We start from the raw sequence: 69,342 nt of genomic DNA, 5'->3' as shown, positions 1-69,342 counted from the left end.
TTAACTCCGCAGTGCTAATGCCATATAACTAAGGGCATCAAACCACGGAGCAGCGGGGTTAGTCCACCTCGGGAATTCTCAACCCTTCTTGCCCTACAAATGAAAACAACCCCTGACCGTACCTTTCCTGGGAGCACTCTTAGGTGGTGCTCTGTCCTCCGACAGCTGGGCTGGTGCTGTCTGGCTGCTGCTAGGAAAAAAGAATAAAACATGTGAACATCAGGGATGCTGCATCCTCCGACAGGTGCTTGGGATACTGCTGACTTTGAGAGCTATTTGCGTCTTGATGAACCTCGGCCTTGGGTCTAAGATTTCAGCAGCCACATGTGGGTCATACAAGAAGCAGCCAGAAGCCCCAAAACCAGACTCAAACCTGAGTCCACTGCCTGAAGCTAAGCTCTAGAAGGTGCATGCTGCAATTCAACATTGTTTCAGTGGAGAACAGAACAGCAGCTCATCTCCATGGGAGTTTTAATCTCCCTTCTGTAACCGGAGCTCCTTGCATGCATCTAGGGCTGACAGATCAGACCCCGGGAGCAGGCGCTCAGTACAAACTCACCTAGTGGGAGAGTGCTGCTCCGTGTCAGAGCTCAGGGAGCGGGCAGGGGGGTTGCTGCTGCGTTTAACCCAGGCGTTCTCCTTCGGCGGTGGTGCTGGCATCACTTTCAGAGGGAGCTTCTCTTCCTTGGGGGTCTTGGAGGTGGGAGACGGGGCATCGTCCTCTTTGCTGAAGGTTTCATTTTCCAAGGATTTCTCACTCTCCCTCCTTCGGGTGGCTGTAAGGACGGGAGATGGCAGTGAGCACAATGGCAGGCAAGACTTCCCCCCAAATGTATCTAGCCCAAGGGAGGTGGTCTGGACAGGTCCCCAGTTATTCCAACCTGGGCAGCCTGGGTCATCGAGACCTCAACAGCCCCTTAACTATCACCTTAGGATTCTTGCCTGTCTGAGACCAGAAGGTTTGACCTAACAATGCCCACGAGTAACCTGACAAGTGGCTCTTGTGTAGCCAGTGACCACTAAAACCTGATCGCTAGAGCAGCCAGGAAGCCAGGCCTCACATAGCACCTGCTCTGTTGCGGGACAGGATATGGGTACGATGATGGAGGCTGCACCAGAGAAGTCTGGTGAACAAGCGTTTGAGCGTCACAGTTGTTCTTGGTCCCGTGCAACCATCCACCGAGTTTTGCTAGGGAACCTTCCCCACACGCAGCCTACACACGTGACGGGGCTTTCAACAGAAGCGGGGCGAAGCAACCGACTTGGGAAACAAGAGCTGACAAAGGCAGGCTTGCTCCAGGCTGACTCACTTCTTCCTGTTGGGCCAGTTCCCACGGACGGGCCTGTGCTCCCAGTCTGTGAGGACTCACTCCCTGTCCGTGAGCGCTCCTGGTTCTCTTCACTACGCCAGCTGGGGTGCCTACAATAGAAAGGGGGAAGAAAGTCTGATCAAACTGTAATGTCCAGTAAGAACTGGGTGCGGGGCTGGAGGAGAGCGTGGGCAAAGGGCCCCTCTGCAGCCCAAAGCTGGGGAAGGCAGTACAATTGCTTGGCGCGTCCCATCTGCTGATCTCCAGAGAGACAGCAAAGGAGGGCTATCACCACTACCTGTCTTTGACAGATGGGCAACGTGAAGGACAGAGATGAACAGATTTGCCCAAGGTGAGACTAGAACTCGCGTCTCAACGCCCAGGCCCAGGCCCTACCCACTGGACAAGGCTGCCTCTCTTCAGAAGTCACCCAAGAGAGAATCAAGCCCATCATCTTCTGACAATATAAGTCAAGAAGGTACAGCTGCCTCGGTGAATAGGACATAGCAGGAGCCCACTGCTAGGGCCGACCGCTCCTTTTAGGTTTACGGAGCTGCCTGGAATTCTAACGAACGCACGGCCTTTGACAACATTATTCCAAAGGATGAAAACAAGCAGACGTTGCAATATTACAGAGGGGAACAGTCACATCTCCAGCACCCTTTATCAGAGGGCTACACAGCTTTGCAGGCATGTTGAGCCTCAGCAACCTAGCTTGAACAATTTAGAAGAAGGATGCGGCGAGTTGGGCAGTGTGCACACCACACAACCACCAGGTGAAGTCTGGCAGCTCACATAGAGAGCTGCTCCCAATGGTGTTCCAGCCCCAGCTTGCCACCTACCTCTCTCGGGGCCGCCTTTCTAGCCTTGGTTTATCATCCTCCAGTTGACGCTGCAGCTTCTCCTGCTCCTTCTGTAGCCGCTCTTCCACTTCCCGCTCCCTTGCAGCTGTGTCCACAGGCTTGGCACCCCCAAAGATAGAGGCTGCGCGGCTGGACTGAGTGGCAGGGGCCACCGAGGAGTCTTCCTCCTTGGGGGCGCTGCGCGGTTTCAGGTTCAGTTTTGGCCTCTGAGTGGAACCTACATTGGATGAAGTGGACAGCGACTGAGGGCAAACGCCATGGGATCTGCTCAGAACAGGACCCCACGAAGACCCAGCTGGGAGGAGGCAGAAGCACTGGCTACCAACCTTCCAAGCTCAGCTTCCTTCCAGCTGTTGAGCCCACCCCTGAGAACAAGCAGAGCGTTACCTCTATCATCACGACGAACGTCATCCCGGGCGTAGTCATCCCGGGAGCTCCATCTGTCCACCCTGTCGTCCCTCCTTTCATAGCGATCTTCATAACGGTCACCGCCCCCTCTGAAGTCATCGTCCCTACGGTACCCAGTGCCAAAGGCTCTCCGGCCGCTGCCCACCCTGGAATCGTAGCCTACAGGAGGAGGGGGAAAGCAGCGCTGGTTACTCCTGAGCAATGGAGCATTACACCAGAGGATGGCTGATGAAGTGCAGGAGAGGGAGGCCCTTCTAGGTTTACGCCACATTCCCCAAACAGGAAGGCAAGAAAGGGGCAATGGTGACCTGCACATACTGCAGCCAACCCAACCTCTCTGGATCTGCTCGGCCAGTGAGCACTATGAAATGCAAGAATCAGGGCAGGGCAGTGCACACCACCTAGCACCCAGAGGACTAAGTGGACTGCAGCTCAGAGGCATACGACTGCCTACTGTCCATCCCCCACTTCGAGAATGGGGAATAACCATAGACCTGGGAGCTGCACAACTGAGTGGTTTGTCAACGGTTAGCGCAAGCTCTGGACAGAAACAGACTCCAATTGATGTGCAGTTTGATACCCTGATCCCTCAGATCATAGGAAAGCCTCTGAAGCCACACTACCTCCTCTATCGTAGTCTCGACTACGGTCATCATAACGATCTCGGCCCCCAAAGCGATCCATATCCCTGCGAGGGCCATCGCGATACCGGTCCGAATCGTTGTAACGATCGCGGTCCCGATACCCTAAAGAGAGAAAGGAAGGTTACAGTACAAGACAGACAGTATTGGACCACTATGCACTACTCCCAAAAGACTGAGGCTTAGTCTACACTACAAAGTTAGGCTGATGTAAGGCAGTTTACATTGACCTAATGTTGCTCCTGCCGATGTAAGTCACCCACCACACCGATTTAATTCCACGTCCGCGAGAGGTGTAACGCTTAAGCCAATGTAGTTGGGTCAACACAGTGTCCATTAAGATAATGTGTTGCTTACATCACCTGTTGCCTCCTGGGGCTGACAGCCGGAGCCCAAGCCCAGGGCTGACAGCTGATGATGGATTGAGGGGGTTGGGGAGAAGAGAGCCTGATTTGTGGTCACCTCCTGGTAAGGGGATGTGGGAGGATGCAGCAGGGCTCCAGCTGTCAGCCTCAGGGGGGCAGGGCTCCAGTTGACAGCGCCCCACATCTGTTAAATTGGTGCAAGTGCGCTGGGTGAGAACGTGCACTGCCGACAGAAGGAGCAGTGTGGACATTAAAAATCGAATTAAACTACTGCAGTGGCTGTATGTCGACTTCATTTTGTAGTGCAGACATGCCCTAAATTGACACACGGTCCCAAGGAGCTCAGTTGGCAAAGACTATACATGATTCAATTCATTCCTCCCACCTTTGACCACTTGTTGAATCACATATTTCATCAGACTGTCTACAGCACTTGCCACTATGGTACTGAAATGTCACGTACATTACTCTCAACACCCTGGTATGGCAGGGAAGCATTACTCATTTTGCAGATGGGAAGCAGAGGAACCGAGACGAACTTGCCCAAGGTCATATAACAAAACTGTTGCAGAGCTGGGAGCAGGCCTCAGATCTCCTGGTCCCAGTCAAACAACTGAGCCTACCTACATAGAATCTGTCTGGCCTCCACCCAGTAACTGAATTGGTCACCATGTGCAGAGCTGAAAATAAGCACGCTAGGATACCACAGTGATGTAGCTGTGTTAGTCTGGTTCTGTAGAAGCAGCAAAGAATCCTGTGGCACCTTATAGACTAACAGACGTTTTGCAGCATGAGCTTTCGTGGGTGAATGCAAGTAGTGCATCCGAAGAAGTGGGTATTCACCCACGAAAGCTCATGCTGCAAAACGTCTGTTAGTCTATAAGGTGCCACAGGATTCTTTGCTGCTTCCACAGTGATGTAGTTTTCCAGCAGACACTATCCCAAAAGGAAGGATATCGCTGGAATCCGAGGGGGACACAGGATCAGACTCCTCAAATCTGGGGATCTGCAGATCCACTCTAGGAAGCCAATAAATTCCCACCCTCAGAAAATCCCAGAAGAAACCCAAGAAGAGGCATGGAACTAACATTTCACAGGTAGCATTTAATGACTATGCCCATCATAGTATCTAGAGTGAGGGTTCTTGGCCAACTCACGGTCTCCAAAGCTATCCTCGCTCCTGCGTGGAGGGTAATCATCGAAGCTATCAGTAGCAGGACGAGCCCTCCAGTCAGTCTCAAATCTCTCCGAGTCCCGGTTGCGATCACGATCTCTGCCGAAGGAGCGATCGTCCCTGTCTGCAGGAGGAAGGGAACCAGACAGTCGAGTTAGGCTTGCAAGGTCAAGTCTTCAAATGCCCAAGGGCTGAGCACCCAAGGGGAAATCCATGGATGTGAAATGCACTGAGACTAATACGGCATCTCTGCGTTGGGCATGTTGCCTTGCAGTTAATACATCAATGGCAACAAGAACCTCAGACTGATGCTTTAGAAGGATGACAGCCCCAGCCAGATTCAAGGACAGTGGGGCAGAGGGCTGCCCTAATGTTGCTGACAGGTAGCCAGCAGCCTCTGAACAGTCCAGATACTCCTTTAGCAAAGGCTGCAGATGTGCAGAAGCCTGGGCCCTGCAGTGAGTCTGAGAACAGCACGCATGAACAAGGAGGGCTTGTATGCTGCCTTTGAACTATTTAGGTCAGAGCTGGTAAGGCTGCCAGCCAGCTCTTCAGGAGCTCCAGTGCGAAGGCCGATTCAGTCATGAAGACAGTTGCCTCTGGTGTGGTGCCTAATTTGTCAGCAGTTTATCTGATCAGAGAAGAAAATTGCTACTTATTCCAGGCAGTTCTCACCTTTATCCTGAGCTTGATCAGCAACATCCACTCGTATCCTTCTGTTCCCTAGAGACTGAACACACAATACCAGAGTCATTAGCCTTTCAGTCTGAGGATGTGGGGGTGCCTAGGGAGATCTTTGAACACTTTGAGGCACAGTGTCCATGAACTGGGCCCCAGAACACCCCGTGAAGCCACCTGGGGTCTGGAAGCAAGAGTTTTGGGAATTGCTTTGATCCCATTTCTTTGAGGGTTTCAACTCACCTCTTCATTGAGGCTCAGAGCCCGGAGCAAGGAGTCAAGGTCTTCAAACTCGGCATAACCAAAACCTTTCAACCTCTCTGGGTTAGTAGGTTCCCGGGGCAAACGCACAGCACTTATCTGCAGTCAATTGGGAACAGAAAGGAAGATTCTCATTAGAAGGGTCAGGATCCCTTGATGAGCAATGCAGAGGAAGACTGAATAGGATTGGGTTTAACTACACGTTCATCTGGCAGTTCAAATCCATTGGAGAAAGCATGTGGTCTCCAAATACGAGATGCTGAGTTATCCAAAGTCATGTGACTCAAATAAGATTTATGAATTAAGCAAGCCAGACAGCATAGTTCGCTTGCAGGCAAATAAGAGGATTCGTATATCAGAAACACCTGGTTCCTGTTTAAAGTACTATTGTCTGAGAACCCAGACTGCAGTTTGGAATGAAGAATTTGGCACTGGAAAATGGTGCCTGACTTTCAGCCCTGGGGACTGAAGGTCTCTATCCACAGAACAGGGAAAAACGCAGGCATTGGCAGAGCAAGCTTCCTTGCCATTCCTGGTGAAAACAAGGTCTGCGAGTCTTTCAATCTTTAACCTCTGCTGAGAGCTACCAGCAGCAGAAAATTGCTGCCCCTTCCTCCTCATTGCACATAGGTTGAAGAAGAGCACTGATCAGAACTGACCTAGGCTGGGGTTAGAACTGGCAACACAGGTCAGAACGTTTCACACTTACACAATTTGCAAAAGGATGTTTGCACATCATTATATGTGCACTCTCCCCACCCAGCAATGAATGCGCCCTATGAACCCCACCCATTTCCACAGCTCACTTAGTATTACCGGATAAGGTCCTCATATAAGGCCAATTTCTGACCTGCTTCAATGGAAAGACCCTTCAAGCTAGATTATGGAAAACAGTAACAGCAGCTTTATAGCCAGCTGGACAATTAACTACAGATGACATCCCACTGGCAGGAAGGGCAGCGAACACCACGCTTACCATTAGGTTTGGGATGCAGAACTTAAACTAATATCACCGCTTACAGTACAATTTGCTTAAAGTAGTAAATGTCACTTCAAAGGCTAAACCAAATTCTATCACATTAATGATTTCCACTTGATTAACCACTTCATAAGCACAGTTGCTCCCAGTTGTGCTTCCTGCTTAGAGAAGCACAGCACAGCGGACAGCTCAAAGCCACAGCATATCATCACAGTGGTCTGTGGAGGTTACACTCAAACGAGGAGCTCAAATTGTGTTCAGAGAAGCCACATGTGACAAGCCATCGGTTTGATAAAGAATTACAGAAGCTGTTGGGTAGTGGTTAACAGTGAATGATATGGGCAAAGCTGCAGCTCAGCAAGTGAGGAAGGAAAAATTCTCACGATGGTCATTAAACTGACATCCCGTATTTATTACGCGCGCGCACACACCCCATTAATATTTCCCTATCGAATTTGCTCAGTTTGACTCAGTCAGAACAAGAGGTTTTTGCTGCTGGAAGAAAAAACATCAGCTTTCCAGCTAGGGCAGCTCAGTGGTGTCTTTTGGAAGCATGGACCACCGCCACCAAAGTACCTAGTCATTTGCTAATGCACCTAGGGTGTAAGTAGAGGATGGGGGCAAGTATTGGAGGATTATAAGCAACAGAATGCCACGGAGATTGGTAGGCAGGAAATTAACAAGGCAGTCCCTTACTCTGAAGTGTAAAGATACCAACGAGTTCACCAACTGGTTACGTAAGGCTATGTCACCTGTACCGCTACAGCTATGCTGCTGTGTAAGGTCTCCCATGTAGACAGTTTGCCGGCAGGAGAGAGCTCTCCTGCTGGCATAAACAAACCACCCCCAACAAGCAGCATTAGCTATGTTGACAGGAGAGCCTCTCCTGCTGATACAGAGCTGTTAGGATATAGATATTCAGGCCTGTCTGCAAAGGCCTATACTTTAAGAATTTAGGTGTATTCTTATCACTTAGCTAATTATAGAGATATAAAAGAAAGAATAAAAAATCACTGTCTGTCTGTGTAATGGCCTTCTCTTACTGTGACAGTTTGAGACCCTGTTTGGTCATATTGAAATAAGGCAATCTGGGGCTGTTAGGAAGGTGAGCCGATCTATCACCTCCAGAGAAAGGGAAGAACCTAGAAGACGTAAAAGGAAATTTAGTTTGATAGTTTTCTGTCTGGTAAGAACTCACTTATCAATAGACACAGTATGTCTGTATAGATGTAGCTGTGAAATCCTCACTTCTGTATGTTTATTTGCATGGTCTCTGCCTGGTTCTGTAATTGTTTCTGTCTGTTGTATAATTAATTTTGTTGGGTGTAAACGAATTAAGGTGGTGGGATATAATTGGTTAAATAACCATGTTACAATATGTTAGGATTGGTTAAATGTCAGTAAAATGATAGGTTAAGGTATAGTTAAGCACAACTCAACCGCAGTCAATCAGGAAGCAGGGGAGGAAATGGGAACAGGGACTGGGGATGGGGGAATTGGGATCATGTTTTGCTAAAGGGGGAAATGGGAACAGGGGATGGGAACAGAAACAGGGACACAGGCAAGGCTCTGTGGTGTCAGAGCTGGGAAGCGGGACACTGAGGAAGGAAACTGGAATCATGCTTGCTGGAAGTTCACCCCAATAAACATTGAATTGTTTGCGCCTTTGGACTTCGGGTATTGTTGCTCTCTGTTCACGCGAGAAGGACCAGGGAAGTGAGAGGGTGAAGGAATAAGCCCCCTAACACTGTCCACATCATCACTTTTGCCGATTAAATTTATGTCAACTGACACGTTTTCCTGACAAAAGTGGTAGTGTAGACAAAGCCCGATACCTCTCAGAGGTACACCCACCATTGCCAGCCACCTAAAGCTACCGCGGCCTCTATAGATGGTGACACTGAAGCACAAAGTCTTTCCCAAGACTGCCCAGCAAGACAGTGGCAAAACTGGGCCTGGGACTCCTGGGTTCTACTCCCAGCTGTGCCACAGATTAAGCCCCCCATCCACTCTTAGCCACTTACTAGACCTCATCTCTTCCTTATTCTTCCCACTTATTTTTCAGATACACCTCTACCCCGGTATAACGCTGTCCTCGGGAGCCAAAAAATCTTACTGCATTATAGGTGAAACCGCGTTACATCGAACTTGCTTTGATCTGCCGGAGTACGCAGCCCCGCCCCCCCTTTACCGTGTTATAGCCGAATTCGTGTTATATCGGGTCGTGTTATATCGGGGTAGAGGCGTATGTGGAACTTGGAGCATATGAGATGAGAAATGGCTTCTTCACTGCATGCTAAGTATTCTAGGTCTTCGGCACAGCCCCGGGCTGCTATATGCAGCAGGTGCTATGAAGTCTATTGCAATGGCCAGGACACTGATGGACTCCCTGTTGTACTGTCATAGGCAACTTGCTCATGCAATGCCCTATCCTGCTCCCTCTGGTGAAAAGGCTGGAGAGCAAGTTTGACTAGGGAGTGGAAGAGATCCCATCCCAGGGGCTGCATAACCCTCAGCTGTTATCCCTCGGGCTGCCATCCGACTCATAGCTTGCTGCAGGAGTTTCACCCATACTATTACTTCCAAGAAAGAGGGAATGCTGCATCAGTAGGCAGAACAAATGAGTTATAGATGCCAGCTGAAATGGACAAGAAACGCAAGCAATGTCATTTTGAACATAATCTGCTGTGAGCAGCGGAGCTCATCATCATGTAGGCAACATTCACTTCAACATCCAATGGGACATCAAGTAATATTTCATATTGACCTTCAGCACCACTGTAATGCTTGTGTTATTTCAGGAAGGGGAAAATTTCCTACCTGTAATTCTCTCCCTTCACCACCACTCCCCTCTATTCCAGGCCTTCCAAGAGAAGATGGTTTGAGCCTCCTGCTTGATTAGGACTGAATTAATAGTTCATAGCAATCTGAACTCCTCTTTAAAGCTGTTTCCTTCCTCAGTCAAGTTGTCACCCAGTCTAGCAAATACCACAGGTGAAACCCAGAAGAAACTCTCCTTCAGGCTGAACCTGTGGGACCCCATATGTATTCACGTAAGATGTCTGGTCTCTGGCTGTTCAGACTTTATGGACATCTGAAGACTGCATTCCCAGAGTCCCACAGACCTTACGTAGTCCTGCTGGCAGCTAAGGGTTCATAGAGGAAGACAATCCCAACTTTGCACCCTAATGCCAAGGAGAAGACACATCCAGATCATCTGCCAGTGGAAGATAGTATCAGATCCTCAGAAAGAGACTACCACAAACAGTTTCTGCCTTTGCTACCAGAACCAGGAGCTGCTTCCTTTATGTAGACAAGCTTGCTAAATCAACCACAGAAGCAGAATTACCATTGCTTGGTCTAAAGACAGGAGTGGGACAGATTATCCATGGTGCACAAGATAAAATGCTTTCAAGAGTGGCTCTTCTAATCAGTGGCCCTTGTTATGGAGAAGCCTGGGGCTCAGGTAAAAAACCTTCTAAAAGATACTTGTCTTGTTAGAAGTCAACTTGTTCTTCTAGCTTCTGCGAGCTGCCTCAGCTGCTCTTAGCAGCGACTGGCTTGCAATGAATGCTTTTATGCTCTTGGGTGGGCTCCAGAAGACAATACTATTATGGGTATGTCTGTGCTTTGAGCTGGGGTGCAATTCCCGGCTCAGGCAGACATACCCACACTAACTCTGATCAAGTTAGCGTGTTAAAAATAGCGGGCTAGCTGCAGCAGTGGGAGGGGCTAGCCACCCCAAGTTCGGCGTCTGATAGAAAGCACATACTTGGGGTGGCTAACATCTCCACTCTTTCTTAGCATGCTAGCTCATTCATGGGTGTATCTCCTTGAGCTGGAACTTGCATCCCAGCTTGAAGTGTAGACACAGCCTCAGAATGTAACAGGACTGAGCGCCAAGGGCACAAACAATGCAGAAGTGGGATCCATACAGGCAATTCTGCCAGGAAAATTCTAGGCTTTACTTCTAGCTCCATTCACTTGTTGGGTGATGTTGGGCAAGTCATTTCAGTCTGTAGAGCTGGTACAATAGCACGAGCCTCTATAGGGTGCTGAGAGCTCAATAGATGAGAGCATTCCACAAGTCATAAGTTACGTCCCACCTGCCTTCTGCTGCCACATGGCCCCTGTATGTGTCACACAAACTTAACATTATGCAGAACAGATACTCACGTTGAGTCCTCTGAAGAAGTCCTTGATGGACTCTTCTGACACATCATAGGGCAAGTTTCCCAGAAAGGCAGTGTACGGGGGCGACTTTGGGAGACGGCTTCTGTCTATATTGGGTTCCCGAGCAGCCCGAGGTGCGGTGGGCAGGATGGACCGGTCAATTGGTGCGGCTCGGTACATATCATCATCATTACTATGCCAAGTGGTGGAAACTAGAAGAGAAATTGTGCACATGGTCAAGACACACTGAGCAAGTCCCCAGCGTTTACAGATGTTGATGCCTCTCGGATCCCATCTCCATTGCAATTAATGTTTGAATTTACTTGCAACCCCCCTCAGCTGTAAAATAAAGGCATTAAAGATGGTCAAGAAAAGTGCTCAGCAATATTATAAACAATCCCACAATTACTTCATGTACTTTAGGGCACCTTTCCCCCGCAACATAACAAAAACATGAGATCCAGCTAATGAACAAAACTGGACGAAGGAAAAAAAATCAAGAGACCAAGCTGGTGATAAAATGAGAACAAAATGGTCAAATACAGCAGACAGAAAAGTTTTCAGTGAGCTCTGAGTACAGCCTCTAAGGGACAGAGTCAAGGAATGAGCTACCTAGACGGAATCCCTGAATCAGGACACCTCTGCTGTGAGCCCCAGACCAAGCCTCAGATAAAGCAGAGAACTCAAGCTGGTCTTCTCAAAGGAATTAGGTGTTACAAATAGTGCCAAATACTAAGTGTCACTGAAAATTTTAATTCTTTCCCCGTTGATGTATAAGACTCTCACAAATGCAGCGAAACGATATACAGAACGTGACAGTGAAACTGACCAAAGTGCAGTCAAGTGCATCAGGAACAAGCTAAAAAAAAAATTAAGGCACTTTTCCTGTAATCTTTTAGCTTCAAGATGTATTAACATTAGTAGGTTTCATTGACACACGCTATTCGGGGACAGTACCTAGAGACAGAATGCTAACAGTATGGAAACTTGGGAACGAACGTACCATCTCCTTCCAAGTCATCTGTCTCATCGGCCCAGCTGACTGGTTTTGGAATAAAGGTGGGTCCACCGCCACCACCGCTGCCACCATCCTCTGCCAGAAAGTCCGTCAGAGTAAGGGTTTTCCCCTTCTTGTTCTTCTTCTTAGCTGTTAAAGGGGAGAAGGGGACAGATCTGAGTAACATCTGGGCACAATTAATTCCATTCAACAAGACTGGGAATGGAGGAGTTACTGCCCATCACGATGCCTACGGAGGCAAGTATCCTACATGCTCAGGAGAAGGAACCTATCACCTCCAGGCCAAACCTCACCAGCACAAAACCACACCCCACCATTCCTACAGACTAGGAAAACAAAAGCCATCCATTTGTTATATAGCATTAGACTGCCAGACTAGTCTATGGAGTTGAAAGACTTTTTATTCATGGGTCTCCACCATAACTTTTGTTGGGCATTTGACTCCTGCTATTTTAATTGGCATCTCTATGAACCGACACCAGAGGAATTCTCACTAGCACTTAGAATCGCTGGCTGTGGCTTGTGGCCTAAGGATTCAGGGGAATGAGACAGAGAAAAGACCCATTTTGCTATCCTCTTCAGGACCCTTCTGATAGATTGGATTTAAATTAAAAATCTCACTTTGAACCTTCCCCACTTTTTCCCTAGCCCTTGTTAGTTGAACCTTCCCCACTTTTTCCCTAGCCCTTGATAGTTCAGATGGGCCTCTCTACTTTCGTTCCTTTGGCCCAGAACATCCCTTAGCTACATGAATTACAGCGACACCCACAACCTTACACTTACAACGGACAATTATTCAAAGGCCTCTGTGACCCTCCTGTGAAAAGTCTACAGCCTCATGCATTCTACTTGTTCTGGGAATTCTGGCTTCTGAGTGAGTAATATACTATTGCCAACAAGGTGGCTGAAATGCTACTGCGAGAAGCATGCAGGTCACCTGAACTATGAGCGCGACTGGACGCTCTGGTAGGACTGTATCCCATTTGAACCCTTTCATGGTCTATTTTACGGAGGAAGGATGTTCCAGTGGTCAGTGCTAACCAATTCCCTGATCTGCTACAGGCTTCACATGACAAGTTACTGAGGTCTGGTCTACACATAAAAATTAGATCGACTTAGCTACATCACTCAGGGCTGTGAAAAACGTCAGTGTAAACATGTCTAGGTCAAACCACTTTTCCAAGAGAAAACCCCCCTCCCTTGATGTAGGAAGTGTCTGTGCTACAGTGGCATAGCTTGCAGTGCCGACATGGGACCTGAAGCACAGAGATTCAGGCCACCTGTAAATCAGGATAGCGGCCATGCTCTGCCTCACACAGAGGTTGTGAGGAGAAATGCTTTTAAGACTGAGATGCTCAGATACTATGGTGACGGTGGCAAGAAAAGTTCCTTAGATAGGTTTAAGTGCACTCAAATATGCAATAAGTCTGGTATTCTATATATGCGACAAGGGAAATTCGCTATTCTGAAAGCCTGACAGCTACATTTCTTGTGTTTTAAAACTAACTTTATTTGTACATCTGGGCAACTTCTATTTTGTTTACATTAACAAAATGAGACTAACACACTAATCAGGTACTTGCACACGGACAGACAGAACTATGGAACTGTACAATGAAATAACAGCACAAAACCACCCCATGGTTAACACTGAGATCACGTTTGTGTTATTCGGTAACCAGCACAGCATTGCACATTTAGTGGAAATTTGTGCTGTGCATGTGCAAAGCAAGAGCATAATTCCTTACTGATCCCCTATACACACTCACAAAATAACCCACCTTGAAAGATTCAGCTTTTCAACTGCAGCATGTGAATTATGTATGTACAAGACAACTCAATATGGGTTTCTGTGGTGGCAAAAGACCAAAACAAAAAACCAGAGAGAGATTTTCACCTGCATGTAACCCAAAACTAGTAAGCAATTTCCTTAAACTTTCAAAATGCCACCTTAAGACCAAAAACAAGCACGGAAGAGAGTTAATAGAAACTGGACATTTTAAAACAGGGAAGTCGATGGAATTCTAATAAACCTGGCTTGAGTTTTCAGAAACAACCAGTGATTTTGGGTTCTCAACTTGAGACATTTTACAGGTGCTCAATTTTCAGGGGACAGATGCTCAACACTTCTGAGAGACAGGCCCTTCCAAAGTATCTCAAGTTGAGCATCCAAAACCACTGATAAATGTATGCCCTTATCTTTAGTAGTTGCTACAATAAACTTTAGTAGAAGCGTTGCTGCATTTCAAACAGATCTCTTACCCACCTTCTGCCAGGGGAATGAAGAACTGATCTCTGTATTGAGACAATTAGTACCTTTCAATAAATGCATTTTATGAAAAACAGATCCTACTAGCTTTCAAATATGCTCTGCAACTGTCAATAAACCAGCCCTCGTCTACCATTCTCTTTGGTACAAGCAGGGAACTGCTCACTGACAGCACAAAAAATGTTTCTTCTTCTGGTGGATGAGGATCAGTATTATGACTGCAAATTGGCTACAAGCATGTAGCTGTACAGCGCCAGGCACTAAGAGTAACATCGAGTTCTGGCTGCACACTGAATATCCGATAATACCTTCCCTGTTACCCAACCCTATTCCCCACCTTTCAGCTCCCTGGATTTACTTTGTATCCTCACATTCCCCTTTGGTCTCAATCCAGATTGTAGCATAGCAAGAAGCCTCACCCCTGCTGTTTTAGCCCTCTGCTGCAACTCCTGGGACACTGTGCCCTACAGAAAACCTAAACTCTCTGGGCATCCCAGAATATCTACAGAAAAGTCACTGCCCAGAACTGCCACAGAAATTTTAAGCCATGCTCTCCACAGGGTCTTCATCCTAAGTGTCTTCCACCAACACCCACGGAGGGGCACAGAACAGGCCAACTCTTTTTGCTCAGCAGTTATGTTGTTTGCTCTGAATCTAATTTGACATTCCTGGAAACCTTCCCTTTATTTTAAGCTTCGGCAAACAACCTAGACTTTCTGCTATGGGCTGTATGCTATGTAACCACATGCGTCCAAAGAAGACCTATCAGCTGCTTCTCTTTAACCACCTGAGGAAAACAAAACAAAAAAGACAAGCTTGGAAAGCCTGTCAGTCTGCAGTGAAATGCTGCCATCGTAAGTGGAAAGATATCAATATTTTCTCTCCTAGAGGCCCATAACCTGGCAGCAACCAATTTTACAGCCTCCCATCCACCGTGTTGCCAGTTGTGCACAAGCATGTAGACTCTGAACATGGGCAGGTTCCACAGATTACTATCATATGATAACAGGGCACTTCACCATGGACCATCAGGCTTCTCTCATCCACCCAGGCAATAAGTCACCCAGTGAAATAATGTTTGATACGATTAGCCAGGTCCTAGGAGGCTCTTTATAATTCCCCTTAGGCTGGTCAGAGCAGGTATTACTTGTAGCACTTCCTACACCAATGCAAAGCTTTCCAAATCACTCATGGCTTTCCTGGGGGTGGAAAAGAAGTCATATGAGCAAGATTACCCATCACCAGTGTTCATTCAGTGTCTTAAAGAATGTGTCTTTAAAATGGAGTTTCCATATCACGGGCTGGTTTAAACCTACACACTAGGCAGAGGATGTGTTCAGCATTAATAAGCTTAGCAATGTGGAGTGACACAGAACACGTATTGGGACTTTAGGACGCAGGTCTGCTCTCTTTGGCTTCTACTAGCTCCTTGAGGATGTTCTGGCTTTGATCTTCAGCCTTTAGTGCCCTCTGCATGCCGTATGGAGCCTGGGCCTCGAGGATTTCACTGTGCCCATCTTCACAGGCAGGCTCACATCCGAGTATTTTCATTAGCTGGGCCAGATTATTCCTCCACCCAAATGATAGGAAGGAATGCCATTGAAGCCAGAATGGTATAAAATTGGTGAGAGGGGAATCAGACCGCTAAGCTAGGGCCATCTGGTCCCAGGGACATCAATGGGACTTCTGCAGCAGATCAAGGGTAGGCCACTGCATTCGGCATCCCACAAAGGACACACCTTTAGGGGTACCTGCTGTGTTTCTATTCGTTCCCCTTCTTTGTGCTCCCACCTCCCCCTGCCTCTGTTCCGCCCAGGCTTGGAGACGGCTTGATATTTTCTATTGGGAGGGGGTCTTTGCATGACTATTTCTCCTCCAGCAGCTCCCAAGAAATCGATTTCTCTGCAACCTGCCCAGCTTTCCCTACCAGCATACCAAGGGAGTCAGCACCACCTGACTTTTCTTCCCTTCCTCAACACTCCTGACTGCCCACAACATTAAACAACTACACTTCTTACAGCAGCATATAATCTTCCCAAGTAAGTTTGACTACAGGGCACTTCCCATGCCCTACCGGGCAGCTCAGTATATGAAATGAATTGGTTCAGATGCAGCAGCTTCAAGTAAGTTTACTTACTTTCCTCTGCTGTCTGCATGGTAACTGGGCAGATCCTGAACAAAGATACATGGCATTTGCTTGAACTGCTCGTCCTCCTCACTGTCCTCCCCCCCCCACAGCCCACTCTAGAGTCTAAATCCTGCAGCAAAGCCACATGGTCCTTTTTTTTAATTAAACCACCTCATTTTGTTGCCACGGAAGCAACTGTGAGATCACAGATTCAGCATTATGACTTCATGGCTAGGTTAAGAGGAGGAGGGGGAAAAAACTCTTAGGCACAGGCAGTTTTGACCTCAAGCAAGATGGGAATGGACTTGGAGCCTTAAAACTCCTCCAGCCTTGCAGGAGGAGTTCCAAGGAGTAACAGTGAGATCCAGTTAATAAGACCCTCAGTTCCTATGGCCAGGAGGAATTTTGAGGTGCCAGGACGATAAACATATAGGGTAGATTCTCCTATCCCATTTGCTAGTCCCTATTTTAATCCATCACCTATGAAGCCCACCCTGCAGTTACTATCCTCCTAGCAGAGATCTTACCCAGTGCTTTCTTATCAGTAGATCTCAAAGAACTTTACAAAGGAAGTCAGTATCACTATCCAAATTTTACAGGTCAGGAAACTGAGGCAGAGAGCGAGGAAGCTACTTACCCAAGGCCACAGCCAGCAAAGAAACTCAGGCCCAAAATCCCAGTCCAATACGCTATCCACTAAGCCATACCGCCTTTTCCAGAGCTCCTCAACAGCACTCAGGACTGGCCTACACGCCAAAGTTCAGTTGGTTTAACTACATCGCCCAGGGCTGCCAAGTTTCATTCCTCGTGCAATGTAATTAAGCCAGCCTCAGTCGCAGCGTAGATAGCACTAGGTTGACGGAGGAATTCTTCCTCTGGGAGAGGTGGCTTTACTACTGCAATGGACAGGGTTTTTCCATCGCTGTAGTTAAGTGTCTGCTTTCCAGCATTGCAGCCTCACTGCTGTAGCATTTCATCCAGAGGAGTCAGAGGCATCTACACAGCATTTACACATGCTGACTATGGAAGGAAGAGAAAAGACTTGCAGCTAGGCTTCTTACATAGCAGCAATGATTAATATTTGATCACAGGGCCAGCCCACTCTGCACTCTACCTAGAGCAGCCGTTTCAGGAATAATGCCCTATACCCAAAATCTGTCAGAAGGAAGTGATTAATGGAGGGTCTGTATAATTTACTGGAACTATTTGAGTACAGAGGCACAGGTTTATTGCTTCCTCCGTCCCCCATCACTCAAATGATATTGCCGGCATCCTCCTACTTCACTGCAAACATCTCTTCTTTCAGGTTGCCTTCTGCTCTACCATCTCAATTCCTGTCACACACCTAATTCAGCAACCAGACTTCCAGACACTGCGCAGAACATGGCCTCACCAGTGACTAAAACAGCACAATAGATAATTAGATCTAAATGAGAAATGTCTACCCTGGGGTGAGCTTTAGAAGTTCATAGCCACTGTATTAGCCGCTCGGTTTACAAAATTTAGTTATTTTAAAGGTGGTCACACAAATTCCACATGCTGCTACCTGTGCAGCTTTGCAGTCTACCAGAAAACCTCAGGGGTAAAGGTTGCATGATGTTTAAGGTGACCCTCTTGATGCAGCAGAAGAAACTGAAAAGACTTCAAAGTGAAAAGACTTCCTGCAAAATTCTCTGGTCTGATGTTTTTATCGTATATGCTGGGAATGCTGTTGCTGAGCATGGCAGGCAGGGGTTGCAAGAATTCTTGCAAATGAGGATGACAGAGGAATCTAGCTAACCTTTAAGAACTATCAATTGTTAAAGCACTGGAGTCTACATGGACTGAGAATTAAAATTGGGTTAGTCCTCTAGGATGGTTAAAGTTCAGTTGTCAGGGGTCAACTCATGGAATTACGACATCGGCCAAGGATAAAAGAACTGGCAGCTCAGCAGCAGCGACATACTGCAGTGACTGTCTTGGAAAATGAGGCTTAAGTGCCCTCCTGCTGTAGGCGAGCGTTGCTCAGAAAGAAAAGTGGCTGAAGTTGTGTTTCATGCATGTTCCCACCCCCCAAGGAAGTCTACTTGGTGTCAATGACTGGTTGCTAAATGACAGCAAATGCACCGCTAACCAGAGCAGACGCTGCATTCATAAAACCTGCAGGCTGGCTGTTTGCTCAATTTGCATCAAATGGCTGACACGTCACAGGCAGGAGCAGCGAAGAACAGTATGAAGCAACTTAGCTGCTTATGCATCACTGAGCCTGTCAAAACCTCATATGGCTCAGGAAGAACAATGCAGGGAAAGCCACCTGGACAAAAGAAGCCCTTTCTGGCCAGTTGTGGATTTCCAATAAGGCCAGAATGAGCAGATTCTGCTCATATCAAGGAGGCAAACTCCAGACTAGGCACCAGTTATACCTGGGAGCACCAAGCCCTCCAAGCGTGTTTTCTTAACATCTACTGTTGGAAATAGAATCGGAATTTACCCAGCTGCTATATATAAACAAAAATCATATGCTACTGGCTCTAATCAAACTTCGCTTATTGAAACATTACCATTATTAAGAGATGTACAGGCACTTGTAAGAGATCTAGGTTTTATTAATGCTGCTTTGTAAAACTGTTGGGAAATTTGATTAGCCTAGGCACAAAGCCTATTTGCTTACCCTTTGATGCAATATTGAAAATGCTAGATTTTTAATTTTTTTTAAACTTACCCCATTAAAAAAAGTTACCCCAGCAAATGTGAAAATAAAAATTCAAGGCAGAACTAGTATATTGTAAGTATATTTAATGTAACTCTAAATGAGTGACTTGGAGATTGTGTGTGTTTCATCACTTTCCCTTATCCTTAAGCTCAAAGCAATATTTTGCTTTTTGGGCTGCACCAATGCACAAGCACATCATGGGCTCTAGTCAGCTACAGGCATGTTTGTGCAAACACCTAGGGGAAAGGCAGGTATTTCTGCCTCAAACTGCTTGCTATGAAATATGGGACCTTACAGTTCTGCTGGGGGAACTCCAAATTGCATCTGCAAATTCTGAGTGTTTCAGTTTTGCTTAACTATCCTTATCCACGCCCCCCTGACATTTCAGTCATACAGAGAGAGCAATGCTACTGCAGTTCATATGGGATGTAGTTGGCTGTGTACTTAACTCAGAAAGATTAAATATTACTCATTTTAGAGAAAAAGTGAGTGAAGAAAATTGCCTGAACAGTTATACTCATGCCTCGACCTTTCCTATGTGTCAAACACTGCACATACCATCCTGTGAAAAATAAATGCAACAACACACACAAATTCTGCTGCCTTTTCTATAGGGAACTGAATGGGACACAGCCGACCGAATTAGTACCAACGGACTCTCATACAGCTAGGGCTTTTGTGGTTACTGTCATCAGAAGTGTAACCAGTGAGGTAAGAGACAGAAGACAGTTTATTTTAAAAACTCTCGGCCTAGTTAAACTGCAGAACCTCAGTATAGCACTAAAACAAAGGCATCCTGACTCAATAGCTACAGACCCTTCAGTTCTTAATGGAGCAATACTGGCTGAGTGCCAGGAAGAGTCCAACAGAGTAAAGCCAATCTTTCACATAAATTAATGGGAGACCCATTGCTCCAGACAGGGTAAGACTATATTTAAATAATGGAGCTTTCCCTACCCCAGACAGGCCTTTAGCTCCAGAGAAGTTTTCTAAACAAACAGCATTTGTTGAAGGAATGTTCCAAAGGGATAACTTGCAATATGGGGCATGTGATTAAACTCTTCAGCATGGGGTCTTGGGTTCAGAGGGTTAGAAAGAAGAGCCCTGCTAGGAGATTTGAGGGTACATACCTTCCGGCTTATTTTGGATAATACCTGCAGATAATGGTGCAGTCTGGTGCATTTCAAAGGCATATAAAAGTCACTCTTCAGACTAAGACAGTAATAGAAATTCAAGTTCAACATCATCCAGGGAGATAAATGAATCTCAACAGCAGAGAAAGCCCTTTCAGTTAGAACAGCCAAATCTTTCACCTTTTATTCTGAAGGGAAGGTAAATGCTGCAATGCTTTTTCCCACCCCGCCCCCGGATTCCGTCCTGACCCTATGCACCATATTAGAAATACAGGGCAGACAGCAAGCCCTGGAAGGGGCAGGGAGCCATGTACATCAAAGAGAAAGGGGCAGAGGAGCTGTACAGATCAGGGCACAAACCCCATTTCCTGCAGTAGAAGGGGCGCTGAACCCCTGCCACCCAGGACACAGGGCGGAGGGCCAGGACAGCAGCAGATCCTGCTTCGGGGAGGGAGAACTCTACAGCGCAAGAGGAAGGGTGTTGCAACAGGACCAGGCAAAATGGCATGGGGCAACGATGTGTTCAAGGGGGGAGGTGTGCAACCGCCCAGGAGAGGGTCTACCCAGCTCCCTGGGGGCAGAGATAAGAGATGGAAACTAGCCCGTGGCGAGTGCGCTGGCTGGGCTGTGCTTTCCTCCCCTGAGAAAGGGACCATGTGGGCAAACTGCACCCTCTGGTCCCTGGGGTGTGCGTGGAGCTTCACCCCCCGCCCCCCAGGGCAGGGGTGGGAGGCAGGAGAGACACCCAGCACGGGGGGGCAGGCCGCAAACCCCCCCCCACGGGGTTCTATGCACAGCAGTCAGGCCACACCCCTTAGTTTTGGGGTGCGGGAGGAATCAGGGGCCCCCCTGCACCGTCCTGGGGGGGCTGCACGTGGCGGTGGGGGGACTGGGTGCGCACACTGACAGGGCCCGGGACCCCGCCCTCTCCCAGGAGAGATGGGCCCGCGCCCGCGCACGCACCCGGGCTGGGCACCGCCCGCCGCCAGTGGCTGTTCCACCCCCCCAATCGCCAGCGCACCCACGTGGGTGCCGCCCAGTCTCCTTCTTCCTCTCTCCGTGGCCGCTCCCGCCCCCCCAGCCAGCCAATCCCTGCGCTTGCGCAGTCACGCGACCGAAGGTTCCATCTGGCTCCCCCGTCAATCACCGGCGGCGCGAGCCGCCCCTCCCCCAGCTGCCCCCCCCCCTCACCCCGTACGGGAGGATGGCGCGCGCCGCGGCGCCGAACGTTTCGGGATGGAACGTTCCGAGCCGCGGCGCGCGCGCCCCGGCTGCCTGGGGCGGGGGGGCGGTGCGCGCGCGCGCGCCGGCGAGGCCTGAGGGGAGGGGAGGGGTGGTGCGCGCGCGGGCGATCCCTGCGTGGCGGAGACGGACAGGATTCGCCCCGCTCGGGCCGGGGAGGGCGAGGGTCGGGCCGGGGCGAGGAAGCGGGTGGAGTCCTCGGGCCGGAGAAGGGACCCGGGCCCGGCTCAGGTCTCAAGGGCCCGGAGGCCGCCGAGCACCACTCACCTGAAGCCGCCATGTTGGGCAGAGGGAGAGAAGGCAAAGGACCCGGATGGCGCCGTCACGTGACTATAGCGAGGCACAAGCCCTCCTCCCGAAGGGGCGGGGCTCCAGGGGGGGAAGGGGGAGGGAGGGAGCGCGGTTGATTCTGCGATTCTGGGCGATGCAGCTCAAATCCCAGGCGGGCGAAGGCACGAAAATAACGTGGGAGGGATTCTTTGTTTAGCATCGCCGCACGCTCTCGGTTTTCTGACGCCAAGGTGAGGCGCTGGAATGGGCACGGTTGTGGGGCTGTCAGCAGTGCTCGCCCCCCACCCAGGGCCAGCCACAGCCCCCCAGGGCAGCTCCCGCGGGGGCCCCACCCTCCCTTTGAGGCTGGCTCTGGTTGACTGTGGGGGGCAGTGAGGGGGCTGGGAATGTTTTGGGGGACAAGTTGGGGGGCAGTTAGTGGGGTTGGGGATATTTGAGGGGCAGTTAGTGGGCTGGGGTAGTTCAGGGGCAGTGAGGGGGCTGGGAATGTTTTGGGGGACAAGTTGGGGGGCAGTTAGTGGGGCTGGAGTAGTTTGGGGGCAGTTAGTGGGGTTAGGGTAGTTCAGGGGCAGTTAGTGGGGCTGGGGTAGTTCAGGGGGGTAGTTAGTGGGGCTGGGGTAATTCGGGGGACAGTTAGTGGGGCTGGGGTAGTTTGGGGGGCAGTTAGTGGGGTTAGGGTAGTTCAGGGGGCAGTTAATGGGGCCGGGGAAGTTCAGGGGGGCAGTTAGTGGGGTTGGGAATGTCTCAGGGGGCAGTTAGTAGTTGTGGGTGACTTGGGGCAGTTAGTGGGGTTTTGGGTGACTCAGAGGGGCAGTTAGTGGGGCTGGGGTAGTTAAGGGGGGCAGTTAGTGGGGCTGGGGTAGTTAAGGGGGGCAGTTAGTAGGGTTGTGGGTGACTTGGGGCAGTTAGTGGGGTTTTGGGTGACTCAGAGGGGCAGTTAGTGGGGTTGGTGGGATGTGGGGGGCAGCTGGCGGAGACAAGAGCATGTCTGTGAGGGGAACTTTGTTCAGGGTGTTGGGCCTCCTCAAAAGACCACAGTGAGATGATAATCAACACATCTCCCTGACACTGCAAGGCAGCCACCTCTGGGGTCATGGCAGTTCACAGCAGTGTGGTCAGGACTGACCATGAGCAGCAAGGAACAGGTTTATTTCCAGCTGTACACCAGTGCTGTGTAACCAACCCACAGCCCCATGGGCTTTTGTCTACACAGGAAAGTTTTACCTGTTATACCGGTATAATAATACTACTCTGACACCATCTCCTCCTATGTGGACATGGCCTTTTCGGTTTAACTTATGTCACTTGGGATAGGATTTAAGCTAACCCAAAGAAAGCCACACTTACATCAGGATAAGAGATGTCTACGCTATGGAGTCGGTGCCGGCATAGCCCCACAGTGTCGCCACAGCCTGTCCAACAAAAGGGTTTTTTCTGTCGCTGTAGGAACACCGCAAAGTTACATCCGTGGAAGCCCACTTCCGACAATATAGCTGCGTCTCCACTGGGCATCATGACGGCATAGCTACATGGCTCAGGTGTCTGGGTTTTCATGCTGATATACATTTTGAGGCTATATCTACACTCGAAATGCTACAGTCGCCCAGCTACAGTGCAGATGCCTACCCCAGTGATGAAAGGGGTTCACCACAGCTATTGGCACCCTGCCATAGGGTTTGAATAGCTCATGGGGTTTATAGCTCATCTGAAATACGGCTACTGCTGCAGCACAATTCCTTCCTCCCTTCACCATGCTGGAGTCTGTATTGACTTGAGGGGAGAGCCACACCGCTCCCTGCAGTGCCACACTCCCAAGGGCAATACTGGGGTATCCCTGCAGACTTGGAAGAAAGAGCACCCCTTGGTGCGTCCTTAGCACCACTTACTGCAGCACCCTAGTACTGACCAGTACTTAACCTATGATCTGTGGTAGGCTCATCATCTCGGCTAACAGAGAGAGTGAAGGCCCTTTCGCTCCCAGAGATTATTGGTCCCAACTCCTTAGACAGGCCTAGGGTCCCCAGACTGCCAATGGAACCACCTTTCTTTCACCCCACAAAATCCTCCAATTTACTGTTTGAAAAAAGGAAACAAAAATAATCTCTAAATTCCCATTTCTCTCTCTCAGGCCAACTCTCTGCATTATTAATGCTGCTGGAAACATGAGCTGATGATTCCTCCACACACTCCTGTGGCATAGGTGAGTATTGTAGATAGCCTAATTTTGGCAATTAATTTGGCAATTGATCTTTGATTATCAGCAGGTAAGTATGCCCAGTGGTCTGTGATGGGATGGGATCTGAGTTATTGCAGAGAATTATTTCCTGGGTGCTGGCTGGTGAGTCTTGCCCACATGCTCAGGGTTTAGCTGATCGCCATATTTGGGGTCGGGAAGGAATTTTCCTCCAGGGCAGATTGGCAGAGGCCCTGGAGGTTTTTCGCCTTCCTCTGCAGCATGGGGCACAGGTCACTTGCTGGAGGATTCTCTGCAGCTTGAGGTCTTCAAACCACAATTTGAGGACTTCAGTAACTCAGACATAGGTTAGGGGTTTGTTACAGGAGTAGGTGGGTGAGATTCTGTGGCCTGCATTGTGCAGGAGGTCAGACCAGATGATCATAATGGTCCCTTCTGACCTTAAAGTCTATGAGTCTAGGAGATGGGGAAACTGAGGCACGGTGCAGCATAGTGACTTGCTTGAGTCCGCACAGCAAGGTAGTTGCCAGGGCTGGGGTTAGAAGCCAAGAGTCCTAAAGTGAAGCAACCATCCGAAATCATGCCCCTTGTTCCAATTAGCCTATACCTAAATCCCCATACCTTTGTGGAGCTGATGGGAAAACCACAGGATCGCTGGTTCTCTGGTCCCCAGTTTCTGGTTCGGTCCCCGATTTCTGGAAGCCTTTTGGGTCTTGCTAAGCGAAAGCCCCATTTTGCAGCTTGTTCCTCCACTTCTGTGCCCAACCGACTCAGAACTTGGTATGCTCAAAGTTCTCTCTGTCTCTCTTAAAGGGGCCGTCACTTTAAAAGGCTGTAATCCATTCCTGGACTGTAGTTTTATCCAGGAGAGATTGTGATACAATAGTGACAATGTGGCATATTGGTCAAAGTAGGGGACTGGGACGTAGGGCTCCTTGGTTCTCTTCCTAATCCTATTACTAACCCCCTGTGTGACCTTGGTCAACTCACTGCACAGCCCTGTAAAATGATGGGGTTAATAATGTTGGCCTACCTGAGAGGGAAGTTAATCATCATCATCATAACTAATAATTATAAGAAATACACTGGTTTAATTCACACATGTAAGGTGCTTTGAAATCCTCAGATGAAAGGAGTTCGGTACGTGTAAACTATTAATAAAGGAATGTCACTTTGTATCCCAACTCTCATAGTCAGTAGTAGAAGTAAGAATATTATTTACTACGTAGATGATCGCCCATTGTGGCTACATTAACCAGGGTACTTCACTATATTTCATTTCAGGCAGGGTCAACAACTCGGGGGTGAGGAAGGGGAGAAATTGCCCAGAAAAGGCATTTACAAAACAAGACCCACCCCAGTGAGATCTGACAGAAAATCTTAATTAAATAACAATTTGTAGCTCTGATCTAGTGCTGGTCATCAGTAGGTCTCAAAATGCTTTAGAAAGGAAGTCAGTATCATTACCCCCATTTTATATCTATAGGGAAACTGAGGCACAGAGCAGGGAAGAAACTTGCCCAAGGTCACCCAGCAGGCCAGGTGGCAGGGTTCAGGTCTCTTAAATCCCAGTCCAGTCCATTATCCACTAGGTCACACTGCCTAAGGATTACAGCAGCCAAGTTGCAGTGTTATCAAGACAGTGGTTAGGGCACTGAACTGGGTGTCAGGAGACCTGGGTTCTATTCCTGACTCTGCTGCATGGCCTTGAATAAGTCACTTCCCTGCTTTGTGCCTCAGTTTCCCCTCCCAAATCATTGTTTGTATTTGTTTAGCAGGCAAACTCTTCAGGGCAGGAGCTCTCTCACTGTGTTTGTACAGCACCTGGCATCATGATACCCTGCTGTTAGGAGATGAATAATAACAATAAGCTCTGGTCACGCTGCCTGACTCGGTTTGTCTCAGTGCATTCTGGGAGAATCTGGAACACTCTCCCTTTCTGCACGTGAGATGAGGCAAGGGCGTAGAAGGGAGAACCACAGGGCAGATCCAAACCCTTTAGTGCAGAACCAAGAGAATCCATGGACCTGCAGGATGGGCTAATGGCTCTTTCCTTTACTCTGCTGCGATCACGTGAAGCTGCTGTGGACTCACCAGCTCCATCGCTTACCCGGAGACTTAGCTGATGCTTTTAGGGTGGCCTAGCAAGTCCCTGCCTTCATTAGCTGGGGGGCTGGCTTATGCATTAGCCCTTTGCTAATGAGCTGGTTCTTGCTAGAAGGGTGTTAACACAGTTTCCCTGGCTGGTGTGAAATGATCCTTAACATTATTCATGTGGCTGCTACTCTACCAAAGGGGTCTGGGACTTCTGTGAGACGGCACCGGCAGGGGTTCCAACATGTGAGCTGCAGGGTGGTGCACACCAGCTTGTTCCTGTAGGGTCACTTGAGCGAGGGGTCATGCACACTGGTTTGTTATTGTAGGGTCGTTCCTGAGTGGGGGGCTATGCATACTGATTGGTTATTGTAGAGTCGCATCTCAGTGCTGGGCTCCGCAGACTGGTTTATTATCGTAGGGGCACTCCTGAGTGGGGGGCTATGCAGGCTCATATTGTGGGGTTGCTCCTGAGCGCTGGGTTAGACACACTAGTTTGTTATCGTAGGGTTGCTCCTGAGTGCTGGAGTGACTGTGCAAACTTCTTTGTTTTTACAGGAAGAACAGGAGGACTTGTGGCACCTTAGAGACTAACACATTTATTTGAGCGTAAGCTTTCGTGGGCTACAGCCCACTTCATCAGATGCATGAAGCCCACGAAAGCTTATGTTCAAATAAATGTGTTAGTCCCTAAGGTGCCACAAGGACTCCTGTTCTTTTTGTGGATACAGACTAACACGGCTGCTCCTCTGAAACCTGTTTTTCCAGGGTTGCTCATGAGGGCTCCTTTGCACATGCTGGTTTGTTATCATAGGGCCCCCCTTCCCACAAAGGCTCCCCACACTGGATTGTTACTGGAGGGTTACTCATGGGCCCTGACCAATCAAAGCAGAGCTCAGCAAGATGGCAAATAAACAGGGGGGTGGGGGGCTTTAAACCCAGTTTTATGAATGGAGCGGGGAGAGACAAGGTGGGCGAGCTCATATCTTTTATTGGACCGACTTCTGTTGGGAAAGAGACACGCTTCCGAGCTCCACAGAGCTCCTCTTCTCTCTTTCCCCAACAGAAGCTGCTCCAAATAACGACATGGCCTCGCCCACCTTGGCACTCAGAGCCTGGGGCCAGCATGGCTGCCCCAACACTGCCAACAAAAATATGGGGTGTTCTCAAGGAATAAAACAGATCGGCCACATGATGGTGCTGCAACCTCAGGAACAGGAAAGAGGGCTGCTGGACTGCATTCCCTGTAACCGCCCCCCACCAGTGAAATGCAGCCTGGTGCAGAGACATATCACAAAGCCTGAGTGAGTTTTCTGTGCTGCTGGCCCCTGCTCCCCGGTGACTCACCCCCTGATATCTCCATTCACTCAGACCGGACCGGGTATTTCTAGCATGGACTGGGCTAGGAATCTCTCCCCAAATACCTGCATGGACTCTGCCCTCTGCCAGCCAGGGGCCTATGCTCCCACCTTGTAGGATGTAAGAAACTCCCATTGACTTTAATGCACTCAGGACCTGTGGCCAGATTCAGCCTGGTGCTGTGGCTGCAAAAAGAGGCCTTAGGGTGGGTATAATGCTCCCTTGGCGAGTGGCACAGAGAACCCCTACACCGTGCCCAGAGCTGATGGATAGAGCTGCAGACTGCCTCTGCAGCGGCCCTGGTGGGAAGGGGCCCAGAGGAGTCTGGGCCGGGGCAGATGTGTGCCCCAGCAATTCTGAGCGCCCACAAGGGGCCATTGTCACAGTGGTGCTCAGGGCTGCACCGGCCTGAGCTGGGGGCTGTACCAGCCTCCACAGCCCCTGGATAGGAGGAAGGCAAGATGCATCCCCTCTGCCCCTGCCCTGGTGCTGAGTCTGCCCCCTGAAGCGTGAGTTGAGCGGCACCGTCCCCTTTGCACGGCACCATGTTTTCCAGGGATGCTGAGTGATCCCGGCTCCCATGCGGACATGGATTCATGCCCAAGCAGAGTCCAGAGTGTGAATCGGAGTGTGAACAGATCGAGTGCTGGGCTCATCCCTAGGCTGCCTGACACAGATGTCAGCAGACCGTGGGGCAGAGCATGCCTTGCCTGACCCTAAAGGAAGCAATGAGCCACTCTTGGTCAGTTTCCTAACGCCCCATCCCCTCTTGTCCATTTCACGCTGACTGTGGATGAAAGGGGTTAGCTGGCTGGATTCTTCCAGGACCAAATTCTCCTTTAAGATCCCCCCCCTCCCCGTCAGTGCAAAGCTCGTGTGGCGAACTGAAATCGTGCCTGCAGCTCCACAAAGGAAACGTGAGCATGCAATGATTTGTTTTTATAGCCATGCCTACGTTCTGGGCTGTGCAGACTGGTTCGTTATTGCAGGGCTGCCTGTGAGGACTGGGCAGTACATACGGGTTGGTGAGCGCTTGGCTGCACATGCCGGTTTGTTATGGTAGGGTTGTTCTTGCACGCTGGCCTGTGCGCACTGGTTTTACCATCTGCCCTGGGACAGACCCCAGCGGAGGTGAGACAGAGCCCCGAGTGTTTGCTGCAGGAGCTGGGGACGCTTCGTGGGTTGGGTGCAGAGAAGCGAAACCTAACGCTGGCCTATTATTTGTTTCTCTACAAAGCTAGCTTTGTTGGGACGCTAGCTCTGGCCCTGGCACTCCCTCCATGCTCCAGCCGCCGCCTCTGCTTGGTCAGTGCACAACACGGAGCCGTGCAGCGGGGAGAGCTTAACTTGAACTCTGCCTCTCCAGGGGCTGCCGGGGCTGGAGCCCAGGGACCCCACTGGGCCGGCAGAGATGTTTGCACAATAAACACGTGTGGACCCCACACCCGCGGGGAGTCCTCTTGTTCCTGGCAGCTGGGTAGATGTTCAGCCAATGGGAGCTGCTGAAACAATGAGGAAAAAGGGCCAAAACCAGCTGACCCAGCCCAGCCCTGAAATTCCAGGGGAATCAAAATATCCAGGCGCTTCCCTATGAGGGCAACACGCAGGCGCTGGCTAGGGAGGCCTGTGGGAGGCTAGGACCCAGCTCCTTCATGGCCTCGGGTCGGGTGATCCTTCTGCAGTCATCAGTCGGTGTGGAGGGCACTAGGGAGGTCCGGGGAAAGGTGTGGACAGACACTTGCCCTGCTGCTCGTGGTGTGAGGATAAATGGAGGATTTGGAGCCTCTGCCAGTCCATCCGTGCCAGGTTCACTGTGGATTCTCCTTAGTGCGTGACAGTGGCAGTGGAAAGACAATGAGGAGGGGAGGGGCAATTCTGTGGCACAGCTGCATCCCCGGGGCTGGCGGAAGGCCCCCATTTTCTCTGCCAGGCTGGAGCAGCACACCCAGGCAGCCAGCAATGTGGAGCGTTCCCAGCCAAGGCCTGGAAAGCCCCAGGCTTCCCGCCGTGCCAGGCAAGGAGGGAGGGAGGGGAGCAGAGGAAAGACTCCAGCTCATAACAACCTTCTCGTGGGCATGGCTTGTTTTGATCCCTGCCATGCTAGTGTGTCCACAGTGGGAGTGGGACCCTGGTGAAGGACTCTGGGGGGCCAGACTACCCCAGGGTGGCTCTCAGTGTGGCTGGACCACACATGGAGGCGTCCAAGTGGGACAGATTCTGAAGGAGAGAGAAGGGCTGGTGGGCGTTGTGTGGCCAGGCCGTAGGGGGAAGGCTCAGCCCCCGGAGCCTGGGGGTGCAGTGATCAAAGGCACGGAGGAGGTGTGAGCGCCCAGCTCTGCATTAATCTCCTCCCAGGTTCCTCATCTTTCCCTGGGATTGGTCTAGACTAGTGAAATTCACAATGGCACCGGTGCAGAAACACTCCACTGGTGCAGAGACACGACACCGGTGCACAACGGGGCCCTCCCGGTGCAATTCACAATGGGGTGAGCTGTCCTGGTGCAAAGCACTATCTCGTCCTTCTCCACTGGGGCAAAAGGCTTACACTGATGCACCCCCCAGCCCCCCTAGGCAGGATCTCCCCCTGCTGTAGGTTATCACTATAGGCTCAGCAGGATGATAGTCCCAGGGGATTTTCCTGCAGACAGGCAAGGTTGTTAGGAGCCCAACCCTGCCCAGAGGCCGTTATCAGCACACAGAGTGGCTGGGTGAAATGAGCAGCAGTGGGAGGCCATCAAGAGGAGAGATTAGAGCTACCTCCAGTAATTGCTCCCAGAGCCTGGCATTGTGTTGGTCTCATGCTCATTAAGAGTGGGACTTTCCAGCCTTAGGGAGGGGCTGGGGCCTGCTCTGACAATCCCCAGAATGCCTGGCAGCCCCACTCCTGTCTGCCCAGACACGGGCCTGCAAGGGACATCCCGTCCCTCCACTCCTCTGATGGTGCCACTCCGGCCACGCTTCAAAGGCTCACCCCTCCAGCAAGAACACACTGCCTGCCCTGCTGTGCTGGGGCATTGCCCGCCTCCTGGAATACAGACCGGCCTGGCAAGGGGGCAAAGGCTTCCCCTGGAATCCAGTGACACTAGAGACAACCCCCCCGGTCAATACATAGTCCCGCCATGGGCACAGCAAACCCCAAACAAAGCTAAATGAGTACAGGGGCCTGAACAGATAGATAAATACCCAGTATCTATCTATCTATCTATCTATCTATCTATCTATCTATGTGCAACCACATTTTCCAAAGTGGCCTCTAGTTCTGGCTGCCTTGAGACCCCTAGGATATCTAGATAACAGCCTTTGGCCCTGCTACCTAAGGCTGAAGTTTGTTGGCCTTCTGCACCCTGGAATTTTCAATCCATCCCTGAGCCTTGTTCCCACCCGCCGGGGCCCCGGTTCAGTCTCTTAAGGCTTTGTTGGCTGAGTTGTCATTAACACGGCAGTGGTGGGTACGCGCAGAGGGGCCGTGACAGCCCCTGCCACCACACAAACGCCCCCAGAGTCTCAATGAGCTGCTGCTATGAGAGAGGAAGCTGTTTAAAGTTTAACTGCAGGTTATTCTCCTGAATGCCTGCTAGCAGGGGAACCTCTGGGCTGGGAGCTTGTGCCAACTTTCGCTTTCTGGGCAGTGCCATGAGAACTGAATTGCTGTGGGGAAGCTCCCAACACTGGGGGGCCCTGCAGGGCACCGTCCGCACTAGACAAGCTGAGAGGAGGATGCGCAGGGCTCCCAGGCTGGGGTGAATGCATTTCTCAACTTGCCTTCCTCTTATTTCTGTGTGACGTGTCTGACCCTCATTCCAAGCGGCCCAGGCGAACTGCATCAAAGGGTTTAGAGTCTGGAGATAAGGTGGCAACACAAGGGGCTTTTGTTTGTGTGTTTTCCCCGAGGCAACGGGAGTTACTGATCAAGGTTATCTCAGCAGTGACTCACCCTTGTGCGGTCACACACACAAACACACACTCACCGGAGGCTCCTGAGCTCTCCTCTGCCAAGCCGGTTGCATGGTCTCTGGGTTCACACTGCTGTGCCTCTCCTTTTACAGTCACTGATTCTGCATTTGGGGAGAGTCTGCGGGGGCTTTGCACATCCTGCTGCAGCTAGGCACCCTGCTCAGGGCAGGGAGCCCCCCTCACCCTGTCCTGACAGAAAGGGGGAGCAAAGTCCCCCATTTTGGAGCGGGGTCTCTGCCGGTGAGTCATGCCAGAGCGGCAGTAGGTGTCCTTGAGAATGACTCAGGCAGCCGTGGGGCACGGCCGGGAATTCTGGATAACTGACTCATCCAGGCCGCTCTGACCCCAGAGCGGGAGATCCAGGGTCTGAACCCCGCACAGGGAGAAGGACCTATCAGAGCTTCCTGCCTTTGCCATCCGTTCCTTGGCTAAATAGGGAATTCTCCCCTGGGCAGGTGCCCCTAGACTGACCCCTGATTGCTCCACGCCCAGGGCCAGGACCAGAACCCTGGTGTCCTGGTGCCCAACCCTGTGCTCTAACCTCTAGATGCTGCCTCCCATCCGGGGGGGTTCCATGCTACATGGCCAATTCCACGGGACCACACATCATGAGCCAGGTCCCCCCCAAATCACGATTGGCTCAACCGCCATGCCATTAAAAAATCATCCTGGGATCTTTTTCTTGGCCATCTGTTTTTTGAGCCTGCGAGAGTCACGTTTCCAATGTCGCTGCACCCCGGGACTCCAGAAGCTGGGGCTTTGAAGCACCCACTGGCACGAGACTTGCCTAGCAGGAGGGGAAGCCCAGGTCTCCTCACTGCAAACAGCCTGGTTCCCTAGCACAAGGGGACGGTATCAGTGAGAATTCCCTGGTTGGCACCTGATCACCTTCCTAGCACAGGTTCCCACAGGAAAAGGCCGTCTCTCCCCTGAAACAAATATTTGTCTTCAAGGGTGTTGCACCCACCTATCAGCTGTGCCCAGCCAGAGCTATTCCAGCTGCTATCTCAGGGCCAGTGAGTTATCTCAGCTCCACCGGAGAGCTTGGCTACTCCTGCTGAGCCAGAGGGAAAGAGGGTGATCGAGGGGCATGGGCCAGGTCCGGCTGGCATGAAGATGGGGCATCTGGCTGGGATGGGGCAGCTCTGAGCACGGCGTGTGATGACTGGCAGCACAAGAGACTGCAAGGGTAGTGGAGAGAAATAGCACAAAACAGTTGCACCTCTGTCCCCACATACCTGTGAGTCTGCAGCCTCCCATGCCCCCCAGGTCTACCTGTCTAGTACTGACCTGCCCCTCCCTCCCTCCATTGTAGCACCAGAAGGCCCCAGAAATACGCCTACCTACGGTGGCTTGGAAGGATTTGATTTTGATCGGTAAATGCTGGTGAACGTCGATTTCACGGCCCAAGAAGCGATGACAAAAACCTGCATGCGCACACCCCCACACCCACACCCCTGAGGCTGAACCCACACGTGAAATGCACAGCTGAGCCTGTGCACCCACACAAATACACCCCCCTTAGCTTTCACACACCCCTTAGTCCGCACACCCACCCATGTATGCACACACACACACACACACACACACCCTGAGGCTGAACACACACATGAAATGCACAGCTGAGCCTGTGCACCCACACAAATACACCCCCCTTAGCTTTCACACACCCCTTAGCCTGCACACCCACCCATGTACGCACACACACACACACACACACTCACTGAGGCTGAACACACACACGAAATGCACAGCTGAACCTGTGCGCGCACACAAATACACACACACACACCTTAGCTTTCACCCACCCCTTAGCCCACACACCCACCCATGTACACACATACACACCCCGAGGCTGAACACACATGAAATGCACAGCTGAGCCTGTGTGCACACACACGTACACACACACCCCTTAGCTTTCACACACCCCTTAGCCCACACACCCACCCATGTGCGCACACACACACACACCCTGAGGCTGAACACACACATGAAATGCACAGCTGAGCCTGTGTGCACGCACAAATACACACACACACATACACCCCTTAGCCCGCACACCCACCCATGTACACACACACACACACACCCTGAGGCTGAACACACACATACACACCCTGAGCCTGCACACACACACACACACACACACACACACACACACACACAGCAACACCTGCTACTCCAAAGCCTGCAGTTTGAAGCATGTGCCTAGAGAGGACAAAGGCCCAGATCCTCAGAGGTACTGAGGTGCTTGACTCCCATTGAAATCAGGGGGCGTTTAAGGCTGTGGGATACTGGTTGCTCTAATCAGCTGATCTGGTTTGGATGCAAACCCGGCTCCTTTCCCTGCGAGTGGGAAGCCAGGACCCCAACCCGCAGGGCGGGACCTGCTGAAAGGGTTATTACCCCAAGGTTACCTGGAGCGCCAGCTCCCAGGGGTTACCCCTAGCGGGGCAAAGCGGGAGGAACGGCACCGAAATCAGCGGGGTTGCTTGGTGTTTACACGGACGTGGCTGAGAGCAGCGGGGTTGCTTGGACCCAGCAGAAGGGAGCGGAGCAGCACCTGCCAAATTCCCTTCGCTCTGAACCATCCTCAGTAATCAGCTGCTCCTCCCTGCTCCCGAGGCTGGGGTCTGCCCAGCTCTGCTCGGTTGCAGCAGGAAAGGGAGTAGCTGACACTTGTGCCTGCTTTACACTGGGAGAGGCTGGGGCTGGAGTAGCTGGGAGCTCCCCCCATGGCCAGCGCTCCTGCCCTGCTCCCTACAGCACCTCCTGCTGGGAGAGGCCAGGACTGAACGCCTGCCCCATCATCTGAGCAGCGTCTCATCCTTGGCAGTAGGCATAGGGGGAGCTCATGTCATGGGTGGAGCTTGGAAGACGACACCCCTTCTCCATCCGCAAGTGCTAAATTTTGGGATTCCGTCCATGGCTGGCGCCCATTCGCCAGCCTGCCTGGGGGTCCTTCATTCTGCCACTGCGCCCCATAGCACCCAGGGGCCCTGCGACCCGGGGACTCACCTGTGGCCATGCCACCATGGATCTCAGGAGCCAAATGGGTGCGACCGATTTAACCCCCTTTGGGGGAAGGGGCTGATAGTTGGAGACAAGTCAGGGGAAAACCCTAGAAAAACCCTGGTTCCTGGCATGACAGGGCCAGACTGTCAGGGGCCAGCTGCCAGCAGAAGGGGCTCGGTGCATGGCATATATGACCAGTGCTCTGCCTTATGGAAGGCTACTAGGGCCGCTAACTAGCCAGCCCAGCCTTGGCAAGCCATGAATTACTGCACTGGGCAGAACCGCTCTGCCCCCCAGTCCACTGCTAAGGGTGATGTGCAGGATCTGTGACCCTGACTTGTTTGTTCCAGTTGCAACAGGCCTGGAGAGTGGGGTTTAGTGCCATTAGGGGGCTGGACTTGGGCGTCGTGGGGTGGCCCCGGGACTAGCGGAAGGTGTGAAATCCGTGAGCCCCGCGGCGGACTGAGTGCCAGCGGCAAGGGGCCACTCTGAGAGACACAGCCGGGGTCTGTGTTATTGGGGGGCAGGACGAGAACCCCGAAGGAGGGAAATGGAAGGGTGAGTGCTTAGAATTGGGGAGGCTAGTTAAAGCAGGAGATTGGGGATCGGACCCCTAGGTTCTATTCCTGACTATGGGAGGGAGTGCGGTCTAATGGTTAAAGTGGGAGAAGGCGGGGGGGTTGCTAGGAATCGGGACTCCTGGGTTCTTTTCCTGACCATAGGAAGAGAGTGCAGGCTAGTGATTGGGGGCAGGGGGGGAGAGTGGGAGTCAGGACTTCTGGATTCTATCTCTGGCTCTGGGAAGGAATGTGGTCTAATGGTTAGAGAGGGGTGGTGCTGGGAATCAGGACTCCTGGGAAGTGCAGTCTAATGGTTAGGGGAGGAGGGGTGGAGTGGGAGTCCGGACTCCTGGGTTCTACCCGTGGCTCTGGGAGGGAGTGCTGGGAATCAGGACTCCTGGGTGGGCAGTGCAGTCTGATGGGGATCAGGACTCGGGATGGGGCGTGGCTGGGATTCAGGACTCCTGGGAAAGTTGGCGGGGGGGTGGTTAGACCAGGGACTGGACATCTCTGCCAGTGACTGGCTCTGTGACTTTGGGCAAGTCGTTTTAGCCACCGCCTGCCTCAGTTTTCCAATCTGTATAATGGAGATATAGGGCTATGTCCCTACATGACCAGGGTGCCATGCTGCAGCATGGGAAGCGCTCCGAGCACCTTGGGCAGGGGACCACTTTACACCCTCATTAGCAGGGAACTCAGGGTTCAGCGAGGCTCCCCTGCCTCTCCCCCAAAGGCCACCAGATGCCCAAGAGAAGCAGCCCGTTCTGAGGCCAATTGTGTTTTTTATTGAGCTCTGCTGACCAAGCAAGTGGGCGGTGGGAGGCAAAGCCGGTTGCCCGCGGCCCTCTCAGGGCACCGCAATGCCAGATGCTAAGGGAAGGGAGCAGGGACCACGCGGTGCATCTTCTCAGCGCTTGAACAGCTGGGACTCGCTGGAGTCCGACACCACTTTGCCGTCCACCATCTTCCTGGTCGTGGTGACGACCTTGTGGGTGGTCTGCGTGATGCTGCCAGTGTCCACCAGGGCGTCGTTCAGGCTGCAGGGGGGGAGAGAGGGAGCGTGAGAGTTCAAGGGGCCGTCCCAGAATCCCTGGTCCACTGCATGCAACCAGGGATGGGGACCTGGGGGCTGGGCCGCACACCCCTTGGGAGGGAGGTAATCAGGGAGCAGCCCACACGGCATCAGTAGCCCGGAGTGGCATTATGCCCCGGTAAGCATTAGCCCCTCCCTGCCCCCACTCAATGGGCACCCATTTTCCCCGCCACCGGCTCCCTGCCAGAGCCACGAATCGCGAGGAGGCTCCCCTGGGAGACAGCCCCAGGCGCGCGGTTGGTCCCGCACTGCCCCTAAGAGGGACAGAGCCCGTTCCTGGTGGGGATCTGGGCCTGACTGCCCTTTCCCATCCCTGGCGGAGCCTCAGGGGCCCCGTGGCCCAGCAACTGGGGCCAGAAAGTGGGGATGTGGGGGAATATTGGGTGCATTGCTGACCCTCTCTCTGGCCTGGGTCAAATCACAACAGCTTTCCGGACCCTCAGCTAACCCAGCTGGGAATTGCTATAACAGGGAGTGAGGGGCAAGAGGAGTTATCCTGGAGCTGGAACAAATGACGAAGTTTAAGGGCCCCAGGGTTAAATCCTTCCTATCCCACCGCTCCCACCAATGGGAAGCGTGACGGGGCACTTGGACAGCAGCCGGGCTGTGGGAGGAGCCGACGCCCCAGCCCAAGGCACTCACTTGAACTCCTCTCCGCCCTCCAACAGCCGCCTGTAGGTAGCGATTTCCGCCTCCAGCTTGTCCTTGATGTTCAGCAGGGCCTGATAGTCGTCAGCCTGGCGCTGGATGTCGTTGCGTACCTGGGCCAGCTCCGCCTCGGCCCGCAGGAGCTGCCCATTCAGATGCTCCATCTGCCTGGCGTAGCGCTGCTCCACGTCCTGCAGGTTTGCTTCCAGGCTGGCTTTCTGCAAGGGGAGGAGAGGTCAGGGCCATGCCTCCGTGGGCACCAGCCACACCTCTGGGGAGGAAGCCACGCCCCACAGGCCCTAGCTCCGCCCCTTTGGGGGGCAGCATGGGACAAGGTGAAACCAGGACGTGGCCTGGCTGAGGGTGACGGCCCAACGTTAGCTCCCTCGCCGCCCACAGAGGGTATCCCCGGAATGCTGGGTTGCTAGCCTGAGCACCGGGGCTGGATGAGAGCTCTGGGGGAGGGCGGGGAGAAAGCCCCCTCCCTGCGCACGGATGGGGAGAGGCTCAACGGGGTGCAGGAGACTCTGGACGTGATGCTGGAGAGCCCAGCTGTGGTATTGCGGGGGGAGTGGGACAGGGAGAACCCGAGCTGGTGCTGGGGAGGGGAAAGCAGCGCTGGGGGACAGGGGAGTGAGGGAGGAGCCCGGCTGCAGTCGTGGTGGGGAAGCAGGAGGACCCCGGCTCTGGCACGGGAGGCGGGGAGGGAGACCCCGGCTCTGGCACGGGAGGGGGAGCAGAGGGAGCAGGGGGACCCTGGCTCTGGCACGGGAGGCGGGGAGGGGGACCCCGGCTCTGGCACGGGAGGGGGAGCAGAGGGAGCAGGGGGACCCTGGCTCTGGCACGGGAGGCGGGGAGGGGGAGCATACCAGGTTGCGCAGGGACTCCAGCTCGATCTCCAGCGTCTGGTAGGTGCGGCGCAGCTCGGAGATGCTGCTGCGGGCCACCTCGATCTCCTTTGTGTTCTGGGTGATCTCCACGGTGCTCTGGGTGATCTGGAGAGGGACAGGAAGTGGGGACAGGGCAAGTCAGTTACTTGGGGGAGGGGGAGGGAGTCTCTTCCTTGCCAGCCAGAGCTAGCCTGGGCCAAACCTCCCAGACCCCGACACCCCAGGGGATGTAGCTCCGGCAGCCCTGTCTCCATCACAGGCCAAACCAGAGCCCTGGATCAGAACCGCCCCCGATTCTGGGCTTGGGGACGTGAACTCGTCCTGAACGTGCAGCCACACTGAGGGGCAGGGGGATGCCCAAAGGGGTCCCCTTAAGTGGCCTGGTTCTTGAGGGTGGCAGGAAGTGGGGGACCCCCCCGGGGACAGGCCGTGGCAGCGCCCCACCCCCGTCCCCGGCTCACCATCTGGTTCCATTGCTGGTCCAGGTCCGCCATGTTCTTCTGCGCCAGGTTGTCGTACTGAGCCCGGATCTCCGCCATGACCTTGCCCAGGTCCTGCGGCTGCGCGGCGTCCACTTCCACCGTCAGCCCCGAGTTGGTGATCTGGGCCTGCAGGCTGTCCACCTCCTGCAGGGACACGCCCGCACCGGTGAGACGTCCGTCCTTTGGGAGAAAGGACCCTCCCCACCCCATCCTGGGCCCTTCTGGGGGCTGCCTCCCACCCCCCAATGGTGAGCCCGGAGCTGAGCCACGCAGGATGGTCCTGCCCCATGTGGGCACAGCCCCCCTCCCCCCAGCTTACAGCCTCATGGTTCTTCTTCATATGGATCAGCTCCTCCTTGAGGGATTCGATCTCCCCCTCCAGCTGCAGCCGGCTCATGTTGGTGTCGTCGAGGACCTTCCGCAGCCCGTTGATGTCGCTCTCCACCGACTGGCGGATGGCCAGCTCCGACTCGAACCTGCGCCGGGGAAGGGGAGGGGCTCAGTGCTTGGGGACGGAGCTCCAGTTCTGCAGGGGTGGGGGGGCTGGAGCCCCTCTGCTGTCTGTGGGGGTGAGAGGGCATCTGGGGAGGGCAAAGCCCCTCCCCCATATGTGGAGTGCTGCAGGGGGTGCCTTTGGGGGAGCAAAGCCCCTCCCCCATTTGTGGGAGTGCATTTGGGAGGGGAAGAGCCCCTATGCGTGGCGGTGGGGGATGCATTTGTGGGGCAGAGCCCCTCCCCCATGTGTGGGGGTGCATTTGAGGGGCACAGCCCACCCCGTGTGTGAGTAGGGTGGAGGTGTACGTTTGGGGGTTGAGACTCCTGCACCATGAGTCTGTGTGTTTGGGGGGGGGAGCACCCTGAGTGCCAGACCTCTCCCCACTCCGCGTGCCGGAGTCCCCTCAACATCCAGGGTGCAGACAGCACAGCAGAGCTGCTGCAGCCCTCCCATATACCCTGGGGAGGGGTGGGCTTCCCCCACCAGGGGATCTCCGCCCCGGCCAGGGCAAAGGGGGTCAGGGCGAGAGGACAGTGACCGCGTGTCTGCTCGGCGGGACGCTCACTTGACCCGGAAGTCATCGGCGGCCAGGCGGGCGTTGTCAATCTGCAGGACGATGCGGGCGTTGTCCACGGCGCTGTCCAAGATCTGGGCAGGGGGAAGACGCATGGGGAGGGGTCAGGGGGTGCTGGCTGGGTGGGACCCCGACAAGGGGCTAGTTCCGAGCTCTCCCAGCGGGGTGCGCATGCCCCCAGGATGGCAGCAGGGTCCCACCTGCCCTGGCGCTGCCCCACGACCGCCAGAGGGCGCCGCACCCAGCCTCTGAGCCGGGACTCGCGCTCCTGTGCCAGCCTCCGCCGGGAACCTGTAACCTGAAGCCGCTGGGCTCCTGCCAACCCGCTGCAGTGTTTGCCTAGCTCAGCACAGGTGCAAGGCAGGTGCGGTTCCCACAGCAACGGGGGAGGAAGGTGCTTAAAGAGACACCGCCCAGTCTATTCGCGGGTGCCTGTCACCCTGAGATCTGAGCCCTAAAAATGAGACTAACGGGTGCCGAGCACAGGAGAGCCAGGAGGCCTGGGTTTTATTCACTGGTAGGATCCCCTGTAGGACCCAGGCGTCCTGGCTCCCGGTCCCATCGCTGGGTGACCTTGGGCAGCAGTTAGGCCCAAAGTGCCCTAAAATTTGGGGTACCCCACTTTTGGGGTGCCCGATTGGAGACTGGTTTGAGAGCAACTCACAGCGCCGATGGAAGCCTCCATGTTTGCTCAGCCCCTCAGAAAACCAGGCCTTGGTGGCTGGGTTTCCCCGTGAGCTCAGCTCCGGTTACTCCCCTAAATTAACAGCCAGTTAACCGGTGAGACGTTAGCACCCCAAGTGCTAAGCTCTTGCTGAAAACCCAGCACCGGCGGGGGGTGCCGAGTGCTTCGAAAATCTGTGAGATCCCAGTCTCAGAGATGGGGAAACCGAGGCACGGGGCGGTGACGTGACTTGCCCAAGGTCGCCCAACCAGCCAGTGGGAGAGCCAGGAATCGAGCCCACGTTTTCCAGTGCGCTGCCCACTTAGCCACGCTGCCTCCCCCCAGGGCACCTTTCTACCAGCCTCCACCCCAGGGATTGCACTGGTGGGGTTCTACTGGGCCACAACCTCACACCGCTAGCCAGCACAGTGACATTGTGTGGGTAGACCAGGCCTTTGTCTTTGAACTTCCAGTAGGGAAAGACATGGTATGGGAAGGAGTTGAGCCTAATGGTTAGAGCAGGGCGGGGCTGGGAGTCAGGACTCCTGGGTTCTGTTTGCAGGCTCGGGAAGGGGCGTGGGACTTGTCGAGGGGGCTAAAGTAGGCCAGGCTGGGAGTCCTTCCGCAGCCCGTTGATGTCGCTCTCCACCGACTGGCGGATGGCCAGGCCACTCTCGAACCTGCGGCCGGGAGGGAGGGGGGCAGGTTCTGGGGGGGGCTGAGCCTCTGCTGTCTGTGGGGGTGAGAGGGCATCTGGGGAGGGCAAAGCCCCTCCCCCAAATGTGGAGTGCTGGGTTCTTTTCCCAGCTCTTAGTGGGGAGTGGCGTCTAGTGGTTAGAGCAGAGGCATGAGGACTCTTGGGTTCTCTTCCCAGCTCTGGGGGAAGAGGGATTTGCTGTGGATTACAGGGCGGTCATGCCCTCAGGTATAAATAACCCTGAGGGGCCAAATTCTCCTCTTCCTTTCCCCCAGGGGAGCCAGGGGCATTGCCTGGCGGGGTTTTCAGGTGGGGGTTGGTGCTTTCCATCTCTCTCTCTGCCCCTGCACCCCCATCTGGAAGGGTGGGGGTTTCTCCTGTCGCCCTGCACACCTGTTCCCGCCGCGCCTTTCCAAACGGTCTCACTCTGTCTTTGTTCTGTTTGCCAACGGTGACTCAGCCCAGAGAGGGAACAAACATCCATCTTGTCCCCCAGCTACACCTCACCGCGCCCGTTTTACCCTGACCCATTCCACCCTGCATGGGAAGGGAGTTTTCAGTCAACCCAGGATGCTGGGTGCAAACAAGCAAGTGCCCCTGAGATGGCCCTGGGGGGCTGGATCAGGAAACTGGCATGCAACAAACATTAAGGAGACTAAACCAGCCCTAACAATGGCAGCGGGGCCTAGTGGATAGAGCGCTGAACTGGGACTCGTGAGACCTGGGTTCGGGCCCTCGCTCTACCACTGACCTTGGGCGAGTCACTTTGCTGCTCCGTGCCTCAGTTTCCCTTCTGCCTATTTAGAAGGGGAGCTCATGTCAGGGCAGGAGCTGCCTTCCCCTGGTGTGTGTGCAGCGCCTGGCGCAACAGGCCCGCTACTAGAATAATCATCTGCTTTGAAGGAGGGGCCGAGCCCCCCCTGCTGAGTGGGTGGGAATTTAACCCCTGCTGCCTTAACAGGCTGTAGCTGGAGGAGCTGGGATTCCGCCCTGCCACACCCTGCCCCTGTTCCTTGATTACAGCTCCTCTGAGCTGTGCTGAAGGTCAGGCCTCTGTGCAGGGGAGGTTAATGAGTAACTCCTCCGGGGCAGGGTGCATTGCAGCCCCAGGCAAGCTGGCTGAGTTTACCAGCTTCCCACCTGGGGATACAGGCTGACCCCCCGCCCCCAGGGGGCTGGGTTGGGCCCCTCGGCCTCCAGCCCAACCGGACCCGGCACGCCCAGACGCAGCACCACAGTGAGTTGACTGCAGAGGGACCTCCTGCGGTTTGGGGGAGAGCCCAGGTGGGTGAATGCACGGGGCTGCACTTGGGATATGGGTGCAAGTCAGTAACCTTGCAACACTCCCCAAAGGGGGCGGGGGGAGGCTTGTTCCTAGGTTTTCCTTTGCTGCACGGTCCCCTGCAAGGGTAGCAAACCCCCGCTACCCCCTGCTCCTCGGCGGGGGGGCACAGAGGGCTGATATGGGGATGCTGACAGGTGCATGATCCTCCCCTCTCCCACTGGGTTCCTGCTTGGTCCCAGGCAGAGGTGGTGCTACAGTGTGGGGGTCCTGCATGTGCCACCTCCTCCCTGATCCAGTGGGGTTGGGGGCTGCAGATCTGAGCATGATCCAGGTGGCCAAGGGAGGCAGGAGCAGGGAGCACCTCACCTGCTTCCTCAGCTCCTCGATGACCTCGAAGTAGTGGCTCCAGTCCCGGGAACTGGGACCCTTCCTGTCCATGAACTCCCGGATCTGGGTCTCCAGCCTGTGGTTGTCGGTTTCCAGGCTGCGCACCCTGTCCAGGTACGAGGCCAGGCGCTCGTTCAGATCCTGCATGGTTTCCTTCTCGTTCTGCACCACCCCGGAGCCCGACAGGGCGATGCTGTAACTGCCTCCGGCGCTGCTGCCCGGGAAGCTGGAGCCCAGGCTGGTGGTCCTGGCCATGGAGATCCTCGAGCCAGAGCCCCCTGCCCCGGCGTAGACGCTGGCAGCACTCATGTTTGGGGCGTACCTCCTGCCCATGACGTTCGGGCCTCTCAAGCTGCTGGAGTAGGCGGTGGATCTAGAGTAACTCATGGTGCTAGCAGCAGGTGGGGAACGGACAGAGAGAAGTGATTGCAGCAGGAGTGAGGTCTCAGCCTGTGCAGGGCTGGACTGGATGCAGACTGGGATTTATAGCCAGGAGCAGAGGAGGGGCCGGGTAGGGCTTAGCCACCCCCACCTCTACCAGCTTCCCTCTGCTCCAGGAAGGTGGGGCTAGGCTGAGGCCTGGTCCTGGCCTTTGTTTGCACAGCCGGCTCACCTGAACTGTTGCCAGGGGCCCAGCCCCATGGAACCGGATACCACCCGGAGCCACCCACGCCTGTTCCCGAGCTGTGCCTGGCTGAGGAAGCTGGACAGGGGGGTTCTGGGCAGAGTTGGCGCAGGGATCTGTCCAGCCGTGGGGGAGCTGGGGTCTTTTTGTCCCGCGGGGCTCTCTCTGGGCCAGAGCCTGTCGTCAGGCCAGGGGGGGTCGAGCAAGAGATTTGGGCCTGTGAGTCGGTGGCCTCGGAAGCCTGCCCTTGTAGTTCCCAGAGGGGGTTTCAGAGCCATTTGGTAGCCTCGCTTGCCTTTTGCAATCGGTGCATCCAGCGCTTGCACCCTCCTGCTAGCTGCCACAGTGCTGACACCCCAGCCTGCTGGGTTTTCTCAGCACCCTCTGGGGAGGAAGGGGGGGCTGATCTGCTGGTGCTGAGCGGACTCCCATTGCACCAAATTCTGAAGATGCAGAGATGGGGGGTCATAGCAACCCCCAGCAGAGTGGAGCGTAGGGGCAAAGTAGATAGGGTGCATCAGCAGAGAGCAGGCTGCAATCACTCCCTAACCAGCATCAATCTCCATGTTCGCTTAGCTGGGATCTCTGCCAGTACTGCAAAGCCCCACTCTGATCGTTTCTCATGAGACAGGGTTAAATTCTGTTCTGGGATGTCAGTGGAGAGACTCCAGATTGCCTCAAACCAGGATTTGCTTGTGTGTATATTCAGGAAATGCTCCCCACTGTGCCTCTGAGATGCAGCCTCCTCTGGGGTGGAGTGATGAGCTCACACAGACAAGGAAAACAGCAGGCTGTGAGAAATGCTGGCCAAGGACTCTGGACCAAGCCCTTGCTCTTATGTCCATGCAGGAAGAGCAGTGAGTTGGATATTAAGATCCAAAGACCCACCCACTGTAGGGAATTGCTCCTCCCAGCTGGGAATAGAACCCAGGAATCCTGACTCCCAGCTGCAATCTGCTCTAACCACTAGACACCGCTCCTTTCCCAGAGCCGAGAGTAGAATTCAGGAATTTGACCGCCACTTCCATCCTGCTTGAACCACTAGACCCCACCCCACCCCCGAGCTGCAGATAGAACCCAGGAATCCTGACTCCCAGCCCGCCCGCCCGCCTGCCACTAGACGCCACTCCCTGCCAGAGCCAGGGCTAGAACCCAGAAGTCCAACCGCCCCCCCCCACCCCGGGGCCACCCCTGCTCTAACTGTTAGACTCCACTGCCCTTGCAGAGCTGGTAACTGAGCGCAGCCTGCCAGCATTTCAGGTTGTGGATTCAAAGAGTGTAGCTGTTGCCACACCAGGCCAGCGCAGTGGCGCAAGGGGCAATCGGGCCTGACCCTGAGAGCTGTAGCCTGGTGCGGGAGGCTTGTGCACACACAACAGTTTTGATCCAGCCAGTCTAAGTCAAGCAGTAAAGATCGACACCTAAAAGCAGAGGAGGAACGTTTATCCTTCGCAGCCCTGCCACATTCCTGGCTTATCAGGGCAAGGGCGAGGTGTGGGCAGTTACACACACACTCTGCAGCTTTACATCTCCTCTGCTTTCATGTCCTCCACACACACACACACACACTCTCTCTCACTCTCTCTCTCTGCAGCTTTACATCTCTCCTTTCACATCTTCTCCCAACCACACTATCATCATTTCCCCTTGGAGCAGGGGGTTGGACCAGATGACCTCCTGTGGTCCCTTCCAACCCCGAGATTCTATGATTCTAAGATCTAGCTTGCCTGTGGCCCACAGAAATACCTGCCGTAGACAGAACCAAGCCCGCTGGCCCACCCCCAGCTCCGTTTGTGGGGGGGTGGGATTTGGAAATTTCAACCCAGGCTCACTGCTGAATGTCACTGAGTTTTTTGCCCCCATAGATGGGATGAACCAAAACCCCATGCCCCCCTACCCCGTGGTTCTCAACCAGGGTACCCCAGCGGGTACGCAGAGGTCTTCCATCAACGCATCTAGATATTTGCCTAGTTTCACAACAGGCGACACAAAAAGCACGAGCCAAGTCAGTACAGACTACGATTACAGCGACTCGTTTGTATTGCTCTCTACGCTATACCCTGAAATGTAAGCCCAAGATTTCCATGCCAGTCGATTTCTTTTCTAACGAGATGGCAAAAAGGAGCAAGGACGCCCTTTGTGCACTGGGACACTGTTGTGGTTTTATGTCTGAGTTTCGTAAGAAGTCGTTGTTAAGTGCGGTGAAACTTCGGGGCTTGCAAGACAAATCAGACTCCTGAAAAGGGGACAGACGTCTGGAAAGGTTGAGAACCACTGGACTGTAGGTAGGGTGACCGGATGTCCCATTTTTAAAGGGACAGTCCCGGTTTCTGGGGACTTTTTCTTATATAGGCGCCTATTACCCCCCACCCCCTGTGCCATTTTTTCACAGTTGCTATCTGGTCACCCTAACTAGTGGGGCTGTGCAGTTTGCAGCGGTGTCTAGTCATGGGAAACAGAACCATAAAGACTCGTTAGGTATGGAACAGGCTTGGATACTTCGCTAATCCCACACCCATCCTGTGTTTACACTCCTCACATATTTGCAGCCTGCGCTCCTGTCTCCTAGGGGCCAGTCACTTAGCCAAACTAGACAGATTTAGCTCTTGATCTTTGACCTGAATCCTCCCTTAACAGTTTTCCTTCGCTGCGTCTCTTTGAGCCCCCTCCAGTTTGTCAATATCCCCCGACACCGAGTTGCCCAGAATTTCCCGGGCCAGGTCATAGCAGAATGGGGTCCAGCCCCTCTCTTGTGCACCTGGCTTTTGCACTCAGGAGTGCTCGGAATTAAAGGCAACCCTCCAGGAGCCAGCTAAAAAGGGGGATGATGCTTAGGGCTCCTCTCGCTGCCTGGCACAAGGGGGCACGGCTGGCGGTTGGCTGGAGCCACTGGGTGCTTCTGTCATACAGATAATACTTCTCGAGGTCCCACCCCGCCCTGCATTTCTGTGATTTGCAGGGATATCTGGAGCCTCTCTCTGCTGCAGCAGCCGCGGGAGACTGGAATGGTAGTGTTGACTAGTGAGAAGGTCTCTGGGTGGGGGCTCAGAAGAGCTGGCTTCTAACACTAACTCTTCCTTTGAGGTGCTGAGAAACCTTCAGTAAGTCATTTCCCCTCCCCCCATTATCTACGCTACTGAGACTGTGAGCTCTGGGAGGCAGAGACTGTCTCACTCCACAGCTGTGCAGCGCCTGACACATAAGGTCTGGGGTCCAGGTGCTACGGTGGGGTAACCAAATGTCCCGATTTTATAGGGATAGTCCCGATTTTTGGAGCTTTTTCTTACATAGTCACCTATTACCCCCCACCCCCATCCCGATTTTTCACACTTGCTATCTGGTCACCCTATGCTACGGTCCAACCCATCACAGTTCTTAGGCGATCAGGGCTCCCTCCGTGTGCTCTGATGGGCCCGCCATGCAGGCCCCATTCAAAGCAACCTGTGCATCCCGGGTCTGGCTGTCGTCTGACTGCACTGCACACACAGGCAAACCCCGCCTGCCTTTGTACAGAGCAGCGCCCCTTGGCCTGAGAGACTCTGCCTGAAACCCATCAGCCTTGCCCAACTGGCCGGCCTGCAGCTGGCTGATGAATGAGCTGCTTTGAAGCTCTGTGTTCTCTCTTGGCCTGAAGGAAAGGCACATTCCAGAGGTTTATCAGTGAGGGGATCGGCCCTGAGAGCAGATTCTCCACCCTGGAAGCCCCAGGACTCAGCTTGTGTGTTCTCACTGGGATGGACAGTCAGATGCAGGCTGCAGTGTTTGCCCTGCATGGGGGAGAAGAGACAAGGCATGGAAGTAATGAGTAGGGGCTCTCGGATGCACACAGAGACCCCAGGGTGGCCTCTGGACCTCTAGCTCCCAGGCTGATCTGTGCAGCTTCTCTGATCCACACAACCTGCGCCCATCTCGCAGGGTCTCCCGATGTCCTGCCAGGCAGATGGAAAAGTTTCCATCAAAACTTCTCAGTGGAAAACTGGATTTTCAACAAAGCGAAAGTTTTTGTGGAAGGCGGCTGCTTTCCTGGGAACATTTTCAGTGATTTTGGCAGGAACCCCCCCCCCCCCAGCCTTTAGCAATTCTCGGATGAAAATGTTCATTTTCCACTGAAATTTCAGGCTTTTCTTTTTGACAAGTCTGAATTTTTCTGCTGAAAAGTGATGTGGGGTGTTGTTTTTTTTTCATTGACCTTGAAAATTTCCCACAGAACTGCCCCCTTCCCGACACATATTTTCCAGCCATCTCTACTAGACAGTCATGAAACATGCTGCTGACTATGTGACACAGCTGTGAATTGCCTTGTGTTCTGGGCGAGGAGCCGAGGCGTGGGACGGAATCGGCCTCGTCCGTGGAGAATAGGACCGGCTCTTCTGACACGGCCAGGCATGAGTTTGGAGTCCCATCGTGCAGGGTGCCACCTGGATGGGACTGTAAGGTTTTGGGGGCAGGGACTGTCTTTTTGTTTTGTGTTTGTACAGCACCTGGCACAATGAGGTCGTGGGCCATGACTGGGGCTCCGAAGTGCTACCGTAAAACACCTAACAAATGATGTCTCGCCTGGCACAATGGGGTCTGGTTCACGGCAGGAAGAAAGAGCTTACAGTCAAAACAGACAAGGGCGGGAGAGAGGAAGAGAAATTATCCCCGGGTTACAGAACTGAAATGGAAATGGCGGGAGTTTTGAAAGCTCCCAAGTGATTTAGGAGCAGGATCACAGGGACCTCTGCTCCTCGATCACTTAGGTCTTGTTGCAAATGTCACCCCAAGAGATTCAGAGACGTGCCCCGGCTCGTGCAGGGAGGCTGTTGCAGAGGCGGGAGTTGTACCTACATCTCCAGAGGCCCAGCCCAGTGCCTTGACCATGCAACCAGCCTCTTTCCCGCCCAGCCCACCATCCAGCCAACCACGCGCTCTAGCTGGAGGTTTTTATCACACCCCATCACCATGGCACCCGAGCACCTTGTACCGTCCCATCCTCTCCCTGCAGGCGCCTACTCTCTATAATTCATCAACTTAATTTCAGGCCCAGCTGGTGCCCGCTGTCACCTCAGGCTTGTCTGAGGGCACCGCCGGGCTCTCTGGCAGCAGGAAAAGCTCCAAACCTACCCAGGATGGCAGCCACAGCCCGGGGGGGCCATGGCCCCTTTGCTTTTTACCTGCCTTAAGGGCGAGCGATGGGGGAGGGGGCGGAGAGGAGTGAGTGGGAGGCGGAGCCTCAGGGGAAGAAGCAGAGTGGGGTGGGGCCTCGGGGAAGGGACGGAGTAGGGGTGGGGCCACGGTTCATGCCCCAGTGGCCCCCCCACTTGTAGGGAGCGTCTGGTGCTCCTGCCACAGCCGGTGCTGACCCCATTCGCCCCCATGCCACCCGCTCCCGTTGCCAGTCGTATTACACCGACCTCTCCGGTGACTCTCCTGTTCCACCCCCCTGAACTCCGCCTGTCCCTTTAACAGCCGGAATCTTTAACCAGCTGATTATCTGCCAGCTAACACCTGGGACTGAACCTGGGACCCCTCTAAAATGGAAAGCAGGAGCTTGCTCCTGCATAAGGGCTGGCGCTTACAACCCACTCTCTCTCTGGCTCTGGGACATCTTGGGTTACAGCGCCAGGCAGCCAGCTGTCACATGAGCTGAACAATACACCTCTCCCCTCCCCATCCTCCTTATTCCGGGAGGAGTTGTTGACTTTAACGTATATTTCACCTCCTCAGGCTAATTTGCTAATACTGAGCATAATGCAACCAGGCCGGAGGGGGGAGGGGGTGCTCTCCGAACAGGGTGTGATGGAAAACAAACCCTGCCTAGCATTGCAGCTGGGACAGGGTGGGGCTGTTTGCATCCCGCCCGGCTTGTGCCAGATCAGGCCGAGAAAGGATGGGGAGGTGGAAGTCTGTATGACAGGGTATGGTAGCCGTCCAGCAGCGTAGCCTCCCCTCAGATGGCAGGCTCCGTGCCGGGGCTTGTTACCGCACGGCTTTCAAATGGCAAAGCTTCTAGGGCACCTGTGCAAATACATATAGCTACAAACGTTTGCATGTGGATGCAAATTTACTATGCCACACAAGGAGGGGCTGTGTCTAATCTGCAGTCGAGCCCTGGCAGGTGAATGTGCGAGGATAACTCCCGTTTATGGCTACAATTCCATAGAAGCGATTTAACAGATCCCGGCTCATTTCCTGGGCGTGCAAAGCCTATTTGGTCCAGCCATAGAGCGATGAATCAGGATCCTGGTCTGGGGACTAGTGGCTAGAAAAAGTGGGGTGCTGAGAGTCAGGTTCAATACCTGGCTCTGGGAGTAGAGCCTAAGGGGTGGAGCAGTGAGCCAGCACTCCTGGGCTCCAATCCCAGTTTTACCAAAGAGAGTGTTGTCTAGTGGTTAGACAGGCAGGTGAGAATCAGGACTTTTGGGCTCTATTCCTGGCTCTGCAACTGAAGGCAGCAGGGCCTTGGGAAGTTACTTAATCGCTCGGTGCATCTGTTTCTTCCTCTGACTAAGAGGATGATAACTAGACCTGGGCAGGAATTTTTCAATGAAACGTTTTTTCGTGGAAAAATACCAGTTCATCGAAACCGAACCCTTTTGTAGGAACGGGTCTTTGTCAGTGAACTTCTCAATGGAAAAGACGTTTTTTGGGGGGGGAACCCTTTTGAAATGGTGAAAATATGATAAAAATCCCACTGTTCTGGTCTGAAATGACTTCTTATTTCAAAATTTAAGCTAATTATAGTAATTATTAAAAAAGGGTCAAGAACCAAATGAACCATTTCAAAGTTATCGAATCAAAACAGTTCATTTGATTTGAACTGGATTTTTTTTTTTATTTTCAGTTCTCAAAAATTATGGATATTTTCTACTTTTCATCCTGATTCGGGATGAGAAAATTTTTAAAAATCTCATGGGATGGGAAAACCATTTCCCACTTAGCTGTCATGATAACAGTCCCCTCCCTCTCAGGGTAGGGTGTGAGAATTCATCAGTTACTATCTGTGACCTGCCAAGTAATTGAAGGATTCTGATGACATTCTAACATTGCCCAGAGATGAAACCCACTCTCTGAGCAGCCACCCTTGGCAGCTAACACCCAGCTGTTAAATAGCTCATCCCAAGGCTATGAAACAGGTTGCAATAAGCGAGAAGCAGCAAGCAATGGATAGCAAGGGACGAAGATGCTCTGTTCTCTCCCAGAAACCCAGCCTCCAGTGGATGTGTAGTGAAAACGCCACTGCTGGCCGCTTTCTCTCCCAAAAACTCAAGGCAGAGCCAGGCCCCGATCTCCGTTTCGCTGGTGCAAATCCAGAGTGATCCCAGTGGAACTACAGATTTACTCTGGTGTATTCGAGGCCAGAGCCAGAGCCAGCAAGGAATTTCTGCAGCGTAGACACTGGGAGTGTGGTCCTGTGGTCTGTAGATCCAGCTTCACCCGCCTGCTTTGAACATAGCGCCTGCTCATTGCATCAGCCTTAGTCCTTCTGATTTCCATTCTCGCGTGGCTCCTTCTGCCCTGCACAAGATTTAGCTATTTCTACTTCTTCACTGCAGACAGTAGCTGTTTCAGAAGCATCTCTGTGGAGTTTCCTTTGATCTTTGGTCTGCATAGATGGGAGCTGGGAACAAAGCATTCCTGGTCGAGGGTTTCCATCTACGGAATGAAATCCAGAGATCAGGCCAAGCCAGAATCTGAGCGCCCGGAGGAAGCATTGAATCCTCCGAAAAAGCTTTTGTTCCCCGAGAATGACACTCACAATACTAAGATGATGCTTAAAAAAAGTGAACGGCACAGAGTTTAAGCGTAGAAGTTTCTGGTTATCGGGGAATAACGTACAGGTTATCAAGGGGTGCGAAGTTTGGTTTAAAATCGGGTGGCGTAAGGAATACAGAATCTGCAATATCCCCGATTGGGGGTAAGAGGTTGATGGGTCAAAGTACAGACATTGAGAGGTGAGGGTATGTTGTTCGTAGAATGGCTGTGTTCAGGTGTGGAGTATAATGAGTGGACACGATGATGAGGCTGGATTGACCCTCATTTGGTGAGATTTGTTAATGAGCTTATGGTTCCAGTTCATATGGTCCAATGGACAAAGTCTCTCCGTCCCTTTCTCATAGTTGATGCACGATGTCGCTCCGGCTCACGCCTCCTGGTACTGTCGGTGGCCGGTGACGTGTTTGGTGTAGATGTTCTTGGACCATCGGATGGTGTCTGAGACCATGAGGCGCCGCATGAGCCGTGCGTAGCGTCGACCGATGCCGCAGGTCCGCAGCACACGCTCGTTGCAGGGGTCCCAGGCGCCCAGGGCTCCGACGATCAGGGCGTCCGTCTGCACCTCGCTCTCAGGGTGTCGGCCAGGGGGGCTACTTTTCCAGCTTATGAGCTCGGGCTTCGCGAAAGGCCAGGGTCCTGTTCTCAAAGGGGATCGTGACGGAGACGAGGATGATCTTTTCCTGGACCTCGTCGGTGATGACGATGTCAGGTCACAACTGGCTGTCGGTACCGGGGATGGCGCAGTTCTCGGCGACCTCCCCCAGGTGTGGTGCGATGGCTTTCACCAGGCAGTTCTGGACGGCGTTGTGGTGCAGCTGCCAGGCTCTGGAGTGGGGCTTGCAGCTGCACAGGACGTGGGGCAGGGTCTCGTTGGAGTAGCCACACTTCCTGCAATGCCGGTCTCGGTTCCCGGGGCGGGTGGCTCCGTTGAGCAGGACGCAGTTGAGCCGGGCACGGTGGACGAACCGCCAGTCGGCAAAACGGGTGAAGCCGCCCCTGGCAAGGAAGTGGTTGCTGGCGTCCCACTTGCTGGTCAGCTTGAAGGTTTTACCCTGGTCCGGTTTATGCTTCAGGGTTTCCATGCACAGCGAGTGGCTGGCGCCCTTCAGGGTCCTCTCCGGCAAGCCCCGGCGCTTGGGGTGATGATGGTGTTGTCATCGGACCTGATCTGCGGCACCAGGACTCCCAGCTCCTGGCGCTCCTCGCACCCAGGCGACGGGTGGCATTGCGAGCGCAGGACCACAGTGAAGCGACGTCGTGCCCGTCCTGTCCAAATTCGCCATCCAGGGAGCCGCTCAGGAAGGTGGCGATGTTCTGGTTGGAGGGGGCTCTGCCGATCTGCTTCAGAATACTCACAATACTACGCCCTCCTCTGCCTCTAAACCCTCACCAACTCCCCCACAATAAAGACATGAAAAAACCTTCTCCAAGCAGAGTTTTGACCCCCCGAAAGGGAGAAGAACCAGACTATCCACTTGACTATTGCTATTGATTTTAAGACCATGTACTACGCAATTATGTTCTACAGCAGGGGTGGGCAAACTATGGCCTGGGAGCTGCATCCGGCCCTCCAGACATTTTAATTCAGCCCTCGAGCTCCAGCCAGGCAATGGGGTCTGGGGCTTGCACCCCTCCGGTGCTTCAGCTGGGGAGTGAGATCGGGGGCCTCCCCTGCTCCGTGCAGCTCCCAAAAGCAGTGGAATGTGGCTCCTACGTGTAGTGGCAGCTAAGGGGCTCCAAGCACTGCCCCCGCAGCTCCCATTGGCCGGGAACCCCAGCCAATTGGATCTGCAGGGGCAGCGGCTGTGGACAGGGCAGCGCGCAGAGCCGCCTGGCCACACCTCCGCGTAGGAGCCAACGGGGGGACATGCCGCTGCTTCTGGGAGCTGCTTGAGGTAGGCACCGCCTGGAGCCTGCACCCGGACTGCCTCCTGCACCCCAACCACATGCCTCAGCCCTGAGCCCCCTCCAAACCTCTTGGTCCCAGCCTGGAGCAACATCCTGCATCCCCAACCCCTCATCCCCAGCCCCACCCCGGAGCCCTCACCTCGAGCTGGAGCCCTCACACCCCCCTGCACCCTAACCCCCTGCCCCAGCCAGAAGCCCCCTCCCGCACCCTGAACTCCTCACTTCTGGTCCCACCCCAGAGCCTGACCCCAGCCAGAGCCCACCCCCCTCCTGGACCCCAGCCCCCAATCTCGTGAGCACTCACAGCTCACCAAGCCAGCACAGAACAGGGGTTCATCCAGTGGAGTCGCCTTTCCCCACCGTGGCCAGAAGAAGGTACAAAAAAAGTGTCAGTCGTCTCTAGGGGAAATCTGTTCCTAGCCCCGGGCCTTGGCCCATGCCCCGAATCATGAACGTTTATAAGCCTTATAAATGTTTATTGTCGGAATGACAGTAACAACAACCCGCCCTGACTGAGATCAAGGCCTCACCCGCCGGGCGCTGCACAGATACGGAGTGAGAGATAGACTTTGCCCTGAAGATCTCACATGCTAAACAGACAAACGGTCGGAGGGGAAACTGAGGCACAGGGAGAGGAAGTGACTGGTCTGTGGTCGCACAGGAGCCCCTGGTAGGATTAGACCCCAGATGTCCCAAGTTTCGACCCAGTGCTACCTTACCACACTGCCTCGCTGATCTAGCTTAGCTAATGCAATGGGAGGACGTTCGCATTTTCCCCTGTGAATGCCTGACCCTATTTTGAATTGCACTAAATAGGAGTCAGAGCTTTCTCTGGGGCCAGCCCAGGCTGTGGAACGAGCTCCCCCGGGGGAAGTAAGGACTGTCCCAAATCTTCCCACTTTCTGCTCCAAGTGGAAGGCAGGTTCCTTTGACCTGCCTTCTGTAACACAAACACAGAGCGATGTGTGGTGTGTGTGTGTGTATTCCACAACAAGACACTCCTCTGCTTCCACTCTCCCTCCAGCCAGGGCACAGACATGAGACAGATGCTTGTCACTCTGCTTAATGCCCAGCTGGAAGGTGCTCAGCTATCAGGGTAATATCATACCCCTATGAACTAGCCGGCATTGTTCCTTGGATTACAGTTGCACCTAAAGCCACCAGCCACCATCAGGACTGTGTGGTGCAAGGGGCTGTACGAATAGAGACACTCTCTGCTTCGGCAAAGAGACTGCTCCGTGCAATGCAAACACACGTATTCGCAGGGCTGCAGGCTGGGAACCACCTCCCTTATTTAACGGCATCCCAGTAGAGTGCATGGCAGCAGAACAGACCTGGGCCTGCCAATGGGGAGGGCGGGGGGGGGGGGCAGCATGAGGCCAGTGTTATTGAGCATGCTCAGTACAAGCCAAGCGGCAAATCTGTGGGTGGGGGCACGTGACCCTGCATCCCCCCCCCCACGTGACACCTCTGCATGGTGGGGGCGGGGCAGGAATTTCCACTGACTTAAACACAAAGTAAGGGAGGGGTGGAGCATGGTGCCATCCCATAATACGCCGGGCAGCCCACTTAACCCTATCATGACCATTTTACGACATCTGCCTGGCAGAATTTGCCTCCCAACAGTTAGGACCCGGAGGATGGGTGGAGTGACCGAGGGACAGAGAGGGGAAATGACTTCCGAGTAGGAGATACGGCCTTGGTCTCCTGGATCCCAATCCAGGCCACTAATGCACTCGGTCAAATTGCCTGTGGTGGTTTCCACATGCGAAGGAGGTGGGTTGCCTCTAATAATCAGGTTTACACGCACTGCTTTTCAGTTTCACTGGGTGGGAGCAGCAGGCTGGGTGACCAGGTCTTTGGGGCGGAGGCCACCACAGCTGCCCCATGGCCCCATCATCCAGTCGCATTCTGCCCACTCCGTTCACGTCTGGATTTGCCCAGACTTCAGCTGACATCTGGACTGGGACACAGTTGTGGATTTTTTTGTGTGTGGACACATTAGAGCCTCTAATCTGAATAGGACATTAGAAGCAAGTCACTGTGATAGGCAAACATTCCACCGCGTCGGGGAACCTCAGTAGGACGCAGTTGCCTGATGATACCGGTAAAACATAGTTGTGCCTTGCAGTGTAGACGAGACCCACCAGCGTTTTAAGGAACCCAGATGGGCTGGTTTTCAAAGCAGCCCCACACGGCTTGCAGCTGTTTTGTGCTGCTTCAAAAGTCTCTGCCCGTTGCAACCAGCTTCCTCAAGAGGGTAGCGGCTGTAGTGTAGTGTAGTGCAGCTGCCAAAGCTGGTCAGAGTCTCAGTTATTTCATTGCTGGCAGGGGTATGAGTGCGTGCTGGTTAAAATGCCCAAGGAATGACACTGCCCCGTGTGGCTCTCCTCCTGCCTTATGGACTCCCTTGGCCTGCAGCGGTGGAAAGCAGCAGCAGATGTGGGTGGGTGGGGCAGCTGGGCGCTGGATCCTCCTGCAAAAATGATTAGGTGGCTGGGGCACATGACTTATGAGGAGAGGCTGAGGGAACTGGGATTGTTTAGTCTGCAGAAGAGAAGAGTGAGGGGGGATTTGATAGTAGCCTTCAACTACCTGAAGGGGGTTCCAAAAAGGATGGAGCTCAGCTGTTCTCAGTGGTGGCAGATGACAGAACAAGGAGCAATGGTCTCAAGTTGCAGTGAGGGAGGTCTAGGTTGGATATTAGGAAACACTATTTCACTAGGAGGGTGGTGAAGCACTGGAATGGGTTACCTAGGGAGGTGGTGGAATCTCCATCAGAGGATTTTAAGGCCCGGCTTGACAAAGCCCTGGCTGGGATGATTTAGTTGGGGTTGGTCCTGCTCTGAGCAGGGGGTTGGACTAGATACCTCCTGAGGTCTCTTCCAACCCTGGTAGTCTATGATTCTATGATAACGTGAGGGAACCCGCCCTTAGTCCCTGAGGTCCACAGGGCACGGGCATCATTGTGCTTTATCTCTGGCCTCTTTGACAGGGTGTTTTTCCCTGGAAGCGCAGTGCAATCAGGAAGCATTGGCGTGTTCCCAGACAAAGGGTGGGGCGGCAGCATTGGTTCCAGAGAAGAACCCGTTCCCACAATCATGCCTCCGTATGGCACCATCTGAGGTCACCTTGCGCTGGAAATCGGGACGAGTCAAGCCGGGGAGCTCTGGTAATTGCTCCAACGCTGCTGAGAGGAATAATTCCCCAGTTCCATAGGACGACATGCACGGCAGGACCCAAACTCCCGCTGTGTTTCAAAGGAGCTTAGAGCCATCTCTAATCCTAAATGGATTCCTAATACATCACCCAGGGAGTTGGAGTGAGTCTAAATTCTCCCACTGCCTGAAATTCCCCCGGTGGCTTTGTAACCCTGGCTGGATGCCTCGGGCGAGACGAACCTGCTCGCGCTTGTATCGACTGGCCATGTGGGTGCCAGCTGGGCTTTGCTTAGGGCACCATGGAAACGAGCGCCGGCACTGCCTGCACTTGGTGTGTGCTGCTGGCACACGAGGAGTTCCATTAGCAAGAAGAGATGAAGCTGGTTGGCAGAGCTGGAGGAGAGAGATCTTTACTGAGCAGGCCGAGAGGCCAGCGCTGCATGCCCTGGGCGCTAGAGCCTGGCCGCGGCTTTCATTCCTGAGCCCCTGGTGCCACATAGGTCCCTCCTCACGCCTGACCCTTTTTCTCCAGTTCCACCCATTCAACTACCTGAAGGGGGGTTCCAAAAAGGATGGAGCTCGGCTGGTCTCAGCGGTGGCAGACGACAGATCAAGGAGCAATGGTCTCAAGTTGCAGTGGGGGAGGTCTAGGTTGGATATTAGGAAACACCATTTCACTAGGAGGGTGGTGAAGCACTGGAATGGGTTCCCTAGGGAGGTGGTGGCTAGTCAACTACAAAAGCCGTTTCTCCTCCCTTGGTGTTCACACCTCAACTGCTAGAAGAGGGCCTCATCCTCCCTGACTGAGCTAACCTCGTTATCTCCAGACTGATTCTGGCCTGCATATTTATACGTGCCTCTGGAAATTTCCATTACATGCGTCTGACGAAGTGGGTCTTCACCCACGAAAGCTCATGCTCCAATACGTCTGTTAGTCTATAAGGTGCCACAGGACTCTTTGTTCCTTCCTTAGAGGTTTTTAAGGCCCAGCTTGGCAAAGTCCTGGCTGGGATGATTTAGTTGGGGTTGGTCCTGCTTTGAGCAGGGAGTTGGGTCACTAGATGACCTCCTGAGGTCCCTTCCAACCCTGATACTCTATGATTGGGGCAAGTTGGCATCTGATAATCTGCTTCAGCCAGGCCAGCCCAGCCAGCCATGGAGCGAGGCTGTTGATTGTCAGACTGTCCCTTTGCCTTCCTTCTCGTGTCAGATAGTTCCCCACCAAGACCGCGCGGGGATACGAGGAACAAGAGGAGCAGGGCAGAGGGCTCTGTGCAGAGGATAAACATGTGCTGCAGAGCGAGGCGGGGCTGGAATGAGTGGGGGAGGCCAGGGGCAGCTGGGGGCTGTTGTCAGGCAGAGCATTCGTTCTGCAGGAATCCGGTGCTTGCCCCAAGACTGGTTTTTCCTGGTCAGAATGTGTGCGGAGCAGAGAGAGATTCCAGCCCCGGCTCGTCCAGTTTGCAAAGTTCCTCTCTGGGGTGGGACTTAGCTTCTTGAACGGGGAAGCTGTGGCTGAGAATGTGTCTTCACTGCAGAGTTAACCTTGGTTCTTATCCAGGGGTAGCCTCTAGCCCCGACTCCTGTCCACACACAAAGACTTGAGTGGTGCTTTCGAACTGGCCCAGCTTGGGGCTGGAATGGAACCCAGGTTCCCCTTTCACTTGGGCTGGTAACCTATCCCCTATGCAGTGAGGACGCAGGCTAAATCGCTCAAAGGCTGCTGGTCCTCCAGTGCCTTCCCACAATCCCCCAACAAGTGCCCGCCCAGGAGGAGAGTCAAGCTCTCCCCCGATTCACCAGGAAAGAATCATAGAGAAGCTCAGCTTACGGCAACTCAGAGACTCATGGGATGTGCCCCCAAGCGTCCCAGTAACACAGACGGGGGAGCGCAGCACCCGCGGGGGTAGGGCTTTGCCGTGTGGCTGCACACTCCCAGGCTAGGTTAACCTGGGTGATCCATCCTGGGTGCCGATCACCCAGGCTGACTGCGGTGAAAACACCCCCCTAGTATTCCAGGAGACAATCACACAGAGCTGAATCCAAAGCCCATGGAAGCAATAGCACCAAGTCCAACCCCCGGTGTTTGAAAATCATGGGTCTGATCTTGGTCAGGGTCCCTCCCAAGCCCTCAGGTGCATAAAGTGTCCATGAGTTTCCACCATTTCTTTCAGGCTTGTGCTGGCCTGTTCAGGCTTTGGAATTTTCATGCTTGTGAATTTTGCTTCTTTCTCTAGTGCTCTATGTAATGTGTCTCTAGGTCACTCTCTTTTTCTCTTTCCAACTGGTATCGGGAAGCAGTGGCATGTCCCCGCTCCGGCGCCTATATGTAGGGGCAGCCATGGGGTTCTGCACGCAGCCCCTGCAGCTCCCATTGGCCAGGAACCGCGGCCAATGGGAGCTGCAGGGGCAGCGCCTGCGGACAGGGCAGGGCACAGAGCCGCCTGGCCATGCAAGAGCTGGAGGAGGGACATGCTGCTTCTGGGGCTGCTTGAGGTAAGTGCCACCTAGAGCCTGCACCCCTGACCCCCTCTCATGCTCCAACCCCCTGCCCCAGCCCTGATTCCCCCCTCACCCTCCGAACCCCTCGGTCCCAACCTGGAGCATCATCCCGCACCCTGAACTCCTCATTTCTGGCCCCACCCCAGACCCCGCACCCCAACCCCTAATTTTGTGAGCATTCATGGCCCGCCATACAATTTCCATTTGCCCACCCTGCCTCTATCTCCAGATGCCTCCCACAATACAAAAGTCCGTGTCGTGAGAGGCTGAGGAACCAGCAAAAATGGATTTCCTAGCAGAAGCTGGTCTTTGACCACAAACGGAACGAAATTGCATTGGAAACTAAACGGAGGGAATTAGAGTGGCTTAACGGGATGGTGCTTCGTAAAGGTTCTTTCACCCTCCATCGCTGTGTTTGTGGTACAAACCATGGCAGAGGCGACGCCTGGGGGGAGCATGCGGGGTCGCGCGCCCGGCCAGATGTGCCCCTTGGCTTGTACTGAGCATGCTCAGTAACATCTGCTGAAGCCTCTGCCCTCACTCTGCCTCCCCACTATCGGCGGGTAGGGGTCGTCTCTGAACCCTGGCGTCCTTTAAGATCTGGCTTCAGGAACGTAAGGGCAAAGCTAAACATGAGGCTGATGGGTACCTAGTCTCTGTCCAAGCTGCAGTTTGATCCAGTCACGCTCCCTGCCTGCTTTGCATTCGCTTTGTTTCAATAAATAAACACGTTGCCCTCGGAAGGCCTCAGGGTCCTATGAGCTGATGGGCCAGGAGGATGGAGCATCATTTGGGTACCATTCAAAGCAGACCTCTCTGGAAGCACGTGGGTGTGTCCTCAGGGGGGTTGATGGGGAGCAGGTCTGAGCCTGGGTCTGGGCTAGGAAAATGAGGAGAGGCAACCAGAGCTGTGCCTAAGCTGGTGTTGAATACAATTACCCTGCTGCTGCAAATGGGATCCACTGAGTGTAGCACAGGGTGTTGGTTACTATAGGCCACATCCTCCACTGGTATGAATCAGGGGGACCAGATGTCCTAATTTTATAGGGACATTCCTGATATTTGGGGCTTTTTCTTATATAAGCTCCTATTACCTCCCCACCCGCGTCCTGATTTTTCACTCTTGCTGTCTGCTCACCTGAGAATCAGTGCAGCTGTGAAGTTAATAGAGCTTCGCTGATTAACTGAGGATCCGGCCCATGGTAGAGTGACCAACTGCTTCCATCGCTGGAGTATTTAATCACTTCCCCGGAAATGTAAATCAACATGGCGCTGACCCTGGGATGCCTTAGAGAAGCTTCTTCTGGTGGGACCAGGCTGTAGCATTGCAGCTTTGCAGGGGGGACGGAGTCAGAACAAAACGTCAAAATCTTGAACATTTGCATAAGCCGACAATCCAAAAAGAAATCAGCGTGGATCAATGTCGTTTGGATCATTGCAGAATGTGGCCCCCTTGACTGCAATTTGTTTTTCTTTTCCGGCCTTAGGGGAATGACTAGAAAACTGTCATTTAGAAAATGTCGAAATGGGACATTTGATATATTTGAAACTCCTCCCACCCCCACCCCCCAGGCCCCGTTCCCGATTTTTTTCAAAACAAGAAATTCATCCAGACTGACCTTTTCCCACAAATGGGTTCCGGTTTGACGACTCGGCATTTTCCACTGAAAAACACGTCCTGCTGAAAACTCCCCAACCAGCTCTCTGTAGCACACGTTGTTACAGCACGGGATGGACTCAGCTGATCTTCTCGGCATCAGGACTGTGCTGAACACCCTGAAGGGTGGGGTGTGTGTGTGTGATGCGGTGTTTGACTTCCTTCTCTACCACAGCTCCTTTTCCCTAACACAGAGAGAGCCTACATACTTCAGGAAATCTGGCTTTTGGGGTGTGATGGGGTGTATACCCCATACGGCCCTGAAGGGGTTAATTGGCTGAGGGGCCAGTTAGGTACCTGGCTGCAACTGGAAGGAGAAGCCAGTGGGATTGAATAAGAAGCCCAGCTGGAAAGGAGGAGGCTGGATTGTGAAGCCAAGAAGTTGCAGCAGCAAAGGGCTGCAGGGAGTGAGCCTGCAGTCACTCTCTGGGAGCAGAGAGATGGGGAGGGGAAGACCATAGGTGTGGGAACTAGGGGTGTGTGGGGTGCTGCAGCACCCCTGGGCTCCTGGCTGCCGGCCCTGCCCCCGGGGTGCAGGCCCTGTGCACCCAGGGTCCTGGCTGCGGCCCCGTGCACCTGGGATCTCGGCCTCAGTTCTGGGGTGGTGGTGGCTAGGGGTAAAGGGACTAGCTTTCAGCACCCCCACTATTAAAAATGTTCCAGCCCTACTGGAGAAAACGCAAGCCCTGGGGTTCTACCCCTGGAAGAAGGGTCAATACCAGAGGAGTTGTGGGGAAAGGAAGCTTAGGAAGAAGTCCAGGGAAACGGCAGCAAGGGGTAGGACTGTGCAGACCTTGGCTGCTTGTTGTAGGGTCCTTGGCTGGAACCCAGTGCAGAGGGTGGGGCTGGGTTTCCCTACCAGTGCATGGCATAGGCGCATTGAAGATGCCAACTGGACAGCTGATTACTCCCGATGGGGAGGACTATGCAGGGACCTGGCTAAAGGGCTGAGTCATGAAGAGAGCACCCTGAATTGCAGAGGGAGAAAGAAAGAGGTGGCAGGATATGTGCATGAGTGGCAGAAGGGGGCGTAGGACCCATGGAAGGAGCTAATCCCCAGAGCAGCCAGGAGGAGGTGCCCTAGCAGTGAGTGGATCCCTTCATACTGAGCCTGTATTACAAAAACCTTGCGCTATCGCACGGCAGGTCTTGATCTGTCTTAAAAAAGAAATGTAAGTAAAAGGTAACGGATCCAGCTAAATCCTACCAGTGCTCTGCTGGGCATCAAATCCCACCAATCGGTAGCTGGATCTGAGAACGTGCATTTTTGCACAAGCGTGTGAGCTCACATTTGCACTATTTTATGTGGGAATAATACTATTTAGCACATCATGAATCACAATAATCCCTAGCTTTTCTATAGCGTTTTTCATCAGTACATCTCAAAGCTTTACCAAGGAGGTCAGTATCTTTATCCCCATTTTACAGATGGGGAAACTGAGGCATATGTACATCTACTCCATGTCAATGGGACCTTCAGGTGCTTGGAAAATGATAGTTAGAAATGACTTATCTGTGTTCAGAGCCGGGAAGAGAATGCAGATTTTTTTCTTTTATTGATTTTTTTATTATTTTTCATAAAGAAACACTAAAAATGACAAAAATGTGAGCGACTTTCAGCTTGTATACGTGACCCAATGCCATACATTTCACAGGAGAGCCAATAAAATTATGCAATCCTGCAACTTTACAACTTGTCACAGCGGCAAGACCGGCCAAAACAAAATCAAACAATATTAAACCAGCATAACATGTTAAGATGGGGGTAAAAAAAAATAAAATAAAGGCCAAATAGGCGAAAGAGGGAAGAAGGAGACCGAGGGATTGGAAGAGGGAGGGAAAAAGCAGTGAGATCACATGGACTGGAAGTCTGACATTATCTGAGCTATCTCAGCATACTTTTTCCAAATGAACCAAGAAACAGGCTCGACATTTCTTCAGCTTCATATAATTGCTCTCTCCCTCGATTAAAATAACGCAAGGCCACTATATAAATCCATGGTATGGCCACACTTTGAATACTCCGTGCAGGTCTGGTTGCCCCACCTCAAAAAAGATCTGTTAGAATTGGAAAAGGTACAGAGAAGGACAACAAACATGGTTAAGGTTATGGAACAGCGTCCGTATGAGGAGTGATTAGAAAGACTGGGACTGTTCCCCTTAGAAAAGAGATAACTAAGGGGGGGATATGCAGGGCCGGCTCCAGGGTTTTTGCTGCCCCAAGCAGGAGAAAAAAAAAAAGCCGTGATCCTTGGGAGCTCTACCACTGCCGCTTCAGTCTTTGGCGGCAATTCGGCGGCAGGTCCTTCCCTCCAAGAGGAAATTGCCGCCGAGGAGCCAGACCTGCTGCCCCTCTCCGCTGGCCACCCCAAGCACCTGCTTGCTGGGCTGGTGCCTGGAGCCGGCCCTGGGGATATGAGAGAGATCTATAAAATCATGAATGGCGTGGAGAAAGGGACCGGGGAAAGGGACCAGCTCGTCACATAATGCAAGAACCAGGGGTCGCCTAATGGAATGAACAGGTAACAGATTTAAAACTAACAGAAAGAAGTAATTCTTCACACAGCGCACAGTCAACCTGTGGAACTCATTGCCAGGGGATGTTGTGAAGTCGAAAAGTATAACCGGGTTAAAAAAAGAATGAGATAAATTCATGGAGGATAGGTCCATTAATGGCTATTAGCCAAGATGGTCAGGGTGAGAACCCCATGCTCTGGGTGTCCCTAAATCTCTGACTGCCAGAATCTGGGGGGCTGGACGCTAGGGGGTGGATCACTTGATATTTGCCCTGTTCTGTTCATTCCTTCTGAAGCATCTGGCCACTGTTGGAAAGCAGGACTCTGGGCTAGCTAGACCATTGGTCTGACCCAGTATGGCCGTTCTTATGTTCTTAAACTAATCTTTCTTTGGCTGCCAACTCAGAGAGGTATTCTGGACGTAAGCCTTCTCCTCCATTTTCGTCAAGTCATGCACTTGGTAATCACTGCAGCTCTTGTGATCAGATCTTTTGATTTCTTGCCTAATGCCTTAAACACAGATCCAGCTGTTCTGGGCTATAGTGACACTCATGGTCCAGCATGATGAGGTCTAAACCACGCTGTCTTTGCTGGAGCAAAGTCCCCATTGCCTGCAGCGGGAATTAGGACTGTAGGATCAAACCCATAGGAAATACAGTATTGGCCAATGACTTGGTATTTTGCTCAATGTGCATGAAGGATGGTTGCAAGAAGACGATGGCCCGTGGTTCTCCTGGTCCGCATAAGGTAGGACAAGAAGGAATTGGCTTAATCTGGTTAGATAGTAGGAAAACTTTCTAACTAAGGAGAGTGAAACACTGGAACACGTGACCCGGTGAGGTTGTGGAATCTCCATCACTGGAGGTTTTTAAGAACAGGTTTGATGAATACCTGACAGGGCTTCATCCTGCCTCAGTGTAGGGGGATGGACCAGCTGACCTCCTGAAGTCTCTTCCCGCCTTCAAGAGCTACCTGAAGGAGCTAAAAAATACCTGCCACACAAGCATGAAGTTGTACATTAGCCAGAGGCGTTTGCAAAGAGCTTTTTTGTCCCTGAGCAAATCTTGGCCAGTGTAAATACAGCCCGTTCAAACACAGCCTGTGTGGGGCAGAAGGAAGTGAAAGGCCGGGTAAGTTTCCCAGGCTGTTGGCTGTCACCATGCATGACAATGGGTTTAGACTTCTGCCTGCCTGGATAAATATTGATTCTTGGATTGGGTGAAAGGGAGAAGGGTGGATGGGGAGGTGAGGAAGGTGTTTTGTGTGATCAACTCCAGATTAAACAGCATTGAAAAGAAAAGGACTAGGAGTGATTAAGGCCTTTGGTGGACAGAAAGCATAGCGGTGGAGGTTCTACAAACAAGACAGATGGTGGCCCTAGGAGTTGAGCAAATGAGAGATTACAACCATTGCAGCACATTACCGCACTTATTGTAGGCACTACACATAAAAGGAAGCTGGGTGTGGAGGTTTTAATCAATGAATGGCACAGCGCTGTTATTGTAGGACCTATAATAAGTGCAGATTGTTTTTATTTGTAAAAATGATTTGGTGCTGGAGCAGACAATAATATATGAAAATACTGGGGCTGATTTTCCTTTTATTTACCCCAGGTTTTGAAGGATGACTCTCCATCGACCCAGATTTACACTGTGGAGGGGAAGGCAGAATAAAGCTCACGGGGTGTAATCACAAGAACAGCTGCTGACAAAGTCCAAGGTAACGAGCACTGTCCGGGCTGATGCAGCGTGGCGCAGTGGGGATGGCACTGGCTTTGGGAACGGTCGACTCAAATGCTCTTCCTGCCTGTGCCACCGATCTGCTGCGTCACCTTGGGCAAGACACTGCACCACCCCAGTGCTTCAGTTTCCCCATCTGGCAAAAATGGGTAGTGAGGCCGACCTCTTTCGTGAGGCACTTGGAGATGGAAAGCACCCAGGTGTGCAAGTCTGAACAAAGAAGGGGCTGGTCTTAAAATAAATACGGGGCTTGTGCTAATTTCATGCAGTCTCGGGTCCTAGTGGCTGAGTTTAAAGGGACCTGACCATGTCCCTCGACCAAACCGATCTGTGAAGATTCAGCTCGTACCTACCCTCAAGGCAGAATGACCCTGCAGTTGATTGAAGGGCCCTAATATAGTCGCTAGCACAAGGAACGTGGCATCCCAAGAACTTTTTGCCAGCTTGGGTGGGGGCTTTTTATGACCTACCTAGGTCATGCAGTTATCCTGGCATAAAGGTGCTTTGGCCGGGGTAGCTTAGTTTGCTCAGGAACTTGTCTAAACGATGTCAGCGCTATACTTTGGCCTGTATAAGCTGTGGCCCCACTCGGCTGGCTTGCCAGCGTTGCTATATTAATCTCGCGGTTCCGAGCTCGCCTGTGCTGGGGTAGCGCTGACCTTAGCGATCGGGGTCAAATGACTGAACTGGCATGTAAAACAGGGCTGACAATAAGCACCCGGTGTGTGCTGAGCGCCTCCGATGGAAGGCCTGGCATCTAGGCAGGTTCCTTTCTTGTATTCAAGCCCCTTTAAACTCAAGTTTAATTGAGTTCTCATTAAAACAGAATTGCTTTCATTGTCTTATTTCTTAATTGCTATGCTTAAGAATCAATTTGTTTTATGCCCCTTCCTTGGTATTGTAGAGCAAGTCTTGTGTTTAAAAGCCCAGTGTGACAGTGTCATGATGCAGTAGTGTCTTACTTGTTTTTTAATAAATCTTTTTGTAAAAAATAAATAAATAAATAAAAATTCAAGCCCCTTCCCGCTGCAAACCCAGCTTCCATCCCTGAGATGAGGATCTGGCTTCAGTTAGCTTATCTGCATGTGTTTCCCAGATCAAAGGACCCTCAAGGTCTTGCAGATTTGATTGTTCTGCATTGTCGTTCTGCTGGGACACCCCCTATCAGCCTCAGTCTTTGACGCCATCCAGCCAGGCACAATGGACGAACAAAGTGGCTTAGTTTGTAGATGTGCCTTCCAGTCCCTTTAGTGGCTCATCTGAAGCAATCAAGCCCTACAGACGCCTCTGACTAAGCATGGGAGTAGCCTGGGTGCTTTCAAATAATAGAATCATAGAATGGGTTGGAAGAGACCTCAGGACGCCATCTAGTCCAACCCCCAGCTCAAAGCAGGACCAGCCCCCAACTAAATCATCCCAGCCAGGGCTTTGTCAAGCCTGACCTTAAAAATCTCTAAGGAAGGAGATTCCACCACCTCCCTAGGGAACCCATTCCAGTGCTTCACCACCCTCCTAGTGAAAAAGTTTTTCCTAATATCCAACCTAAACCTCCCCCACTGCAACTTGAGACCATCGCTCCTTGTTCTGTCACCTGCCACCACTGGGAACAGTCTAGATCCATCCTCTTTGGAACCCCCCTTCAGGTAGGTGAAAGCAGCTATCAAATCCCCCCTCATTCTTCTCTTCTGCAGACTAAATAACCCCAGTTCCCTCAGCCTCTCCTCATAGGTGATGTGCTCCAGCCCCCTAATCATTTTCGTTGCCCTCCGCTGGACTCTCTCCAATTGTCCACATCCCTTCTGTGGTGGTGGGATCAAAAGAAGCTGTTCATATAGGCATGGCAGCAGCCTGTAGACGCTGGTCACTGAGCAGAGCCACAGGATGCTTTCATGCCAAGTGTTTAGCACGTTAGCCTGCCCCGCCCTTTTTTCCAGGCGAACATAAGGCCAGAGGGAGAGAGAATCTCTGCCCCGGAAAGCTTACAAGACAAAGGGTAGGAGGAGAAGGGACTTGCCCATGGTCACACAACAGCTCAGCGGCAGAGACAGACTTCACGTCTCCGAATGCACTAACCACTGGACCACACTGCTTCTCGGGCTTTGCTGTGCTGGGCGGGGTTTGCTGGTATAGTTATATTTACTAGCCTGCCAGGTGACCGGGGTCAAGACCCTTCCCCACTTGGTGCCTCGGTTTCCCCATCTTCAAGATGAGGATGATACAGCCCTCCCTTATAAAGGGGAAGGAATTGGTGTCTATATGTGGGAGCAGCGGAAACCCTCCATAAAAATGGGGGGGAGCCACCTGCGCCCAAACTGTGGCCCTGCCCCCTACTCCACCCCTTCTCCCTGAGGTCCCTGCCCCGTCCCTTATTCCCCAGACCCCTCCCCTTATTCCCCAGACCCTGCCCTCATGCTGCCCCTTCTCCCTGAGCCCTCGTCTTCCACCCAGGAGCCTATCCCCTGCTCCCCCCCGTTGCTTGCGGATGGTAAAAAGTGATGGGGCTGGATCCTCCTGTCTGCCCCTGTTCTGGCACCCGTGGGAGCACCAAAAGCCAAGCCATTAAGCCCAATGAGTTCCAGGGAGGGAGAGAAATGCTGTGGAGATGGTTCCAGGGAGAGCAGTAGGCGCTGGGACAAGCTGGTCCCAGCCTCAGGCCTAGGTGGGGTTTAAATACCTTCATGCTGGGCGTTTAGTGTAAAGCAATAGGACAAATCTCAAGAATGTCCTGGCCTCTCCCAGGGTCAAATACAGCTCCACAGGGCTTTGTCCCTCCGCCACAGGGCTCAGCCAAGGTCCCACGTTCCAGAGATGAAAGAGGGACCCGCCCTGCGCCCCTGCCGACCTGCACCTATTTCCTCCTCCATGTCCTTCCTCTCTGACTCAAGCGAAACCCTCGAGCTGCCCCGGCTCGGGGGCGCGTCCCATGGTGCTTAGCGCCTGCCGCGAGCGGAGGAGCCGCTGGAGGATTTCTTTCCCCGTTTTGGGATGAACGTACGATGGAGCCCAGGGAGGGGATGTGGTGAATGGGTTCATGTCGATCTGTCTGTCCCCAGGACATACTTTTCTCTCTCTCTCATTGCACCTATCTGTCCTTCCCTTGGTGGTCCTATTTGTCTATCTGTCCACCATTGGCACGGGAACAAGGGGCTTGGGGGGTGCTGCAGCACCCCCAGCCTGCGCCCGGGGCTCCGCTCCTGGCCCTGCACCCGGGGGCCCAGCGGCCGGTGCCGTGCCTGAGGCTCTGCTCCCAGCCCTGGCTCCTGGCCCAGTGCCTGGGGTCCCGGCTGTTGGCCCCCTTACCCCATCCGTGTCACCCCTCCCGGAACCACGGCTCTGGGGGTGGGAGGGGCATGGACAGGGATAAGGGGAGGCATGAGGTAAAAAGTTTGGGGACCACTGCTTTGCAGGTTCCTTAGCTGGCTTTCAGCATCACTGCTATCCACCTAGTTATCCATCTTTGTCTGCCCGTCCATCCATGCGTGTGTCCACGTTTCTTCCTCTCTGTGGCCTTTTAACCATGGGATCTGAAGGCTGTTGGTAGCTCAGTTCCTTGCAAACCACGTTTCTGGGTCTCTTTCCCCCTCCTTAGCCAGCACCGTTGCTCTCCTTTATCTGTCGACGCTTTCTCTGGGCTTGGCAGCTCCTCTTCTCTCCGGGGGTTTCTGGGAAATTGCATCGGCCTTCTCAGCCCCTGCTTCTTATTGTGATTGCCACTCCCTCGCCGGAGCCTCGGTGCCAAAGGGAATTCTTATCTGCTGAAGCATGGAAAGGGCTGGCCTCACCCAGCCAGGCGAGCTCTTCAGGGCCCAGCTCCCAGCTCCACGGATCCTGCTGTGTGGAGGCAACCGCTTGCAAACGGGGATGGGATGAGGGAGTGACTGTCCGCCGCCCTTGGGAGGGTCCATGTTAAAAGCACCGCATGGGATGGGGATGATCCAGAGTCGTGCAACTCAGCTCCAAGGGAGTCAATGGGCACCTCTGACAATCAGGAGACCAGGGGCTATCTGGCTTAGTGGGTAGTGCACTGGACTGGGACTGAGGAGACCTGGATTCTGCTGCTGGCCTGGTGTGTGACCTTGGGCAAGTCCCTCTCTATGCCTCAGTGTCCCCATCTGTAAAATGGGGTTAAGTATACTGACCTGTGCTTTGAGAGCTACTGATGCGAGGGGGTTGTTACTAGTGTCCCAGACTGGGAACCCAGCATCCACAGCTGAGTGTTTAGGCCTAATGAACTGTCCCGCTGCATCTCCTGGGCCTTATGATTAATTTCTTGTATTCCAGTGGCACCTGGAGGCTTTAACTGAGACCATGACACCGGGCACTGCACAGACACAGAGTGAGAGACAGTCCCTGCCCCAAAGGTCTCAGTCTAAATAGACCAAGGGTGGGAGGGGAAACTGAGGCACGACGAGGCAGCTATGACAATTTCCTGCAGTATCCTTGACAAACCTTACTGAATTAAGTGTAAGTATCTTTGAAGTCCACTGGAGTAAAAGCAAGGGTGATGTCGCCCCGGGAAGTGTTATGAACTGCAAAGGACAATCTTGAACAATGGGCCAGACCAAAAAAGGACTTTTCCCAAGCGGTTTGCCCAGGGAATATCTAGTGGGAGGTGAATGCAGATTCTCACCCCTGGTTTTGCAAAAGCCCAGCCTTCTGAAGCTATGCCCTAAGGAGGGAACCATTGTCTGCTGACCACCTGTTCCTGGACTCCGGAGTTAAAGGAAACACTGACCTATGCACGGGGGTGCTGATCTTGAGCGAAGGCTGTTATGAACGTGTAACCCTAGAAAAACCCTTTGGTGGGGTTTGAAGGACGGACTTTACCAGAACCCTCACTGGAGTTGGGGGAAGGGGGTGACCTCTGCATGTGTGTAGGTTCTTCTGTTGTTTTGATGGTCTCTCTGTAACGCTTTCACTTTAAAAATAAATGTGCTTGCAGCTGAGTGGTAACTTACACCTGTGGGCAATTCTACTGCTTTGTATAAGAGGAGGCAAAGGGCAGACAGAGGCCTGCTGAGGCCATCCGGTTAGCTGGGAGCAACACAGGGTAAGCTGGGAACTGAGCTGCCGATCACGGTGGGAGGAAGAAGCGTGCTACCCTGCCCACGAGAGGTGATGGCTGGGAGCTGGACCCCTAACAGTGGGTGCTCTTGCTGGACTCTGGAAGGGGAATGCGAGGAGAGGCTGAGGGAATGGGGTTATTTAGTCTGCAGAAGAGAAGAGTGAGGGGGGATTTGATAGCAGCCTTCAGCTACCTGAAGGGGGTTCCAAAGAGGATGGAGCTCGGCTGTGCTCAGTGGTGGCAGGTGACAGAACAAGGAGCAATGTCTCAAGTTGCAGTGGAGGAGGTCTAGGCTGGATATCAGGAAACACTATTTCCCTAGGAGGGTGGTGAAGCGCTGGAATGGGTTCCCTAAGGAGGTGGTGGAATCTCCATCCTTTGAGGTTTTTAA

General features: G+C 53.1%; 2 protein-coding genes and 2 long non-coding RNA genes across 12 annotated transcripts in view; 2 read left to right on the top strand and 2 right to left on the bottom strand.

Moving 5' to 3' along the window:
* The window catches only part of EIF4B (eukaryotic translation initiation factor 4B), a 28,343-nt gene extending 3,772 nt beyond the window's left edge, over window positions 1–24,571 (bottom strand). The window contains exons 1-13 of one of the 5 annotated variants that reach the window (XM_039514859.1): window positions 21,602–21,665; window positions 20,090–20,171; window positions 11,856–11,999; window positions 10,856–11,064; window positions 5,683–5,799; window positions 5,437–5,491; window positions 4,745–4,885; window positions 3,205–3,327; window positions 2,561–2,740; window positions 2,153–2,390; window positions 1,311–1,420; window positions 560–776; window positions 123–190 (exon numbers count right to left, since the gene is read on the bottom strand). In XM_039514859.1, the coding sequence (XP_039370793.1) occupies window positions 123–190; window positions 560–776; window positions 1,311–1,420; window positions 2,153–2,390; window positions 2,561–2,740; window positions 3,205–3,327; window positions 4,745–4,885; window positions 5,437–5,491; window positions 5,683–5,799; window positions 10,856–11,064; window positions 11,856–11,999; window positions 20,090–20,141 (1,654 nt within the window). In that variant the 5' untranslated portion in view covers window positions 20,142–20,171; window positions 21,602–21,665. Of the gene's footprint in view, window positions 1–122; window positions 191–559; window positions 777–1,310; window positions 1,421–2,152; window positions 2,391–2,560; window positions 2,741–3,204; window positions 3,328–4,744; window positions 4,886–5,436; window positions 5,492–5,682; window positions 5,800–10,855; window positions 11,065–11,855; window positions 12,000–16,276; window positions 16,430–20,089; window positions 20,172–21,601; window positions 21,734–24,440 lie in introns of those variants that run through there. The other 4 variants (XM_039514857.1, XM_039514856.1, XM_039514861.1 and 1 more) reach the window with 4 other exon arrangements.
* LOC120391327 lies at window positions 16,516–32,665 on the top strand. 5 transcript variants are annotated; one of them, XR_005591272.1, is made up of 5 exons: window positions 16,516–16,701; window positions 17,574–17,718; window positions 19,574–19,670; window positions 23,754–23,825; window positions 32,542–32,665. It is a non-coding gene; the product is annotated as an uncharacterized LOC120391327 (long non-coding RNA). The 5 variants fall into 5 exon arrangements; XR_005591271.1 differs by lacking the exon at window positions 32,542–32,665 and adding an exon at window positions 26,980–28,114; XR_005591270.1 differs by lacking the exon at window positions 32,542–32,665 and adding an exon at window positions 25,598–26,458.
* A 2,901-nt stretch (window positions 32,666–35,566) lies between these two features.
* Window positions 35,567–42,493, bottom strand: KRT18 (keratin 18). Its single transcript, XM_039514862.1, has 7 exons — window positions 42,000–42,493; window positions 38,979–39,061; window positions 38,237–38,393; window positions 37,897–38,061; window positions 37,415–37,540; window positions 36,540–36,763; window positions 35,567–35,841 (listed from the first exon to the last, which is right to left on the bottom strand). Exons 1-7 carry the CDS (start codon window positions 42,405–42,407, stop codon window positions 35,712–35,714), a joined length of 1,293 nt encoding a protein of 430 aa, XP_039370796.1. The 5' UTR covers window positions 42,408–42,493; the 3' UTR covers window positions 35,567–35,711.
* On the top strand, window positions 41,534–68,785 carry LOC120391329. Its single transcript, XR_005591273.1, has 3 exons — window positions 41,534–41,585; window positions 63,761–63,866; window positions 68,168–68,785. It is a non-coding gene; the product is annotated as an uncharacterized LOC120391329 (long non-coding RNA).
* The last annotated feature ends 557 nt before the right edge of the window (window positions 68,786–69,342 follow it).

Source organism: Mauremys reevesii, linkage group 25 (assembly GCF_016161935.1).
Source record: "Mauremys reevesii isolate NIE-2019 linkage group 25, ASM1616193v1, whole genome shotgun sequence".
Classification (NCBI taxonomy): Eukaryota; Metazoa; Chordata; order Testudines; family Geoemydidae; genus Mauremys; species Mauremys reevesii.
Note: the sequence above shows the minus strand (reverse complement) of the source record. Positions and strands in the feature narration are given on the sequence as shown.

What these genes read in the sequence shown, in the direction of transcription:
- KRT18 (XM_039514862.1), bottom strand. Translation starts at nt 42,407, where the DNA reads ATGAGTTACTCTAGATCCACCGCCTACTCCAGCAGCTTGAGAGGCCCG. An exon ending in GCCGATGACTTCCGGGTCAA is followed by an intron (nt 38,394 to 38,978) that starts GTGAGCGTCCCG and finishes TCCCCGGCGCAG; the next exon opens with GTTCGAGTCGGAGCTGGCCA. An exon ending in ACCAGCAATGGAACCAGATG is followed by an intron (nt 37,541 to 37,896) that starts GTGAGCCGGGGA and finishes GTCCCTCTCCAG; the next exon opens with ATCACCCAGAGCACCGTGGA.